The sequence below is a fragment of the Crotalus tigris genome, unplaced genomic scaffold (assembly GCF_016545835.1).
Source record: "Crotalus tigris isolate CLP2741 ecotype Arizona unplaced genomic scaffold, ASM1654583v1 scf7180000018682.9941245338:1185362, whole genome shotgun sequence".
Taxonomy (NCBI): domain Eukaryota; kingdom Metazoa; phylum Chordata; class Lepidosauria; order Squamata; family Viperidae; genus Crotalus; species Crotalus tigris.
Genome location: NW_024097143.1, coordinates 813233 through 877586, shown reverse-complemented (window position 1 = coordinate 877586; position 64354 = coordinate 813233). Strand labels below are relative to the sequence as shown.

At 40.8% G+C, this 64354-nt stretch overlaps 2 protein-coding genes across 2 annotated transcripts; both read left to right on the top strand.

The window, feature by feature from the left end:
- The first annotated feature begins 3207 nt into the window (after positions 1-3207).
- On the top strand, positions 3208-8369 carry LOC120313439 (galectin-1-like). Its single transcript, XM_039355353.1, has 4 exons — positions 3208-3540; positions 5592-5668; positions 7238-7409; positions 8157-8369. The coding sequence occupies exons 1-4, from the start codon at positions 3532-3534 to the stop codon at positions 8301-8303; spliced, it is 405 nt and encodes a 134-aa protein (XP_039211287.1). The 5' UTR covers positions 3208-3531; the 3' UTR covers positions 8304-8369.
- A 15073-nt stretch (positions 8370-23442) lies between these two features.
- Positions 23443-63877, top strand: LOC120313438. The gene is given in 16 exon segments (XM_039355352.1): positions 23443-23874; positions 40609-41202; positions 41454-41549; positions 42269-42499; positions 44137-44159; positions 45329-45505; positions 46535-46547; positions 48428-48472; positions 52294-52725; positions 56042-56137; positions 57767-57997; positions 58265-58287; positions 60158-60276; positions 61906-61938; positions 63248-63728; positions 63730-63877. Coding segments are annotated over 16 exon segments (3174 nt in total).
- The last annotated feature ends 477 nt before the right edge of the window (positions 63878-64354 follow it).

Here is a 64354-nt window from a genome sequence, read left to right as displayed (position 1 = left end):
AGGCAGGTTGTTCCACTGATTAATTGTTCTCACTGTCAGGAAGTTTCTCCTTAGTTCTAGGTTGCTTCTCTCCTTGATTAGTTTCCACCCGTTGCTTCTTGTCCTGCCTTCAGGCGCTTTGGAAAATAGCTTGATTCCCTCTTCTTTATGGCGGCCCCTGAGATGATTTTCTCGCCTGCAGCAGGCAAGCGCCCTACACAGGATTTGCACCTGACTGAAGCTTAGAGCCTTTCACACCATGCTGACTGGCTTATTTGGCTTTGGGGCAATGGCGGACGGAGCGCCAAAGAAGCTATGTTTCTTAAGGCCCTTTTTAAAGCCGTCACCGTCTTTTAGCTGTTGGCCTTGAAAGTTGCAAGATGCGCAATACCGAATTACTCCTTTTCTTCAAGGGGAGGCAATTTTAGCAGATCAAGCAATTGGGGGGTGGAGTGGGAGACATGCAAGGGGGCGGTGATGGAAGAGCAGCGTTTTGCGGAGGGAGATACGGTGGAAGGGGTGATGGTGGTTCCCTGAGTGGGATTGGATCCATCCTTGTAGCGTCCAGAAAAAGATGTGAGGATTAAATGATCGACCTCAGTAAATTATGCTAGCAGGAGACAGGTGTTTTGAGAGGCACTTTTCATTTGAAACGCTGAGGAGAAATTCCAAAAGTTGCGGAGGTGCCCGGAATTCTTAGCTAAGCTAACCCATTTCTTCTGAGCGAAATCCTAACCGTTCTCAATCACGTTTTGGTTCCCCATAGTCTCTTTTGTCTATAACTGCGTTATGCAAAATCTTGTCTCTGTGTGCGTGCGTGGTGGACAGAACCCTCCACTATCTCTTGCCCAATGTGTATTTCTGTGAGATTTTCTTTGGCCAATGAGAGCCAAATATGGCTCCAAGGCATGTCCCTTGGTTTTGCTAGATCCCAATTAAGCAACCAAGACAATCATTTAAGTCAGGATTTATTTGAAAAGTTTCAATTAAAATGATTTCCTTTTTAGAGGAGATGAACCTGGTACAAAAGCTTACATTTACTTTTATTGTTTGCAAACAAAAGAAAATCTTCAAAGAAAATGTTGATTGGTTTAGGAAAAGTCATCTGTCCAATTACATCATGAAAAATTAGACATCCATTAATATGTAAGCATAAGGATCGAAAAGAGCATTGTCTTCTGAATAAAAGCAAAAGAAACAGGCTGAACAGGAAATTGTTTTTATCTGCAGCGTATCAAGCACTTTGGCAAGGTCTTGATTTCTAAAAGTCTTTTTACATTCTTGTTAAATTAGACTTAATTTAATACATTTAAAAGATAAGATAACCTTTATTGTCATTTTTTTTTACTGTGGGCACAACAGCACACATCAAAAATGAAATTTAGTTGCCCGCTCTCAAAGTAAACACATACATGACACACACCTAAACACAACATATGTATAGACCCACACCCCTACATATGCATAACAAATAAATATTAAATACTATCCATCTTGAATATATAATGGAAGGAGGAAGCTTGAGAGTTCACAAGTTTAATGCTGTATGGAATGAAACTATGGCTGAATCTGGATGTTCTGCTTCGGATACCACAAAGTCTCCCAGAAGGTAGCAAGGAAGAGAGAATGAAATAAGGCCAATTAAAATGTAAGAAAATCCATATTAGTTAGCCAATGCAGTAGGACTACAAAACCCAATTGCAAGTATCACAAAGTCCATTCTATGTGGCCATCACCAAAGACAGGCTCCCAACATGATATTTTATCTTGAAAACATCCACTTTATAGTACGTTGGGGTCTCAGACTGCTTTATTCTATTACTATACTGTTACAAACTATTATTCTAAATCAGTCCTTCTAAATGCCAGAATCCTTATCACAGCTGCTGGATGTTTTGTGTGTGTGCGCGTGTGTGTGTGTGTGTGTGTGTGTGTGTGAGTGAGTGAGTGCCTGGAGTCAGTATTTTTTTTTTTTAACTTATGGAAACTACCTGAAATGGTTCGCCATTACCTGCTTTCTAGGGCTGAGAGTGGCTGGCCCAAGATCACCCAGCCAGCTTTGTGTCTATGGTGGGAACTCCCAGTCTCAGGGTCTCTAGTCTGGTACCTTAGCCATTAGACCAAACTGGTTCTCCCTGATGCTTTAAATCATGAAAAACCTACTGTATTGCATCCCCTTAGAGAAGAGCTGACTCCCTACTCCAGTGGTTCTCAACCTGTGGGTCGGGACCCCATTTGGGGTCAAACGACCATTTCATGGGGGTCGCCAAACCATGCTGTCCACCATTTTTTTCCCTTTTCCCTAGCTGTCCTACTCCCTCTTATTGGTGGCCACACCCAGTTGGGGGTCACCACAACATGGGGAACTATATTATGGGGCCACGGCATTAGAAAGGTTGAGAACCACTGCCCTACTCAAATGTACATATTACTTGTAAGGTTTTTAAAGAGTGGGCAGAAAAATGCTTCAAATAAATAAGGATGCACATGGACTAGCTAGCATCTCTTTCCATAAGTCAGCAATATGTCAACAATTTTTATACACCTGAGCAAAAAGGAATCTGTAGGGAATCACTTCCAAATTTTTTCATGCTGTGTATAAATCCTTTTCACTCTAACCCTGTCTCTGTGATTAAGCAGATAAATATGAATGGGTTATAGTTTAAATGTGCAGTTCTGGATTTAAGCGATTTACTTGCCTTGTGAGAAAACTTAATGATGGAACTAATATTTTGAAGGGAATTACAAAAGAGAAATTTTTTAAAGAAATCTTGCTGCTTTCCTTTTTGTCTTTCTTTTCCTACGCGCTAACACTTAATTGAGTTCAGCTGAGGTGTCCATTTGCTTGCAGTTCTAGCTGCACTCTCTTCACAGGGTTCCCTTGTAATTCTTTCATTTAATGGGAATAATTAACATTTCCACCTGCGATCTGCGTAAAACCTTTGCAAAAACGTGCCCCTTCCCCTTAAGAGGTTCTCTTGGGCCGTAGAATTGCAAATCTAGACCCTCCCCCAATGCAGCCAATCCGCAACACCACACTCTTTATCCACAAATCACAATTGCACCATGGCTAAAACCATTGGTTAGTCGTGTTCCGAAAGTCTGCTGGGAACTGTAGTCATATGGCTCTCCTTTTGACTCCCCCCCCCCGCCATAGAAATACATTCATGGGTCTGATCAAGAGGATTTCTGGGAGTTGTAGTCTAAATGGACTTTTCCTTGCATACGTTCAAAAAGATAAGTTTCTCTCCAAGCCAAGAATAGGTCGTGCAAACATTTTTATTACTTCTATTTTTTAATGTCTATTTAACACACGTGTATGCACACGCCCTCTCACCGCTCCGTTGATCAACCCTCATAATCCGCCACAGATTCGTTTCTCCATCTCATTAATTGGTGCTTAGCGTTTCACTCCTGATTGGCTGGTAATAAAAAAAAAGCACCTGCAGCTGAAAGCTATTTCAAGATTGCGGGGAAACAGCCTGGGGCGATCAAGGGTGTTGGTTTGATTTGCGGAGCGTATTGCGACTTCTCTGAGAAATCGACAAAACGATGGCAGTGGTGAGTAGAAAAGGCAATGTAGTTTGTTTGTTTTTTCCCTGGAGTCCAGGAGTGCTGATGTTGCGCGGCCGGGAAGGGAAGTGAGAACAGTAATATATGACTATACTGTTTAGAGCGGTGTTTTTGAGGCTCGGCAACTTGAAAACGGCTGGACTCCAACTCTCAGCATCTCCTAGCCAGTATGGGAGTTGGAAGTCCACCCATCTTCAAGTTGAAAAACATTTCTTTACAACTTTGGTGTAATAAAAGAAGTTAGCATTTTTTTAGAAGTGCAAAAATTACATGGACCTCGTGATAAAATATACTGAAGAGAACATTAAAGAGAGTGGTCCATAGAATAGAACAGAATAACTGAGTTGAAAGAGACCTTAGAGGTCTTCTAGTCCAACCTCTTGCTCAGGCAGGAAACCCTATACCGGGATAGGCAACCTTGGCTCTTTTGTGGACTTCAACTCCCAGAATTCCTGAGCCAGCCTCCTTTCTATTCCACAGTCCTGGTGGGAGAATCTACAATGTGTGTTTCTCAATTTTGGCAACTTTAAAGTGGGTGGACTTTGACTCTCAGAATTCTGGGAATTGAAGTCCACCCATCTTAAACTAACCAAGTTGCATCAGATGCTGAGAGTAATTGACCCAGCTGTCGGGTTGCTTTTCCACATTTTGTTCCAATCCATTTTGAATATTATCCTTATGTGGAGTGTAATTGGATTATGTAATGAACGAAAAAATATTTATTTTCCACTGCTTTGGATCTCTCACTTATTGCTCTCCTCTGCCAAACCTGGCTTCTCACTGTGAGAAAAGAAGAAAATATTGTCTTTTTTCTGCAATGTGCACAGATATGTACAAACTTTGTACTACATACCTTTACATAAATGCTTTGTACTTTCCAAGCCGAACTATCTGAAATTGCCCCAGTTACTTGATCTTCTGGGTTTCCCCACAGCTGCAGTCCCATATTGAATTGCAAGGTTGTTTTTCTTCTTTTCCTTATATAAAATTTTTATGGAAAGCTCTTTGTAATGAGTTTAATGTATACTAGTTGTTTTCTATCTATTTAGAATAACTTTATTCATAAGCAATTAAGTTTATACGACTTAGCTTAAATAAAACCAGCTTCATGCACTATGCTAAACTTTAATTGGGTTTGCTTAGCTTTGGTTTAATATGTGCAATCCAAATATTGTAGGTTGCAAAATACAGCAAAATGGAATGGAATGAGAGGAAGTCCTTGAAATGGGGAATGAAGAATGGTCAGATAAGAGAGGGCATATCCTGTGTAGTCCATAATGGGCAGAGAATGAGGTTCAGAGGGGACCCTCCTTAGTTTCTCAGACTCTGAAGGAGACAGAAAAAAATTCCTATTTTCAGACTTGCAAGATTCTGTTATAATGCAGCTTTACAACAAAATAGAATTTGCTATCTAGTCCTGTCTCCTCTCTGGTCTCCCTGGGAAAATTAAGAAAAATAGGTTAGATTAAAATATTAATAAAATATATTTAAAAAAAGAAAAATAGGTTAATATGATGTGCAACTCTAGTCAATTCACGAAATCATGTGAAATAAATCAGTGATGTGAGAATTTGGTTATAGTCTGTGGTGAAGATGGAAAATTTGTGGAAACTCTGAAGTGAATGGAAAAACAATTTTAGGTTTCTGGGAAAACACTTCCAGAATTCGAAATGCATGAATTTTTTTTAAAAAATAACATTTTTTAATCTAATCTTTAAAAATAACAAGGGAAGCACATCTAAGCATAAAGGAGGAACAAGTGCTTTTTGCATGAAAAGAACTTTTCTCCTAAAAAAAAAGTGCTTAATACATCATCTGCTGCTCAGAGAAATCCTGCATGTTCCAGTTTACATAGAGGTTTTATATAAAGAAAAAAAAAAAAACCAAGATCCCTGGGGGAATTTTTTTTTCCTGATTTTTTTTCCTGTTCCTTCAATTTTTATCACTGGTCATGAGCTAATTACAGAATGTTGATTAATGTTCTTTTATGTTTTGGGCTGGAAGTTTGACTATTCTCATCCCATGCTCTTCTTTTTTAGCAACTGGTTTCTAACATGAAAATCAGGTCTGGTGACTGCATCAAAATAAAAGCCAAGATAGAAATAGATGCTGAAAGGTTTGTCAATAAGAGAATTGTACTTTGATTACAAAGAATATGGGGTTGGATGGATATTGGGTTGAATTCATTCTGTGATAAAGGGACTGAATCCATTTTTGTTCAGTGGAAAGTTGGGCCTGCACATGTATCATTTAAATGTATCATTCCTTTGTTGTAATTTTTTGGGGAGAACCTAGGTCAGTGATGGTGAACCTTTTAGAGACCAAGTGCCCAAACTGCAACCCAAAACCCACTTTTTATTGCAAAGTGCCAAGGCTGCATCAGTATTGTGGTTCCCTTGGGGGGGGAGTGGGGTGTGTGGCCCACTGGGTGGGTGTGGCTGCATTGGACACGGCAGACTGAGTGAGCGTGACCAGGGCCAGGGTGGCAGGGGCCAGTCCCTCACCATCTCCGGGGCAACCCTGGGGGCCAACACCACTTGCTCGCTCACTTCCTACCCTGTCGCTTCCAAACACCACGTGCTTGCTACTCTGGCAAACTCTGCTGGGGCAACAGTGCACATGCCCACAGAGAGGGCTCTGAGTGCCGCCTCTGGCACGTGTGCCATAGGTTCACCACCACTGACCTAGGTAGTTTTTTTTTTTTAAAGTCACAATGAATTGTCTTTGCATGGTTATATAATGATATTCCCTAAATAGAATGGAATGGGAATGGGAATAGGAATGGAATTGGAATTGGAATTAGGATAGAATAGAATAGAATAGAATAGAATAGAATAGAATAGAATAGAATAGAATAGAATAGAATAGAATAGAATAACAGTTAAAAGGGACCTTGGAGGTCTTTTATCCAGTCTATCCCCTTGCTCAGGCAGTAAACCCTATACCATTTCAGATAAATGGTTGTCCAATATCTTATGTTGGAGCATTTACAGTGAAGGAATGCCAAATATACAATCCTTCAAGGAATTATAGTTCGAAGTCATTTAAAACACAGAGAAAATGAAGCATAATGGTCTTTGACTTGAAAAAAAAGCTTGAGCTTGGAATTGTTCTGCAATTCAGGGTTTTTTTGCATGTGGAGTACAAGCAAGATCTAAGGCAGTGTTTTTCAAACTTGCCAACTTTCAGATGTGTGGATTTCAGCTCCCATGTTTGCTGGCTGGGGAATTCTGGGAGCTGAAATCCACACACGTCTTGCTGATATTGAAAAATACTGATCCAGGGAAGGCAGGGTGTTAAAATTTGCCAGGCACATAGAATGAGAATGTGAACATGGTTTGGCACATCAGGTCTAACCTTTGAATGACTCAAAGGTCCAACATGTATTCATAAATTGGATAGTTTTGGATCAAATCTCAAATTACTCTGAGGATAATTGCCGGACAGTAATTCTAATGCAGTCGAACTATATTTTCTGCTCTGGAAGAGAAAAACTTAATTCTCTCCTGTGGAATTGGGAAATAAAGGTAAAAGTACAGAGTAACCTTGTAAGTAGGGCTGCTCTGGACATCTCGTCTTTATGGTTTCTTTTTTATACTTGCACATGTACTGTGGATGTAGAGGTCTGAATATGGCAATAGATTTCTTGGACTATCTACTAATGATCAAAACTTGTTCTTTCTAGTTTTGCCATCAACTTGGGCCAGAATGAATCTGAGCTGGTCCTTCACTTCAACCCTCGCTTTGAGAGTTATGGGGATCTTAGGACCATTATTTGCAATTCCAAATCGTGTGGAGAATGGGGTATGGAGGTCAGGGAGGACACTTTCCCTTTCCAAAAAGGGGAAGAATTCAAGGTAAGAAAAACTTACCCCTCCACTTGGTATCTTCCTGATGTGTGGACTTCAAACACCAGCATGGCTATCAGACCTGGAGGGCACCAGGTAGAGGTAAACTGAACTCTACAACTAATCAAAATAAAATCAAAGTAGCTGATCAAGATAAACAGAAAGGTTGACCTCACTAGACAACATTGGTGGAGGTTGTATTGGAGGGAATGGCTTTGCTTGAAACAAATTAATGTCTTGTGGATTACGTTTTTTAAAAACCCTATTGCACTAGCGCAGTGGTTCTCAACCTTTTTAATGCCGGGACCCCCAACTGGTCGTAAGTCGAGGATTAAACCGGTCGTAAGTTGAGGACTACCCAACCGGTCGTAAGTCGAGGACTTTCCCTGCCCGGGAGCGCCGCACATGCGTGGTGCCGCCCCCTGCGCCGGCCGAGGCGTAGCTGGTAAGCGGCAGAGACAGAGCAGGCTGACCACCGGCTGGGCCACCAGCTGGCCCAGCCCAAGGGAGGTAAGGCACCTGCTGGAAAAGGGGGAAAAAATGGCGGACAGCCTTGCTTGGCGACCCCCCTGAAATGGTCGATCGACCCCAAATAGGGTCGCGACCCATAGGTTGAGAACCGCTGCACTAGCGGTTTAACCATTACAAGATGCTTCAAAAATGACACCAAACTGATGCGCTCCCTCTCATGAACTTTAATAGCACCTAACAGTATAATAAACTATCTCAAGGGACTTTCTTTTTGATTTCTTCCAGATCTTTGTCTGCTTTGATGCCAAAGAAATCACTGTGAAAATGCCCAAGGGCGAAGAAATGAAGTTCCCAAATAGGTTGGAAGTGGATACAGCGGAATATTTCTCTATTGTTGGCGATGTTAGAATTAAATCTATCAAATTTGATTGATTCCCAACTCTTGTTTTGCACCCAAAAAAAATAAAACTTGCATGAATAAAGTGAAACTATCCTGGCGTGATTCTGTCATTCAGTCTTTGCTCCTCCGTAGAAATGCTGGTTTATATTTGTTTGCAAGCAGTAATTCCAATTTTGCTTCCTATTCAAATGTGAAGAAAGGTCTGCTGGGATCTTTTGAAACTAATTCTGTGAAGCAAGGCATCAAATGCACATGCAGTTCAGGAAAATCGTTCAGGTTTTTCAGTTCAGGGTTAGTTTTAAAAGATGCCACTAGACCCTTCCTAAATTTTGGCTGCCTGGGAGAGCAGAGTAAGAAGCAGATCTCTTCTCTTCCATCGTCCAGCTATGAAACTTGCTGGGGTAACTCAAGTTTGGACAAATTCAAACCAAGTGGACAATTCTATTTGGCCAACAGGTTTTGCCAAGAGGGAACAATGTGTCTGAGGTTGAGTATGACTGGGGCTGCTGGGAATTGTGGTGTTCTACAGGCTGCTGAATTACAAGTTCCATACTCCTGAGCATAGTGTATATTTTGACTGACAGGATACAGGAAGAGTCAACAACGTATATAGAGTAGTTTGCCTCTAATGGGAGTTGCTGGAATTAAATTCAATGAGGTTTCTTATAGCTTCCTTATAGCTTATAAATCTTGTGTTTTTCCTCCTGTTGTCTTCCTGCCATTCCCCCCCCCCCCCAAGCTTGTGGAACAGGCTAGCCTGGGGTCCATAGCTGAGTGGGATTTGAATTGTGGACTTAATTTTAGGATATTCTCTACAACTCACAGGCTATTGACCCCTGACAGTGCTAAATTTCTATTGAAGCCAGGCTAGACCTGTATATTAATGTAAAATGGTTTGTCTGGATTTGGCCTAGAAGGCTGGGCCACTCCAACCACAGGTTGTAAATCATGCCTTATGGTTTGGTGTATTGATAAAAGACAATATGTGTAGCTCAGGGTTAAACTGTGTGGTCCTTGATGTTTTCCAAGAGCTTGGTGGTTTGCTTGCAGACATTTCATTACCCAACTATCATCACTAAAATCATCTGGCACTGATGTTACTCAATTTTGTAATGAAATGTCTGGAAGAAAACCAAGTTCAGAGAATACTAAGGACCCTCATGGTTATGTTAAAAGCCAGCTAATTATGGCTTGTGTAATCTGTAATTAGTTTTTAACAGGTGTGAATGAAGCCCAAGTAATTCTGGCTTGCCCCTCACCACTCTCCTACTATTGGCTTCTGGTGGTTCATTCTGCCCCTGAAACCCTAGTTCCTCTATTGTTTGAACCCCATTCTGTAATGTATAAGAAACCACATTTTCCTTATGGATGGGTGTCTGAGGGAATCTTCAAGATTTATGGAAGATAATAAAAATGGATTATGGGCTATTAAGTTGCTGTTTATTCTTAGTAGCCATATAGATATTCTCCATGATGATCCATCCTTAACCTGGTCCCTCAGATTTTGCAGAGGTGCCCCTATTACCATTGTGCTCATCCCCTTTGCTGCTGATCTTCCTGATCATTTATACCTCAGCAAGAACTCGAATTGGTTTGTTTTTCAACCGTGGCAATTTTAAGAGGTGTGAATTTCAACTCCTATGCTGGCTGGGGAATTCTGGCAGTTGGAGTTCACACAACCTGCCTCCAGAAGTGGTGAATGCTCCAACACTGGAAGTTTTTAAGAAGAGACTGGACAGCCATTTGTCCAAAATGGTATAGGGTTTCCTGTCTGAGCAGGGGGTTGGACTAGATGACCTCCAAGGTCCCTTCCAACTTCATCATCATTATTATTTATTACATCTTACAGTTGCCAAGGTTGAGAAAAACTCTTAGGTTATCCACTGTTTTCTTGGCTGTCTACGAGTCCTCAGAAAACTTCTCCAACACCAAAGTTCAAAGAACTTTAAAGAACAGGAGAAGGCAGACTTTCCAAGCCTACTTATTGTGTTTCTTGGGGGGGGGGGGAATACTGCTCCTTCAATATTTCCAATTTCCCCCGCAGAAGAAAAAAAAATATGAAAGCCTAAAACGGGGAAAAGAAGCGCTTTGTCTGTGACGGGTGTTGGCAATGTGCGCCAATCGCGACTCCAAGGCCACCTGGATCAGGAGCACCGGTGGGTGGCGGAGGTAGTCAAGATCTTGGCTAGAGACTCCGCGTGGGTGGGAGGGGCAAGAGGCGGGGAAGGACGGGGAGGCTTCGACTCCTATGAAAGAGGATTCTAGGTGGGCGTGGCCAGCGGCGGGTTGGACGGGGAGGCTTCGACTCCTATGAAAGAGGCGGTTCGGTTTCGCGGCGATTTCGATTTTTCTGTGCAGTTCGCCGGTCCTCCTGGAGCCCGTGTCATCCTCCGCGTCTCTGAACGCGCTTGCCCTTCTCTTTGCACCAGCCGTTAGCTGCTCGTCCGACGTTTTGCTTCTGGCTTTGAGTACATAGTAAACAGGTTTCTCTCTCGTCTTAAATCTGGTTTGTTTAATGACTCGGGGTTTTCTCGCTGCCTTCTGCGGAACGGTTTTGGAGTCGAAATGAATTGCCTCCGAGTTGGTCGGCCCACGGGGTAATGATGTGCAACGCAGCGTAATTAAGAAATTAATTGCAATTTTATTTATTGGCATTGCTGTGGGAGATGCCATGGCGTTAATTAATAGTAAATATTAATTAAATATATTATTTAAGTAGTGTTTAATAGCTAAGTGCTTATTTAACATTTAGAACCAAGTATATTTGGTTTTAATATTTTTTATTTTAAATGCTCTATTTTCCGGTTGTGCACCACCCAGAATTTGGTACAAGATGGAGAGGCCATATAAACCTTTTCAATAAATAAAATGCTATCTTATGAGGGGACTTTCAAATGTCAAATTCAGATTTTCAAGCATCCTTTTTGACTAGTGGAGTCAAATGGTGAATGGAAAGTACTGAGGTTTTTTTTTTTTTTTTTAATTTGCTCCAGTTCTGTCCCCATGGAGTTGAAGGAGTGGTGTCTAAAAAGTGTGAAAAAAGTTTTCTCCCTTAAATTTTGAGCAACTACCTTGTGAGACGGTACAAGAATTTTTAATTTTTTTTAAAGATGGAAAAACTTAACTGTGCCTGAAAGCATTTCATCAGATGTATGTACTCCGATATGTGGGTGGAACTCATTTCGTGGCTTGTTGGGGATAATGGACAGGGATTGTTTGTAAGCCTTTTAAAAAAAAATCAGGAAGTACAACTTAATTATATCAAAATTACTAGAAAGAGAAAGATACAGGTAATCCTCAACTTATAACAACTGAGCCCAACATTTCTGTTGCTAAGTAAGACAGATGTTAAGTGAATTGTGCCCCATTTTACATCCTTTCTTGCTACAGAAAGCTGGATGAGCATCACTGATTTATGCTGCTGGTGGTGTTGGGGGTGACACCAGTACTGTATTATATCTACTGCCTCTGCCTTTACATTTTGCACATTTGCCTGGTACAGGGGTCTGCAACCTTGACAACTTTTAAGACTTGTGGACTTTGGCTCCCAGAATTCCTCAGCCAGCATAGCAAGGTTGCGCGAATAACTGAAGCAGCAGGCAGAAGGCAAACGAGCCTGCGGAAAAACATCAGATGCCTTGGAAATATTTATGCAGGAATCACCAAGCCCTCATCTGCAAGTGGTGTGCTGGATCCAGAGTTCACAAAGATCACATCTAGGTCTCCGTGGAGCAAGCAGCCCAAGAATTTAAGGTGGGTGGATGGGAATCCTCTGTTTCTAAAATGCTGCTATAAGAATGGTCTGTTTTTCAAAAAAAATTAAAAGAAAATGTGGACAAAACTTGGGACCAGAGCTGGCTGTGGGATTCTGGAAATTGAAATCTACAGATCTTAAAGTTGCCAAGGGGGTGGGATGGGGGGAAACATGGACTTAAATGTTCCAGAAAATGGATTTCTTTTAAAAAAAAACGAAACTTTTAAAAAAATTGAGCTCTTTTCTATTCAGTTAGTAAAAAACAAATTGCCATGTTGGAGAGCAGAGACTTCCTTAATTGCAATGCATGAAAGACAAAAAGTCAGATAATCTGTTGCATATATTTTTCCTTCCCGAAGTGTCTATTAAATTGTGGTGGAATGATTTGACAACCTGATGGGATAATTATTGGTACTGAAGGACTGAAAAGCTTAGTTTTTAATTTATTAGCTTTTCTTTCAGATAGACAAGGTAAATATATAGTGGCATTTTCTCCCATTATTTGCCCTAAACCAGGGGTAGGCAACCTCGGCTCTTTTATGACTCATGGACTTCAACTCCCAGAATTCCTGAGTCAGCTGACTCAGGAATTCTGGGAGTTGAAGTCCATGAGTCATAAAAGAGCCGAGGTTGCCTACCCCTGCCCTAAACCATGGTTGAATTGAGGCAGGTTTGGACAATGTGTAATCCCCATATGTCGCCAAATTATTGATCCCATTTTAAGTGAGCTACAGCTTGCAAAATCTTGTATCTTTTAATAAAATAAAGGTAGTCCTCGACTTACCACCACAATTGACCCCAACATTTATGTTGCTAAGTGAAATATTTGTTAAGTGAGTCTTGCCCCATTTTTACGACTTTTCTTGCCACATTTAAGTGAATCACTGCAGTTGTTAAGTTAGTAACATGATTGTTAAGTGAATCTGGCTTCCCCATTGATCTTGCTTGTCAGAAGGTCACAAAAGGTGATCACATGACTCTGGAACATTGCAGCCATCATAAATACAAATCAGTTGCCAAGCACCCAAATTTTGATCCTGTGACCACGGGGATTCTGCAACATTCGTAATTGTGAAAAATGATCATAAGTCACTTTTTTCAGTGCCATTGTAACTTTGAATGGTCACTAAACAAACTGTTGTAAGTCAAGGACCACCTGCATGTTAGTCAGAAACCCTACCTAACATGGCTCTGCTCTTATAGTGTCTCCCTCTTAACTCTTGGTCCAGCTACTATGGGCTCTTGGATGCTGCAGTGTCGTCCATAATACCTGGAAAGCTATCAGCTCCTCATTTTTATTGTAACTTTGTGTGATTCTTTGACGTTCAGTTGGCCACAAGTGATGGGAAACCAAGAGGTCTTGAGAACGAAAAGGTAAAAAATAGACCATCATTCAAGAAATGTTCATCTGAGACTGGTGAAGAAAGTGGTGGCTTTATAGAGAAAGCAAAAGGGATGGAACCAAAAAATTTGCCTACTAATGAGGGAACCTGTTATTAATGACAGATGACCTTCTGTTTTTTTTTCAGAATTATTTCTGTGAGTTCCTTGATTATATGGAGCAGTGATGGTGAACCTTTTACAGACCAAGTGCCCAAAAACCGCCCCACCTGCCCGCAGGGCTACCCACCGCCTCCACAGCCCGCTGCAGCAGATCATTCAGACGGTCCAGCAGCACCATGGTGACCATGCCCTCCACCCGTGCCCTGTAGCATCATCTGCGCACGACGGGACGTGAGGGTGAAGTCTTTTCTCCGCTGCCCGGCTGCCATGTCCTTGGCTGCGCTGCTTTGCGTGGGCTGTGCCCGGGGGTGACTCTTCTCCGGGGAGGCTGCTGGTGAGGAGGGAGCCACAGGGCGAGGCAGGGCTGGGCGATGGCGCCCGTGCCCACAGAGAGAGCTCTGAGTGCCGCCTCTGGCATGCGTGCCATAGGTTCACCACCAATGATATAGAAAATCATCAGAAAAGTGCAAAGAAGTATAAAACACGTATAGAAAAAGGAAGCCAAGATGTAATTGTAAGTGTTGATATTACTGGCAAGTCACTATGTAAGATTTTTTTTAAGTGAATCACTTTAATTCATAAATGTGTAGGATGGCATCCTTTATTTGGAAGAACATGGTCCCTGCTGTATTCAAAATCTGATGTCTGATATGGGGAAAATCTAAATCATGGAGACTGATAAAGAATACTTGTAGCTCAGGGTTGAAATGAGGGGTCCTTGATGCTCTCAAAGCTTGATTGTTTTCCTGCAGACGTTTCATTACTCAAAGTAGGTAACTTCATCAGAGCTAGTTTAGCCCTGATGATATTACCTAGTTGGGCAATGAAATGTCTGCAAGAAAACAATCAAGCTCAGAGAGCACCAAGGACCCCTCCCTATGAAGACCATAGAGTTCTTTTAAAAGTTTGACCAGTAGGACTCAAACAAGGAGATGTCTAAATCTCGCTTAGTGAGTTGGGTAGACTCAGCCATTGTTATGGCTAAACCATGGATTAAGATTTAGTATGTTATGAGAATAATAGAATAACGTAGTTGGAAGGGACCTTGGAGGTATTCGAGTCCTAGAGTCCCCAATTCCTGGTCCATGGATAAGTGCTGGTCCACTGAATGACTGAAACTGGGCCGTGCAAATAAGCATAACCTCATCCTTGGGATGCAGGCAGCACACAAAAGCACATACCCTCCGGTCCATAGTCCCTGGTGCCCAAAAATTTGGGGCCGCTGTTCTAGTCCAACCCCATGCTCAAGCAAGAAACTCTACACATCATTTCAGACCAATGACTGTCCAATCTCTTCTTAAAAACCTCCAGTGTTGGAGCATCCACAACTTCTGGAGGCAAGTTGTTCCACTGATTAATTGTTCTAACTGTCAGTCATAATGGCCACTTATAGTTTATTCCATAAATAATTGAGCAAACCATGACATGTGAACCAACCCATTATCTCCTATCTTCCTGGGGTTATAAAGTTTGATCCAGTCTTTCCTGAACTTTCCATTTATTTAGACCTATATAACGTTTCAACCAGATTCAGCATAACTAAGATGCTGATTACAGGCCAACATATGGGGGAATTGTGGTTTGCTGAAAGATGGACTTTTTGGCTCTCAGAATTGTTAAGAGTTTGAGGCTGTAGTAGATTATCTCTGAAGGATATTAGGTTGAGTATGTCTGCCCTGTGAGTACTGAAAATGCTTTGGAAGTATTTTTATTATTTGCCTCCTACCTCTTCTATTGATTCATCAAGTATCCATCCAGAATCGTATCACAAAAAGCGCCTGAAGGCAGGACAAGAAGCAATGGATGGAAACTAATCAAGGAGAGAAACAACCTAGAACTAAGGAGAAACTTCCTGACAGTTAGAACAATTAACCAGTGGAACAACCTGCCTCCAGAAGCAGTGAATGCTCCAACACTGGAAGTTTTTAAAAAGAGACTGGACAGCCATTTGTCTGAAATGGTATAGTGAAATAAAAAATAATGTATTTAGAAAATGAGCAGCAAAACTAAAAGGTGGAACAGCTGAAAACCCCAATAAAATATACATGGACATATTATTTATTAGCCTAAAAGCTGTAATGACAGGATGGTCACAGATAATAACATAAGAAAACAAGAACTTATACTACATCACTGACTATTACTATCATTTGTGGCTGGAGTTTTCAGAAGTAAACATTAGTAAACTAAAATATTTGTCATTGTGCTGCCACCCAGTGACCAACTAGGGAATAGCAGGTATAATAGAAAATTTACTTACAGTAAATTGCCTCCCCTCAAATTCTGTGTCATTGATTGGACAATCCTCGCTTCTTTCGGAGGGTGACTATTTAATACAAAGTGGGCAAAGGGCAACTTCAGGATGATACAGCAAAAGACACAACCTGGCCAAAGTCCCCAGAAATAAAATACCCAGGCAACAATCACTTTCAGAATGATCAGCAGCACTTTTCTTTTGGACTTTTCAAGTCAGTCTTAACTCCTGGCAACTATAAAGGCAAGTTCCTGCAGTTTTGTTGCCAAGGTTTTGGAAGTGATTTTTGCTCTTGCCTTTTCCTTAGGGCTGAACGAGAGTGACTAGCCCAAAGTCACGCAGGAGTCTCATGGCTATGGTGGAACACTTGTGGTTTCCTGGTTTGTAGTCTGGCAACTTAACCATTACACCGAACTGGGGTTTATTTCATTTTGTAAACTTAGATAAGTAGAACTCTGCAGTATCCCGATGTAATCTAACAAAGGATTAGAACAGTCCAATGTGTATACAGGGAGTCTTCAGCTTATGACAGTAATAAATCCTGAAATTTCTGCTGTAAGCTGAGACATCTACCTGACTAGACCTTGTAATGGTTGTTAAACAAATGCCAAAGCAAAAACTAGGATGTTTTTTTTGTTTGTTTTTTGCCAAAAATCAGCCAAAAAGTCAAGAAACCTGGAAAACAAATTGTAAATTGTAGTCACGTGACTGCAGAACACTCAACCAATCATAAAGGTGAACCAGTTGCCTGAAATATGATCTATATGTGTGTGCGCGCATGCAGCCATTGGAGCTTTGGAACTCGGCTGTAATTAGCTTTTGGTGATCTGTTGTAACTTTGAATGGTTGCTAAGCAATTGGTCTTTAAGCAGGGACTACCTATATCTAAGAAGAAAACCAGAAGGTATTTGAGAAGAAGAAGGCCACTTTCAAATATGTTGCTAGAAAACTGGAGGGACGCGTTCAGGTTCTTGCCAGGAGTCAAGATTGTTTATCTAAGGGCATTGTTGGTATTTTCATGTTTATGTGCAGCAGTTGCTGCTTTTTCTTTCCTGCTTAAGGGACTGACAGCATCAAAGAATCAATCACACTTGTAAAAACTGCTCATTTTGGAAATATAGAGAAAGGAACTCCAAGGGGGTTTTCTTTTAAATTTAAATATTTTAAGTAACATGTTTAGAATTGTGGGAGGCTTAAACATACACACACACACACACACACACACAAATCACTTATGCCTGTTTCACTGGGAGATCATGCAGCCTCCTTTAGAGGAACATCTTTGTGCTGGACCAGCCAGTTAGCTTAACAACTGTATTAGAGTGTTTAGCATTTACAGGGTTAATGTAGCATTGAGAGAACTATGTTAGAGTATTTAGCATTTAAAGGGTTAAACACTGTTTCCTTAAGAGATGGCTTATGGGCAATGTAGTTTTAGCTGCTAGTTAATGTTATAGCTTATCTAGTTAAGTGGGAGGAGTTTCAAAGTTTATAACTGTACTTCCTGGCTTTGTGCCATTGTATCATCTCTCTGCATGGATCCCGGCCGCCAGGCCAGAAGCTCCGTGCCAACATGTAATTTTACGCAGGATGGAGGAATCCATTATTTCTTTACCTATGGGAATGGACAATATCCTAATGATTCAGATGTATCTTCTGCAAAGTAAATCTCTGCTAAGGATTCCTGGATAATAAATATTGTTTTAAAGCTGTTCTCATTGAGTTTATGCTGTCCAGACCAGAACTACAAGGCATCAAGTGTGCAGTAGCGTAACTGGCTTACAGAGAAGCAAACTGTTTTCTTTGACCCTCACCAGCCTGTATTGAATCCATTAAGGGTGATTTGTATTAGAGAATATAGTTTTGCTTTGAAACCCTCATCAGACTCTTGGCATCTATCACTTTTATTTTGCTTTTATTTCTGCTTTTGGGTCTGTCATTATGCTGGGAGGGGGAGGATGGCCCTTTACTTTCAAGTGGGGAATCTGTGTTTCCTCCACTTTGTTCTTTACCCCCTTCATGGCTCTGGGTGTGAACGGAAGAAGGGATATGCCATATAGGTCATTTGCCTTATCTCCATTCCAATGGGAGGAAGCTGAGAGGGAAACAAAACCCCAGGAACTACACCTGGGAACTGCACTTATTACTTCAGTTCCCATAACAGTTTTGCACTTGGGGATTGGGTGAAATCAAACTGGACATTTGGCCATTGAGATGGGGCTTGTAAGGGGAGGTTTAAATGCAATGTTTTGCACAGGAAAACTTTAGATCTTGCTTTGCTCTCTTGCTATACTACCCCTCAATAAAAGTTCCTTTTGAGACAATGCCTGTTTCAAGACTTTTGCTTTCTTGGGAAGACTAGTCTAGACAGGACAGTACATTAAGCAAGACCTTACACTGTCCTTCGTGCAACGGCTGCTCCTGATGTTTTTTTCTGAGTTTGGTCACACTTTCCACAGGATTCAGTGTTAGGATCCTCACCAGACTGTATTGAATCCGTCAAGGATGATTTGTATTAGAGAACATAGCTAGTTTTGCTTTGAAGCCCTCTGTCCTTCATGTTCCTGAGGTTCTTTCTGAGTTTGGTCACTCTTTCCACATGATTCAATGTTAAGATCTGGATATTTTCTTTTGGATAAAGATAACTTGCTCATATTTAGATCCAGGACTTAATTTAATATGATAAGACTGAGTGATTACATCAAAGGTCTTTTTTCAGAAAGTCCCTCTTTCCCTTTATTGCTGTTAAGTATTCAGAGTTTGAAACTGCAATCTCATGAAGCCAATAAACATTGCTTGGATACTAACTAACTCTTGTCACTTTTAAGACAATTTCCCAGGAGGCTTTTTTTTGACAAGGGCAGCAGATGAATAGAGCAGCTGCCTCAAGGGAAAGAGCTTTTAAATCTAGAGAGCATGGACTTTAATTCCTTACTGTGGAAATCAATTGCTGGCTCACACTCTCCATTTGCAAGATCCACTCCAGTACATCCAATTTGTTTAATGAAAGCCCAAGAGACTTGTTAACACGATTACTATTATTATTTTCATCACAATTCCTCTTCTGAAATCCTTTGAGTCGGTCATTTTACTTGGTGGTTGGATATCTTGTGTACTGCCTGCACACAGAGTTCATTTTCTGTAAAATCCTTCTTTTTCTTCTAATCAGTATCTCTCATACAAAGGAAGTGCAGATAAAGTTAAGTCTTACCTTGGAGGATAAGACTTAATTGTATACCATTTCTTTCAGGATCTGGAGAAATAAAACTAATAAAAGGTGCTTAGAAATAACAAGAGTGCTTTAATAAAAACATGTTTGCATTTCATCATTGTAACTCTGTCCCTGAGATCTCAAGGCTAAAGAAAGTATGTTCCAGCTGCATTTGCTGGTCTGTGACAGTAATAAAGATGTTACAATTGCACATTGGAAGGTTGTTTCCATAATAAATTACATTCACTCCTGGCCCCTCACCCGGCAGAAAATACAAAGAACTCCATTTTGTGCTCCCCAATTTAGTGACCCCTAGACTGAATAATTGAGGGAAAAAAAACCTATCAATGTGTCAACTATCAATGAGCTGGATTATGGTCCATACTTTCAATGAACAGGCCTTCATTCAATACTGGATTGATTCAGGCCAATTCAACTCTATAGATACAAAGTGACTGAAGGATTTTAAATATTTACATATTCCACCCTTCAAAATACTGCCTTGCAAATCCCAGTTGAAAGGTTTACAATAAAAAAAACATTAAATATCACTACTAATTGTTGCTAAAGCAGTAAATCACAAATAAAAAAATGGAAAAGTTCCAAGATTTATATTCACATAATTTATCATTAAAGCCATTCTAAATTATCCCACACATTTTTATGTATATATTCTGTTTTCAGGATAATGTATCCCCAATTGAGTAAAGGGAATCGGATACCTCGTGGAAGTGACACAATTACCATTTTTTTTAAATTGTTCATTTTAAATTTTTGTCCACTGCTCCTCAGAACAAAGTTGCAGTAAAGGTTTCCTATAGCAAATAAAGCTGTTACTCCCTTGCACTAATCCAGATATACTCTTATGTTTCCCATCAGAACCGCTACTTAAGAGATACAAAATAAAAGCACCTACACTTGTCTTATGAATCATCCCACGCTATTTGTAACGTTTTAAAATCTACTGTATGCAAAAGCTGTATGCAAAACTCCCCCCCCCCATCAGGCAAACTTTCGCAAAACCGAAAGAACCGGCAAAAGAAAGACAAGGCTCTCCTCAGCACTTACTACCAATTTCAGCCAATCATAATTGTCCTTTGCTCTATTATCTTGTTAAAGTCCCAATTCCATTTGGCGTGGACGAGATAAAGTGGGTGGGGTCAGACGCAGCAGAGCTTTTCGGGAATGGTAGTTTAATGTTCTTTTTCCTATAAAGGCAGGGAAAGGGACTTTTAAAGTAGGGAGGAAGAGCGCCGCCTTGTAGGTTTGTGATGTCTGTCTGTACTCGCGTCTCCCCTTTGATGATCTGAAAACCTGATTTATAAAGCTGGGTGGCTTCATAAAAGGCTATTTTTTAAAAAACAAAAAACCGAGAAGTGTTAAATTTGGCTCTTTCTGTTTTGGTTCTGTTTCCTTTAGTATCTCTATCTTTAGTCTAAAGAATTAATGCTTTAAATCACTGCCCTCCCAAGATGCTTGCAGAAATTGTTCCTGTTGTTATTGCTGAAGAGATGTTAGTTTGTGTTCCAAGGGAACTAACTGTACTGGCATGAGAAAGTTCGGGCTTTGTTTCTGCTATTTCTAGGGCAGTGTTTCTCAACCTTGACAATTTTAAGGCATGTGGACTTCAACTCCCAGAATTCCACAGCCAGCATTGCTGGCTGTGGAATTCTGGGAGTTGAAGTCCACATGCCTTAAAATTGTCAAGGTTGAGAAACACTGTTCTAGGGAGACCTAAAATTTGAGACAGTTTATTTATGAGTACCTCCGTCTTTATTTTGCAAATAACTCAAGGTGGTAAAATATATCCAACACACCTTCCTCCTCTTATTTTCCCCACACCAACTAATCTCTGAGGTGGGTTGGGCTGAGAGGGAGTGAAAAATCACCCAGCTGGTTTTCATAGCTAAGGCAGGACTAGAACTCTGGGTCTCCTGCTTTCCAGACCAAACTGATTGAATTACTGTAAATTTGGTTTTGTTTTGGTTTCTTTGTTTTTGCTTTATTTTATTGTATTTTGATTTTTTTTATCCTGCCTTTATTATTTTTTCAAAAAACCCTCAATCCTAGATCCAGTCCTATTAATGTTGAGCTCAAAAGGAGAATATATTCTTAACTCCTCTTGGTGGTGGCTGTTTGAATTGCAAAAATCTAAATGCTACTTAGGAATACCGACTGAAAGATGCCTAATAGGACTGAGATGATTTAGTAGATTTTAATCTCTTTGATTTGTGTTACTCATGGGTCAAATGAAGAGAAAACTAAGGGTTGACTGCTTTATCAAATAATACCCATGACACCTTTGGGTGTTTTGTGAATGGTTGTTATTTACAGATAAGGCAGACTGCAGTGCCTCTGTTTAATGGACCTTGTTTTTACAAATTACTAATTTCACCTCCCAAAAGGAAGGGGTGTGGTGGTGGGGAGGGTAAATTTAGTTAGCATCGTTTCTAACTAACCATTTTGATTAAAAGGCAACACACACACACACACACACACACACACACACACACACACACACTAATACTTCATGGATTTGATGAAATGGAGTAGGTTCCCAAAAGTGACACTATCACATAATTGGTCTTTAAGACACTACAAAATCTTATTTTTGCTGCAATGAGAACAAAATATAACTTTCTGAACTCTATTGTTTTCTGAAATTATGTGATACTGTTACTCAAGCTAGTAATAAACTAGCTTCTCTGGGTTTGTGGCAGGGAGATTGATAAATGGAAGCCTTCAATGCATGTGAGTGAATTTTACATACATACAGAAACTTGTGAACCTTCAAGTTTTGGAAGAGGAGCAACTTTGCATTAAATTCAAAGGAGCAAACAAGGGACAACTTTCAAAATGGGGATTTTCCAAATTGATTTATTGAAACGTCATAGAGTGAATGCTAGTTGCATATTGACAGGGAAGTATGAAAAAAAAGGAAACAGCATTTTGGAAAAGTGTGGTTGTCTGGAATCAAGTTATTGATGATTTATCTCTCCCCCCCATTTATGTAGCTGTGTAAATAATGTAAAGATTGTAGGAAGGGAACCACAATAATCTTTTGTAGCAAAACATCAGGATTCTGAGACCAACTTTTCTGCTTATTTAGCATAGAACAAAATAACAGAGTGGGAAAAGACGTTAGAGATCTTCTAGTCCAGGGCTTTTCAACCTTTTCACTCATTGTACCACTTTTAGGATATGGCAATCGCCTAGCAAGGTATCAAAAACTTGATGACCAAAAAAAAAAAAAAAAAAAAAAAAAGGAAAAAAGTGATAAAAGTACAGGTAGTCCTCAACTTACAACAATTCGCTTAGTGATTGTTCGAAGTTACAATGGCACTGGAAAAAGTGCCCCCCCCCCCGAGGCACAGCCAAGCAAGACACCTGCCTGCCCAGCTGGCGGCGCTCTTCCTCCTGTCCAAGGTTTTCATTGTTGTGAGCATTTCTGTTGAGGATTGGCAGAGGGGGTGGGGTGGGGGGGTTGTTTGGTTTTTATTCCCCCCGTCTGCTGGCTGGTTGCAGCAGGTTTTGGTCATTTCACATGTTCCTGGGACACTGTGACCGTCATAAATATGAATCAGTTGCCAAGCATCTGTATGTAAATCACAAAACCCTGGAGATGCTGCAACATTCCAGCTGATTGGCGCTTCTTCTGGGCTCAGCAGAAGCACCAGGATCAGTGCAGAACTCCAGCTGGACACTGGCGCTGATCCTGGTGCTTCCACTGAGCCCTGACAGCCCTGCAGCTCCAGCCATCTCTCGCTCAAGCTTGTGCGGTGCTGCCACCATTTCAGCTCATTCCCCTCCCCCGCTACCACTTTTCTAGGATGTTCGCGTACCACCTGCCAGGTGCCAATGTACCACAGGTGGTATCCGTACCACTGGTTGAAAAGCCCTGTTCTAGTCTACCCATCTGCTCAAGCAGGAGGCCCTATACTATTTCAGAGAAATGGTTGTTCAGTCTCTTCTTAAAAACCTCCAGTAAGGGAGCACCTACAACTTCTGGAGGCCAGCCATTCCATTGGTTAATTGTTCTCACAGTCAGGAAATTCCTCCTTAATTTCTTGATTGCTTCTCTTCTTCCTAAGTTTCTATTTGTTGCTTCTTGTTCTGCCTTCAGGTGCTTTGGGTTGTTGGGTTATTCTAGCAGTGGGAGAGGCCTAACGCTTGGCTCTCTTTCTTTTGAAGCCAAAAGTTGGCATTCCATCAAAACACTGAAAATGTTACTAATATATTTTGGGAAATCACATATTCTAGGGATGAGGGATGAGCTCTCCAGTGGCGATTGTAATATGCTGATGCTAGTTCCTTTCTCTTCCATACCAGAAACTGTTCTTTTTCTGCAGCTCCAGAGGACAGGATATTGCTATTAACTCCTTCAGCTATTGCCTTTTGCCACCCCAGTGAAGAAGCCGAATTAGCCTTTCCTGTTCCTGTGGAAGAGCCATGGAGCTGCAACACATTGTAAAGAAGCTGCAGCGGGAACTAACCTGTTCCATTTGTAGCAAGAGTTTCTTAAATCCGACAACGCTTGCCTGCGGGCACAATTTCTGCCATGCCTGCATTGTGAGTTACTGGGGACAATTTCCCCTTGAGATTGCTTGCCCTCAGTGTCAGGAGAAAATTCCTCGGCTGAACTTTATACCAAACGGGCAGCTGGCGAATATTACAAAACTGGTCGAAGAGTTGAGCGTTGATATAAAACAAATCAGAGAAGAGGGCCAGGTGTGTAAGGACCACCCTCCGGCTCTCAAGGCTTTCTGCAGGGATGAGCTCGTCGTTTTCTGTTCGATGTGTGACAGATCACAGGAGCATCAGGCTCATAACGTTGTCCCTGTGGCTGAGGCTGCCGAAGAGTACAAGGTGAGAACCTTTGGCGCAAGCTGTCCGTGTCAGCTTCCAAAGGTGACTTTTTTCAAGATGCAACTGGAAAATATTAGGGAAAATATTGGAATGTGCAGAAATGAATAGACTAACAATGACAATTAAAGATAAGACAGAGTCAGACTACTATGAAATTTGGGGAACTTTTTATGATTGGCTGAAAAGAGAATACAGTTAAAAGATAGTTAACATCAATTTAGATGGAAGAAGAAGGAGCAGATAAGGAGGGAGACCCAGGCGACACAGTATTGAATAACTGCAGGCTGTATAAATGTTTATAGAAGTATATACCGAGAAGGTTAGATAAATACAAGTATTAATCTTATTGTATATAATACAGATAGGGAAATTTGGAGAGAGGAATTGCTCGGACATTACCCCTGAATTGTATCTGAAGAGAGATAAAGAAAGGAGAGGAGAGAGAAAAGAGTAAAGGAGGGGAGAAGGAAGTAGGAAGGTTGGAAGAAGAGGAAAGGGGAGGAGAGTGGTGAAGGAGAGGAGAGGAAGAGGGAAGTAGGGAAGAGAAGAAAGGGAGAAAGAAAGTAGAGAAGAAGGAGTGTGGATACGGTGAAAGGGGAAATGGGCGAGCAACACCAAAGTTATGTGTATGTATTTATTTCATTTTGTTAAAAGTATCTGTATGTGAGTGTGGAGGGAATGTATGTTAACATCTGATAAGTACTACGGTATATGTATGGGGGAGAGTTTGGAAAAATAAAAAAATTATTAAAAAAAAAAAAGGTGAGAACCTTTGGTGCAAGCTGTCCATGTCAGCTTCCAAAGGTGATTTTTTTCAAGATTCAACTGGACTTCCTTGTTTTTCTTTGAAGACGTTTCGCTTCTCATCCAAGAAGCTTCTTCATCTCTGACTGGATGGCGGGGAGCACAAGGATTTATACTCCTTGCAGACAGCTGGTCATTTGCATTCTTTTAGGGAGTCATTGAGGTCACTTGGAGGTTTATCTGTGTTCTCAGAATCACCTGAGTAGTGTGAATGGGTGTGGAGCCTTCTTGGCTGCATGATGTTTTCTGCCCTGCATGATGTTTTCTGCCCGATTTTTGCTGTTGAAGATAGGTGGAGGCTACTGGGGATGAGTCTGTGATGTCTGAATCTCAAACTGAAGCACAAATGGTTCCTGTAGTCTGCAACAGTGAAGGGACACAGGATGGAAAAACATCCTGCAGCCAAGAAGGCTCTACACACATTTGCACTACTCAGGTGGTTCTGAGGATACAGGTAAACCTCCACATGGCCCCAACAACTCTGTAAAAAAATGCAAATGACCAGCTGTCTGCAAGGAGTATAAATCCTTCCGTTCCCCCACCATCCAGTCAGAGCTGAAGAAGCTTCTTGGATGAGAAATGAAGCATCTTCAAAGAAAAACAAGAAAGTCCAGTTGCCTCCTGAAAAAAAGCACTTTTGTGACAATCATATCTGGATGACTGAGAATCTCCACAGTTGTCCATGTCAGCTGTTGAGGTAGTCTAGACAAGAAGGATAAACGATGATGATTAACACTATCTTTATTGTGAGAATATAGAATCTTGCAAGTCTGGAAGTATTTCTCCTTTCTTTTGCTTTTATTTTCAGAAAATTAGGAATGGTTCCTTTTGAAATGCTTCCCATGGCTTTTTTTTAAATACTATGGGGTGATATTCCTTTTGCTTGATGATTATCTATACCAGTGATGGCGAACCTTTTAGAGACTGAGTGCCCAAACTGCAACCCAAAACCCATTTATGTATCGTCAGGTACCGGGTGGGCATGGCCCATTGAGTGGGCATGGCTGCAGTGATAATAGCAGACTGGGTGGGACTAAAAAGTTCAATCAATCAATTCCAACTTTGCGAGATCTTTTTTTTTTCCGTGAGAAGTTGAAATTGATTGATTGAACCTTTTTTTTTTTTGCACATGGCAGCAGAGGTCTAAAGCGAAAAGGTTTTATAAAACCTAGCTGAAGGCCTAGGACTGGGGCAATGGCGCACGTGCCCACAGAGAGGGCTCTGCGTGCCGCCTGTGGCACGCATGCCATAGGTTCGCCACCATGGATCTAGATTGTATCTCTTCCTTCTGTCTCCCAAGGTCATTCTCACATGACATTGCATCCAAAAGTACAGGTATTCCTTGATTTACAACCATCATTGAGCCCAAAATTTCTGTTGCTAAGTGAAACATTTGTTAAATGAGTTTTGCCCCATTTGATGATCTTTCTTGCCACAGTTGTTAAGTAAATCACTGCAGTTAAATTAGTAACATGGTTGTTAAGTGACTCTGGCTTCCCCATTGACTTTGCTTGTCAGAAGATTGCAAAAGGTGATCACATGACCCCGGGACACCGCAGCCATCACAAATATAAGTCAGCTGCAAAATATTTTAATTTTGATCACATGATCCTGCACTGATTCTAAGGGTGAAAAATGGTCAGAAGTCATTTTTTTCAGTGCCATTGTATTTCTGAATGGTCACTAAATGAATGTCGCTAATTCAAGGACTACCTGAATCTCTTCCTTCTATCTCCCAAGGTCCTTCACAAAGATCATTACATTCAAGAGTACAAGGTGGGAATCTGTGGGCAGAAACTGCACAAGCACAGAAGGGGGGAACTTATAGCACTATGGCATTGGGAAAAATAGTTGCTTCTTTCCTTTTTTAAAAACAAAAGCAGAAGAGGGGAGAAAATCTGCAAAAAAAAGATGAAAGCAATGAGACAGGCAGTTTGCCAATGCTATATGATTTATTTGTACATGTTGCTTAAGATTTAAACCCATATTTTGGCCACTGTTGACCAATTAATTTTTCCTTGAAATAAAGATAGTTCATTGGAAACCATCTCTATATAGGTAAAAGATATGTGAACAATTGGTTATCAAATGGAGAATTTGAACTGGGAAAAAGGTGTAATTTAAAAAAAAAGACCAATTTCAAAGTATTTCTGAAATAATAATTCAGAATAGTAAGTTTGTTTCTTCTAGATTTGAAATAGTTATCATTTTATTTATTAGATGTTATTATTCCTTAGTAATAGAACACCTTTTCCCAACTATATGGTTTGTATTGGAAATGAACACGTGAAGTTCCCATGAATCACAAATTTTTTACATGACCCTTCCTCTGCCAGCATTAGCTGTGCTGGTTGACTTGATGGGAGATTGAATTTAATGCAATGAAATGTTTTCAGCATGAAAAATTCTGAAATAAAGCTTTCAGGCCAAGACAGAAAATCGGCAATCTTGATTTTTCTCTCTTTTCACTTTATGCCAGCAACCATTTACACTCCTGTGCAAAGTACATAAACATTTACTCTACAATGGGTGGAAGAGACCGGTTTGTGAGTTTAGGTCTTTACAAGCAGGGAGGATGTTGTGTTTGCAAACACTGTACTAGTGATTTGTGAATAAAGCAACTATGGCTTATTTCACAAACTTATGCTTGCAGTTTCCCTACTTGTGCAACATTTAACTTCAAAGACAGAACCCAAGGGTGGTTTTTCAAGAGGCAACTACACTTACTTTTCTTCCCCTTGAAGACATTTTGCTTCTCATCCAGGAAGCTTCTTCAGACTGAAGAACTGAACTGAAGAAGCTTCTTGGATGAGAAATGAAATGTCTTCAAGGAAAAAGAAAAAAAAGCCCAGTTGTTTTTTGAAAAAGCGTCTTTGGGACAACTATGACCTGGATGACTGAGAATCTCCATCGCCATTTAGAGTCAGAACTTAAAGAGGAGGTGAAGTGAGGTGGAGGAAAAAGAGTCAGAACAGGGACTGTTACAATCTTTGATGATATCCTCCTCCTATTTGGTAATTACCTTGTGATGATATCCTCCTTGTTGTGTCCTGAGCCTGCAGAAGGCAGGCTCGGGACGTTGCAACAGTCCCGGGCAGTTGCAAGCTGCCCGGGACCAGACTGGCTGGCGCCAGCACTCGCACGCATGCGTGAAGTGCAAAGCGTGCCAAATGTTGCCGTTTGGCCCGGGGATTGTCTTTAAGAGGAGGAGAGAGGCTTGTGTGCCTCGGCGTTGTAACAGAGCTGCTAGTCACCAATAAAGAGGCTCCTGAGAACTACCAAATGATTCCTGAAGTTATTGCCTTTCGCGAAGGACTCAACACTCCTAGTATTCAATGATTATTTCGATATCTTTTTTTCTTTTAGGGCCATTTGTTAACTGTTATGGGGACTTTAGAAAATGAGAAAGAAAAGATTTCAAAATATCACTCAGAAGAAGGAACTGAAGCTGTGGCCCTAATTGTAAGTGTTACTAAGAAAAGGCTTTTCTTTTTAATGTTGTTTGGAATATTTACGGTATTTTCCGGCATATAAGACGACTTGGCGTATAAGACGACCTCCGACTTCGGAGAACATTTGCATGGTTTAGATTAGAAAGTCATCTTATACACCAGAAAATACGGTACCTAAAATAGTTTAGTCTTCTCCAAGGATATTTTTGCAAAGTTTCCCTTGAGTTTGATTCCTGGAGACTACATGGGCAGTTCCATATTGTTTTCAACCATATGGAAATATTATCCCATGGGTGTTTGCCAAGATGAGATTTTTAAAATGATTATTTTCCAATCTACAACCATTGGATTCTTTAGTGTTCTTCCACCCAAGGGTGCTTTTTCAAGCGGCAACTGGACTTCCTTTGTTTTTCCTTGAAGGTGTTTTGCTTCTCATCTAAGAAGATTCTTCAGTTCAGTTCAGTTCTTCAGAACTAAAGAAACTTCTTAGATGAGAAGTAAAGCATCTTCAAAGAAAAACAAAGGAAGTCCAGTTGCCTCATGAAAAAGCAAACATGATTAAGAATCTCCAGAAACATCCCATCCAAATTCTAACTAAGTGCAAACCTGCTTAGTTTTTTTTTTTTTAAGATTAGTAAGACTGATGATGCTACTGTCTGCTGGGAAATTTTCTGTAAAATGTGATGTGTTTGAAAAGCCACTAAGGCTAAACAAGGAGTAGATAACCTTTGGAAGGCTGGTAGCATATTAGGCATGTTAAGTATGCCATAAATGCCCCATAAAAAGATTGCCATATGCTGTGTTGCCAACCACTACTTCCTGAGTGCAAATATTCCATGATGCTTGTCAGCCTTGCAAGGTAGACAGGAGGCACAACCAGATGACCTAACTCTACTTTGTTATAAATTTACATTAATAAAATCTTGCAAGTCTGAAAATACAATTCTCCCCCATCACCTTCACAGCCTAAGAAAGGAGGAAGGGCCTCTTCTGAGATATTTGCCACATCCACATTCCTTCTGTGGGCTAAGTTGCCTCTTTTCCAACTGTTCTATTGGTTGTACCTTTTTTCATGTTTCCCAAGGTCTTTTCCATGTATTGTCACAATGCTTTATCCATTCCTGCATATCTTTGCCTCTTCTTTTTCTTGATAGGTAAGGATCCTTCCAGACATAGCAATGGATGGTGCTCAGTACTTTTAATATTCTGTGAGTGCCCTTGAGGGGCCTGGAGACATTCTTACAAAAAATGTTTTAAGGGTCCAAATCAAATTATGAGAGGAAATATAAATGATAATGCTTGAAAGGCCACATTTCTGTGGATGAATGTCTGTAGCAGGAAGCAAGTAATTGTCAGCCTTTCCTCCTAGTGATGTGGACTAGAAGCAGTTTATCTAGAGCAGGGATCCTCAACCTGTGGGCCACGGCCTATTGGCCACTGGGCCGCATGAGTGGCTGGCTGGTGTGTGCATGCACATGGCCCCACTCCTGCGAGTGTCACTGTGAGTGTTGCAGGTGTTTTGAGCCCCATTTGTGTGTCGCTGTGAGTGTTGCAGATGTTCACGGCCCCAGCTGTGTGAGCAATGGATGTTTGTGTGTGCGCACTCAGGCATTCAACCATCTCTTCTTTCCCTCCTCCCCCTGCTCTAGCCACCAACCCGGAAAGGTTGGGGAACTCTGATCTAGAGAGCATGTCTTTTCTGATTAATGACATTTATTAGAAGGAAGGTAAAGTTTATAACACGAGTTGTAGCAAATACAGGTAATACTTTACTTACGACCAAAATTGATCCCAAAATTTCTGTTGCTAAGCAAGACGGTTATTAAGTAAATTTTGCCACATTTTACAACCTTCCTTGCCACAGTTGTTAAGTGAATGACTGCAGTTGTTAAATTAGCAACATGATTGTTAAGTGAAATCTGGCTTACCTATTGACTTTGTTTGTCAGAAGGCCACTAAAAGTGATCACATAACCCCGGGACATTGCAACTGTCGTAAATATGAATCAGTTGCCAAGCTCTGAATTTTGATCACATGACTATGGGAATGCTGTAACGGTGGTAAGAGTGAAAAATGGTCATAAGTCACTTTCTAAAGTGCCGTTGTAACTTTGAACAGTCATTAAATGAACTGTTGTAAGTCGAGAACTACCTATACTGTTTTCAAATGAGAACTCTATTGGCACTTTGATCTGCTTTCATACACTCTCACTTCAAAGTGTTGTGGAAAAAACCACAATACTTACATCAGAAGACAAGACCATGAAGGGTTGGAGAAAACAGGCTTTATTTGTGCACAATGGTTCAGAGCATTCACATGACAGATTCTGAACCCTGAGTTACTCTGAGGGTGTCATTTTTATACAGCTTGCCGCCCACGCTTAACCTAATAGATGACTTCTTATCTACCTTTAACACACTAAAAGAGAGAAGTTCATATCTTGAGATAACACACATAGGAAAAGGGGAAGTTTATACAATGTGCAGAAAACCACACTCCCCTACACATGTAATATCTTACACCATTTGTGACTTTCAGTTGGCACTTCTTGTAAAAATGTTTCTTCATAGAATTGCACACAGGTCATCACACTCAGCCAGTTTATAGTATTAGTTAATGCTTTCAAAACATCACCTCTGTTAATTAAAATATAATTCAAAAGTACTTTATCATTTCTCTTAATGGCAATTTTTCATCTACCTCAAAAGGAGAGGTGTATATTTTGTGAATTTGCATCTCTTGTTTAACTGATGCTATATCTTATGAGAAGTTAGTTATTCTCACAGTGGCAACATGCCCAACAAGACATTTGTGAGACAAATGTCACAAAGTACGTACTTTACACTGTTTATGATGATGATATCCTGGATATCATTGTGGCACCTAAGTGGTGTCTTTGTCTGACACTGAATGCCTTTTCTTAAACAAACATCTTTTCCTCTTTCCATCTGTTGCTTGCAGGAACAAATAGAACAAGAGAGACAATTGGTTATAACTGAATTTAATTTAATACGCCAATTTTTGGAAGAACAAGAGAACTTTCTGCTGCTTAAAGTTATGGAAACCTTAGAGAAGGGAATATTCTGGAAAAAGACTAAACATGCAGCCATCCTCTTCCGGGAAGTCTCAACTTTTGATGATCTTATCCAGGGACTCAAGGAGAAGTGCCAACAATCAGCAGTTGAGCTTCTGCAGGTAAGATCTTCCAAACTTGGGATAAAGACATCTGAGAGAACAGCTTTCCCTAAAATAGATCTGCCTGACTGCTCTAATTCTCCTTGAAGGCCTTCCTGATTCTGCAATAGCCTTCCAATATTCCTTTGCAATTCGCTAAGACATTTTTTGTTTTGTTTTCATCGCAAAACAATCTGGGTTTGTTTTCTCTTGAGTTCTTTTGCGCTGAAACCTGTAGTTACTGCAGTTATCCTGCTATTGCTGTTTTTTTCTATGCTGTCTCTTGATTGCTTTCCTTGATATGAAGAGCAAGGCATATAGCAGGCTTTAAATCCATGATTCCAACCTATGGTCTGAGAAATATTGATGGACTGTGGGAGTGTGGTAGGTGATCCTTGGGGTACATCCCTTAAACCCTAACCAACCTTAGTGCAATCCAGTATATATGGAGGACATTCGGTTACAAAAAGCTGTTGAGGCTTTCCCCCCATTTGGACTTAACTGTGGCACAATCATGCTGTAATAGCTTCTATTTTTATGCTTTGTCCTCATGATGTTGCCCTCATCTCATTCTCAACCACTGGAGAGACAGATGCAGGGCTTCCTTAGCTGTTAAAATACAGTAGCATGTTCCCCCTTATTCTGACACTATCCAAGAGTAGCCTCAAGGTGTATAGAATCTGCCAAGATTTTTCACTAATGTTCTATAAAGGGAGAAACAGATAACCCAGAATAGAAGGAGAATAGTCATCAGCATAGAGGGCAGACAATTTCATGGGTATATCTTTCTGCTGAAGAATGATTGGAGGACCTTTCAACTTTTTCCATGGGAAAAGGTCCATGGAAGTGGCTAGACAATATTTCTTGGAGAAGTTATAGAAGACTTCTGCATCTAGTATGGAACTATCTTGGCTTGGACAGGGTGTGCATTGAGTGCCCCAATATGTCATCTGTCCAGTGTATAGATTAGGATACAGTCTAACTGTCAATGCTGTTAACATTGGATGTTCTTGCTTTGACAACAGATGGAAATGTAGTCATCTTTTCTCTATCGCTTTTAGAGTTTGTTGATGCAGGGAGGGGGAATGTGGTAGAGAATCCAGCTAGTCATAACAATAATAACTCAGCTGTGGGAACCCAAGATTATTAGGTCCAGAGTTGATAGAAATTTGGCAGGCAGGAGAGATGGGGAGAAAGCCTGAGCTTCAAGTTAATTGGGGAATGTGATTTGGAGAAGGGAATTGCGCTTTACTACTTTGTGCCAGGAGAAGGGAATTCAGTTTTTGGTTTCAACTATGTAATGCCGATACTTTGTTTCTCAAATAAAAGATTCTTTAAGGAAAACAATGCCTCGAACTTCTTTTGAAGAGATTCATCTGTCGGAACCATGACACTAACTTTGATTTTCTCAATTGGACAGGAAAAGAGTAAAATAAAATGAGAAAAGCAGAGTCATGCTAGAGTCGAGCTATCATTCTTTATGCAATTATATGTGACTGGAGAAGTTGACATCATTACATCCCTCCAAGCAGAGTCTGTATAAATGGGAGGATCTGTAAATTGTTGATAAATGCCTGTTTTGCATACTGAACTGTCTCCTTTGAGTCAACTCCTTCAAGATGTGTGGATTCCCAGAATCCCCCAAGCAGCATTGCTGATGCTGAGAATTCTGGGATATGAAATGCCACATATCTGGAGAGGACAGAGGCTGGAGAAAGTTGATATAAAACAATACAATGGTAACGTTTCCAGATATTATTCCAGTCTGGGATTTGAAAGGAATTTTTAGTATGAACAATCACCTAATTCCTTTCCACCTTAATTCTTTCTCTCTTCTAGGATGTGGGAAGCACTCTTAAGAGGTAAGCTGACTTGCCTCTAAATTGGAATTGTGGATGCAAGGAGAATGGCTAGGCACAGAGGACAGTAAATTTTGTTTTTATGTGTGTTATTAGTACAAATTAGTGGAATAATAGAAACCATTTTTTTTTTGCTGATGCTCCAATTGTTGATGCTCCAATTGAGACCTTTAAAAAAGAAATTGTGAAATCATGGATTCCGTGATTCTTTTGTTTTGACATGTCAAAAATAAAAACAAGTGTATTTGATTATCACTGTAAAATATTTGCATCATAGTTTGTTTAGATAATACAAATTGTATTGCATTATTCAAGCCCAGTTACTTTAATAGAGTTAAGTTAGCAATATTCAGTGATGATCTTAAGAGAAGTCAACAAAAATTATCATTATACTAGATAGCTAAAAGATATGCATTGGGGTTCACCTTGCATGTGGTTCTGGTTAAATATAAAATCTTGAGGGACTTTGGATTTCCTGAGTATTCTTCATACTAGTTTTCTTCCTTCTAGTTTTCCTGCTTTTTTGTTTTTGCCTAGGATTACTAGACTTTCTCCTGGTCCCGCTTATCTTAGTAATAGTAGTAAAGTTGGAAAGGACCTTGGAGGTCATCTAGTCCAACCCCCTGCTCAGGCAGGAAACCCTACACCATTTCAGACAAATGGCTGTCCAGTCTCTTCTTAAAAACTTCCAGTGTTGGAGCATTCACCGCTTCTAGAGGCAGGTTGTTCCACTGGTTAATTGTTCTAACTGTCAGGAAGTTTCTCCTTAGTTCTAGGTTGCTTCTGTCCTTGATTGGTTTCCATCCATTGCTTCTTGTCCTGCCTTCAGGTGCTTTGGAAAATAGCTTGATTCCCTCTTCTTTATGGCAGCCCTTGAGATATTGGAATACTGCTATCATGTCCCCCCTTGTCCTTCTCTTCGTTAAACTAGACATACCCAATTCTAGCAACCGTTCCTTATATGTTTTAGCCTCCAGTCCCCTAATCATCTTTGTTGCTCTTCTCTGTACTCTTTCTAGAGTCTCAACATCTTTTTTACATTGTGGTGACCAAAACTGGATGCAGTATTCCAAGTGTGGCCTTATCAAGGCATTGTAGAGTGGTATTAATACTTTAATCTGCTTCATCCTAGATCACCATTCTTTGGCGGAATGGTGGAATGCAAATTCCATAAATAAAATAGGCTTATTATGTAGACTACCAAGCCTCTTGTGATTTCTCAAAGGAAAAAGAGTAGTCAGCTGGAGCTCTTCACCCAAATGTGGGATCATGGATCAGAATTTGGGGCAGGGATGAGCATATCTTTAGAGTCTGAGATCACATTTTGTCTTCATATCTTACCTGGTTGATATGACTTCACTGGAGTGATTGGAAGAAGGATAGTTGAAGAGTTAATATGGATGCCTTGTAGAGTATTTACTCCTTAAATACCCTTTTTTGGCTCATATTTAAGGCTGGGTGGTTTTAAAAGGCCCTAACATTCTCATCAACCAATTGATAATTGTAGTCCCCACACTTCAGGAAAGACTCTGGGAACCATAGTTTTGGGGCTGGCTCTTCTAAAATATATTTTTGATTGCCTATAATTTCAACTGCAACCTATTCACTTCCCTCTTTTCATCTACCATAGAGCAGAGAACAATGTTCATTTTTCATGTGGGTCTACTGGGCAGTTTTGGATCTGAGGATGTTCAACACTATAAAAATAGATCTTGTCTCAGATTTTTCCATTCCTCCAAAGATGACCCATTGGTTTATTTCTTCTTAGGTGCAAGAATGCAATTATGAATCCAGTAACGCTTCCTCCATGGATGAAACTGGAAGTCTGGGATTTATTTGACTTCAGTGCCTTTCTAGGAACTACCATGAAACAATTCAAAAGTAAGTAAAGGACTGAAACAAAACACAAAAATTGGTGATGGAGAGATATTGAGTAAGAAGTTGGTGTAGGCAAATACTGGGGCCATTGAAAAACTAGAAAGGCCTGATCAGTAAGGAATGTAAAGGTTACTTGAGAAGAAAGTTTTAATTATCTGAGGAAGTTGAATCAGTCACAATGGCTTAAATCAGCTTTCGTTTCAGAACTCTGCTATCAAAGTTATTAAGTGGAAATAAGATTGGAATGAGTGGTCTTGGGGGAAGGCTGGAGAGGTAGCAAGGATTTTTTCAGACTGAGATCCACATAATGCCTTTAAGAGACCCACTGACATTAAACAAAAACAATTAAAATAGAGTGTTTGCTTTGTATGGAAAAAAAAAAATCTGGATTCAATTCTTGGTATCTCCAGGAATTATTGGGAAGGACTTCTTTTCCTGAAACTTTCAAGAGGAAGGTAACTTAGTTGCTTAATAATTGAGTTACATAATGTGAAAATGTTTTGCATCTGAAACTAAGTCTGCAGGCAATTTCAAATTCTGCTGACAAATTTCAAAGCGTTATGTATGTAACTGGACATCAGAACTTTGTTTGCATACCCATAATCAGGAATATGAAATATGAAAACATTTCGTATTTAGAGAAGGCAAAGACTGGATTCAAGTATCATGTAACACCATGTTGTTTAACTATGGGTCTTGATTAAAGTATAATTTTGTTCACACAACACCCTGAGCCAGAACCAGCATTATGATTTAGTCTGTGATCTAAAAATCTAATAGTGCTTTGCCTCTATGTGTGCCAAAGGTCAGCAACTTGTAGGATACATGACTCTTCTAATTTTTATAAATCGTTTGGAAGGCTTGGAAGCATTATTTAACATTCAGAATCTGCTCAACTTTTATTAAGCTAGATCAGTGTTTCCCAAACTTGACAATTTTAAGGCATGTGGACTTCAACTCCCAGAATTCCACAGCCAGCAACGCTGGCTGTGGAATTCTGGGAGTTGAAGTCCACATGCCTTAAAATTGTCAAGTTTGGGAAACACTGAGTTAGATGATCTTGAAAGGAAGTGTCCATGATACTTTGTCAGCAAATTATATTTTGTTTGAAGAAGTGTTGTGATGGGTTACTTAATCTGTTTCTCTACTACCTTAGACACTCTGGCATCTGCATATCTGATTCAGAAAGGTAAATCTCTGGGACTGAAGGGGTGGCTAAAACATGACAAACTTCTTTGCTTATATTTTATGTGGGGCTTCAGCATCTATCCCATCCTGGGTTCCTCGCCCAAAACAACAATGAACCTTTTCTATTAGAGTTCATTTCAATGCCTTTAAATTGGAAGAAAATATTTATAGCAATGCTACGTAGTTCTGTGATTTCTGCCTATATTGATATTTGATACAGGAGGATTTACTGTTTTAATGTCCTCCTTTTGATTGTCAAGCATGTCAGATTACAGGGTCGTTGGATGGTGAACTGGGGGATGTTGCTGAAAGCCAAAATTTCTTTGGAGAGTGACCAATCCAATAGCCTCGTGGTTGCAACTCCTCCTGTACCCCCCAATTTAGCAAAGTCTTTTCCAACCTGGTTTCTCTTAATTCTTACCTACAATTCCTATCATCAATCACCGTTGACAGTATGGGACAAAGTACTTTTGCTGGTGGTCTAAAATGGCATACCTTTTTGAAAGCTGTGTGTGGTCTAGGAGATACAAATCTTACTTTTTTCATTTCTGCATCTTCACTGTTAAGAATAAATCCCATGGTATAGCAAAAGGCATATCAGATAGCACTCTTTATTAACGTTTGAGTTTTTGATGAACAGCTTCTATCTTAGGGATGACTTACTGTAATTGTGTTTCTTCTCAGCAAATGTGACTCTGGATCCTGACACAGCTCATCCCAAGCTCATTCTCTCAGAAGATCTTAAAAGCGTCTGGCTGGGAAATAGTAGTCAAAACCTCATCATGGACGACAAGAGATTCGACCACATGATGTGTGTGTTGGGACGCGAGATGTTCCTCAGTGGCAGGCATTATTGGGATGTTGTTGTGGAAAATGAGGGCGACTGGGGTGTTGGAGTTGCCAGAATTTCATTGAAAAGAAAAGGTGTCGAGAACTTTATTAATATGGAAGGGTTCTGGGCACTGACAAAGTGGGGGAACTTGTATACGTACATGAGCCCCCCCCATTTTTCTCCTGAGCAAATAAACTGGGAGATCAAGAGGATTCGAGTCTTTCTGAACTACCCTGGACGCCGGGTGACTTTTTGTGATGCTGAGAGAGGAGACTTGCTCCATACCTTTGCAGGAACTTCTTTTTCTGGAGAACCCATTTGCCCTTTCTTTTGGCTTCAGAGGAAAACCCGTCTCTCAATTTGTCCCTAAGGCAGAAAGTCCACCACCAAATCCTTCTGTTTCTAGATCACTGGGGCCTCTTTCTTGGTATCAGTTTCCCTGTTCTTCCTCTCCATCCCATTCTCGGCACCGAACATTTGGGATGAGTGAATTTTAGGCAAATTGATATGATATGTAGGATGATCCTTACAAAGTTGCTATGTAGTATTTAATGGAGCCATACCTGATGTAAAGTCCACCAGATTTGGAGAGATCAAAATTCCCAGGTAGTGCTGGAGGGTGCTATGCTGAGGAAGACCTTCTCAGCTATTTTATTATTTTAATGCTTAATGGATAATTCCAATTAGTGTTTTAGTAAGCAGAGTGGCTCTTAATAGGGAGAAATAGTGCTGAAGACAATCATTTCGGGGGATGTTGTTTTGAACATAGAAACACTTTGGGGTTTTTTTTGTTTTTGTTTTAACATTCACATTTAAAAACACCATTCTTTTGTGTAATAAAGGTGAAAACCAGTTGTTGTTTTTACAATTTAATATGTGGTTTTTAATAAAGGGTATTTTCCCCATTGTTTTTGCAGTTCTTCTAGTTTTCAAACATTTTAGCCACTAAATGCACATAAGCATCTCTTCATTTTTAAAGAAGTTCCGTTTAAGCATCACCTCCTTGCCTTTTCTTTTTTGCTACCTTGCTATATGTGAGGGCGAAAGTAATTTGCTACTTCTTTCCTGGCTATTGGTTGTTCACTTCTCCCATGCTTGACTCCAATCTTCTTCAGGGGGACTGTTGGAAGGCAGAGTTTGGAGTGGGCAGAGTTATCCATTCATAGGGTAGTATTTTTCATGCTTTATAGAATCTTTTGAGCAACATAGCAGATACAGGTAGTCCTTGACTTACAACAGTTCATTTAATGACTGTTCAAAGTTACAACAGCATTGAAAAAAGTAACTTATGGCTATTTTTCACACTTATGACCTTTATAGCATCCCCATGGTCATGTGATCAAAATTCAGATGCTTGGCAACTGGTTCATACTTATGACTTGCTGTGTTCCAAGGTCATGTGACCTCCTTTTACCATCTTTTGACAAGCAAAATCAATAGGGAAGCCAGATTCACTTAACAACTGTGTTACTAACTTATCAACTACAGTGATTCACTTAACAACTGTGGCAAAAAAGGTCATAAAATGCAGCAAAACTCAAATGTCTCACTTAATAGAAATTTTGGACTGAATTGTGCTTGTATTGCTTCTAATCAATCTGGGCTGATCCTCAATAGCTAATCAGGGTCAGACCTAGTTAACATATGGATAGGGGGATTATAAAGACCATTTGGGGCTAGATTAGCAAATTAAAAAAAAATCTGAAAGAATACAATTGTGAAGCAGTTTTGTATCTTTAACGAATTTCAAACAGTTGAATTTGATCTAATGGAAATATTATCTTTATTTCTGTTTCATTTCTTAATTTTTTACATTGCATCTGAGGGAACCCGTACCATCCCTAAATACAGTTATATGCTCCATTTCCTACATTCTGTAAACGAGGCTGGAGGATTATACAAAAGACTTCCACGGAAACAATCCTCTTCAGGGCATCGGGGTGGGGAAGACAAAGGTAACGTCTGTACTAGACTTGTCTAATTTACAGAGAATTTTGCGAAGCTTGGACAGTGACTTGAAGCGTGTTTCCGTCTCTGTGGAAAGATGTTTTTAGGAAAAGGGAATATTTGTGAAGCGTCTTCGGATCAGTAGCGGCTTGCAAGCGTTCGCAAAAATTACTCAGCATCTTTCAACCCATAGCGATCACGTCTCTTTTTTAATTTCTTCTGTAGCTCAGAAATGGGGCTCTACCCGCCAAGATGCCAGCTGATAACTTTCCTTTAATGCAGAATCCGGGGCGCTATCCGAATAGGCGGGATTTTACAAAACGAAAGCAGCAGAAGGCCAGGATCCCATGAAACGCCGGTCTAAAGGCTCCCTGGCCAATCACTATTATGGAATGAAAGGAAACGAAAGATTCCATTGGATGCAGCGCCACCTATCTTGACCAATTACAATTGCTGAAACACCTAGCGAGGGAAAAAAAAAAAGAAACTGGTGAACGGGGCGGAGCTCTTTTCCTATTGGAAGAAAAGAGGACAAAATAATTGGCAGCTGGTTCTCCTTGACATCCTTACAGAATCCCCGAGACAGAAGCGTGTGGAAACTGGTGAGCGCGGCCGTTCGGGAATTGTAGTTCCGTGGTTTTATCAAGACGTGGAGAATCCTCTCTTACAACTCCTTGGAGATGCTAAACGCGGCGGCGCTCTAGTTGTTTTTTTAAAAGAGTTGCCTAGCAGTTGGTTGTGTGTGCCCTCGGTGTAGTTTTTTTTGGGGATAAGTCTTTAGTAGGATGGTATCTAGAAGTACTAGTATTTGTATGACCTTTTATGCAAAACTAGATTATGCTCCAACCATCTTCCATAACTGGGTATGCTCCAATTTTGTTTTACTAGAGTCCCCATTATCCCTGGCCAGCACAGGTGGGGGACATTTTTCTGTCGTCTCTCTGTCTACCCTATTTTCATTCAGGAGTTCAGTGCAGTTTACAGACTACTTTCCCTTATCTTTATTCTTCACAACCATCTTGTTAGGTAGGTTGGGCTAGAGACCAATTGGCCCCATACCCCTCAGTTAGGTAAACACTGGTCTCAGTGAAGAATATTTGTAGCTCAGGGTTGAAATGAGGTGCTCTGAGCTTGCTTGTTTCTTGCAGACATTTCATTACCCTAATTAGGTAATTCAGCAGTGCTAGTAAGGGGTGCTGTTTGCTGTGGGTTTATATTCTGAGGTTTTGCCTGTTTGTGTCTGTGAACACTGGTCTCTTTAGTGCCAGTGTGATATCTTAACCACTATACTGCATTTTGAAGCATATATTTACACTCTAGATGGCATACATTTTTCTGCTTGGTTCTGACACTAGCAATGTAGGAAGCTAAGGCATATTCTTTCCTCCCCTCCCCCCTTTTTCCCTGAAATTAAGGAGAAGCTTCCTAACAGTGAGGACAATTAAGCAGTGGAAGTTGTGGGTACTTCATCACTGGAAGTTTTTAAGAGACTAGACAGTCACTTATCTGAAATGGCATAGGTTCTCCTGCTTGAGCAGGGGGTTGGACTAGAAGACTTCCAAGGTCCCTTCTATTGTGATTGACTGATAGATAGATACTTAGGAGATTTTGGAAGGAGGGCGCCGAAGATGGAACTCGCTCTCCCCCACCCCATTGCTATTTTCTTTCTTCTTTTTCCTCATCCAGCTTGCTTTCTGGTGGAACTGCTGCAGCTGTGCTTGCTAAAACTGCCCAGGCTCTTGTGGGAACAAAGACCTCACACTCAACTTTGCTTGTTGTGATTTCAGACAGCATGGCTATTGGGAACATTAGGATGAAGCTACAGTCAGAAATAACTTGCTTTGTGTGTTTGGAGTATCTTATAGAACCTGTGACTCTTGACTGCGGGCACAACTTCTGCCATGCCTGCATTGTGAAGTCCTGGGGGCAGATTTCTGATGAGACTGCTTGCCCTCGGTGTAAAGTAGCAGTTCCTCGGTTGAATTTTAAGCCAAATGGGCAGCTGGCTAACGTCGTCCACTTAATCAGGCAGCTGAGTGATCAGGCAAAGCAGATGGCAAGAACAAGCAAAACCTGTAAGGGACATGAAACGGCAACCTTGTCTTTCTGCAAAGATGATCTTGTCCCCGTCTGCTTACTTTGTGATGGATCCCAGAAGCACCAGACTCACGATGTTATCTCTGTGGCACAAGCTGCTGAAGAGTACAAGGTAGGGCGCTCGCGTGGGGTTGAAAAATATATGTTGGTTTCATAATAATATAATTAACAGATGATGGGGTGGCCAAAGAGGGCAGAATCTCCTGAGAATCTTCAGGAGGTTGAGTATAAAATTTGGATATGGAATAAGAAACAAAGAAAGCATTTAGAAAGAATGCCCATACTGCTTTACAACTCATCAGCCAGCTGTCTACTTGGATGCTACTTCTTGTATTTGCTTCCATTTGTTTGTTTCTCTTTCAGGATAAATTTTTAAGCTGTATTGAGAGTCTAAGGAAGGAGAAAAAAGTGATTATGGAGCATCTCTCAGATACAGAAAAACAAAGTCAAGATCTGATTGTAGGTATTGCTACTACTGAGAAACTGAATAATCATGATATCCTATTTCCAATACTGTAGAAAGATATGTATGTAGCTCAGGATTGAACCGTGGAGTCCTTTGTGTTCTCTGAGATTGGTTGTTTGCTTGCAGACATTTTATACTTTACTAGGTAACATCAACAGTTCCAGAAAACTATGTTACTGATGTTAGTTGGGCAATAAAACGTCTGCAAACCAACAACTGAGTTCATAGAACATCAAGGCCTCCATGATATTCTTTTTATAACTGTTTTTATAACAGCAATAGCTCTCTCACTATATTGACTGGAATGAATAGAACTGCAAATCATTGAACCCAGGTCTAATTATTAAATATAAGAATCGAGAATATGCTGTTTCAGTCTCATCTTTAATGGTAAAAGCAGACTATTCCCAATCTAGTAGTTCCTTGTACTGTGACCTTTAATATGGGGTCGCGATGGGTCAGACATGACTTCGCAATTAACAACCACAAGCTAAAATAAAAGTAAGTGGGTTTTGATTCCTCAGTATCCTGTGTGATCAAATTAGCATGTTAAATGGACGCAGGAGCTGAATGTTATCAAACTGGACTGTCTGGTTAGAACATTGTATGAGTCCAGCCCAATGATGGTTCTTCTGCTGGAGGTGTCATCCATGATTCCTAAGAATTAATAGATATGCTCTCTTCCCCTTCCAAATTTTCCTTTTTACTGCAGCAACTAGTAGAAGCAGAGAGACAGAAAGTGAGAGAAGGGTTTAATCATCTACATCAGCTTGTAGCAGAACAAAGCTGCCTGTGGCTTACTAAAACTGAAGAGGTAAAGATGGAGATCATGTTGAAAACAAATGAACAGACGGCTGTAATTTCCAAGGAACTGTTTGTTCTTGATGACATCATCCGGGATTTAGTTGAGAAACGTGATCAGCCAGTGTTGGAATTCCTGGAGGTAAGAAATTTAGGTCAATAGTAGATGGAGCTCTGGGACTCATTTTTCATCCTGCTTTTGTTCCCTTGATTGTGGAGTGAAAGAGATGCTAGTTAAATGTTGTTGCTGTTGTTACTGGGCTGGGAGAAGTGGCTTTCATGCTAGAATATGTCAACATTGAAAGACCTTGCTTAAAAAAAGAAATTTTGGGTATGGGGGCTCATTCATTCAGGCATCTTGGTAAGCACATCCAGAATTTTAAGAATTTGTTTTGTGTACTTTTACAAAATGGTAGCCCAAGTGAGATGAGTGCACAAGAAAGGCAGGATATGAAGCAAAGATACCAACAAAGATACTATATACAGAGTCTTCAGCCAGCATGTTTAGCATACCTTCATTGTTTTGTAGCTAGAGTCTTCACTTTAGGTAGAGTCTTACTCTCTAAACGAGAGACCTAAGTCTAGTCTTTTGCACCTGTGAATAAGATCTGGACAGTTGCTTCCAGTGTTAAATTAGTAATAAACTAGATGGGCCAATGGCTTGATTCATTTTTCCAAGAAGCATTGATAAGAAACATGTCTGAAAGAGAAGACTCTATGCAGACCTGTACAATCAATTGCATGTCCAGGGAAGGTGCTAAAAAGCAAGAAAACATATTGTAACCAGATGTTTATTCTATACCTAGGAATCATTTTTAGTTCTATATTTAGTCCACTGAAAAAGTTTAAAAACATTCCTAACATTAAATTGTTTGGGTACTTACGACCACAATTGAGCCCAAAATTTCTGTTGCTAAGCAAGACAGTTAAGTGAATTTTGCCCCATTTTATGACCTTTCTTGTTAAGTGAATCACTGCAGTTTATAACATGGTTATTAAATTAATCTGGCTTCCCCATTGACTTTGCTTGTCAGAAGGTTGTAAAAGGTGATCACATGTCCCTGGGACACTGCAGTTGTGATAAATGTCAGTTGCCAAGTCACTAGATTTTGATCACATGACCACAAGGATGCTGCAATGGTCATAAGGGCGAAAAATGGTCATAAGTCACTTTTTCTGTGCCATTGTAACTTTTAATGGTCACTAAATGAATTGTTGTAAGTCAAGGACTACCTGTATTACTTTCTTAATCACTTAAATATTCAGGTTTCAGTGTGATTTACAATGTTAGTCTGCAGGTACAGGACAGAATCACTGAGTCCTTTCTCTAGTTCCCAGTCACTATAACCCAATTTGCAGAATATGTTTAGCCTATTTTTCCCCAATAGTGTTTTATTTTACTTTTTAAAATTTGAATATTGTCTTTCAAAATCTGGTTTCTCCAAAAATGCACTGAGTTTTCCTAGTCTATATGTGTGATGGGTTTCAGTGTATTACTGCCCAAACTTTAAAGGATGCCTTTAGAATCTAGATGGGGAATCTGGGCATTGCTGAATAAAATATATTGCTGAACAGCAGTCCTAGTTGTATGCTTAATGGTGAGAGATACTGGTTGCTCTAGCCCAGCGGTTCTCAACCTATGGGTCGCAACCCCATTTGGGGTTGAACGACCATTTTACGGGGGTCGCCAAACAACGCGATCCGCCATTTTTCCCCCTTCTTTAGAAGGATTTTGGACGGGGCAAGTATTGAGTGTTTATTCTTTTTTTTAAATTTTAGGATGCCCAAACCATCTTGGACCGGTAAGTTGATACCTTCTTGAAATGGCCAGGTTAATATTTATTTTGTATGTGGATAGGTAAGTAGAAACGTAGATAGACAGACAACTAGACAGACAGACACAGATAGCTATGTATTGAAAGCTGCCTGGTCTTCTGATATACAAAAAATGACCTACTTCATTTTAATATACCAATTCGCCTAAATGGAATTATAAGCAATTGTAACCAATTTGCTTGCCTTGGAGATGGGGATGAAAATGATATGGAGTTAAATGTCTTGGCTGAAACAGAGGATATGTTATTTTCAAAGAAAAGCATGCATCAGAATTGGATAGGAGCCTTGATACATGTATGTGTTTCACTTTGACAGCGGACAACTAAATTTCATTGTTGATGTGTGCCATTGTGCCCACAGTAAAAAAAATGACAATAAAGATTATCTTATCTACATATCACTTGGTACAGAACATATTTTATAGGCATAAATCTTGGTACAGAACATATTTTATAGGCATAGAAAGGATTAATTAAACCAGACTGAATATTAGTGCTTTAAATCTCCATGTTTACATGAATAATTGTGCTCAATTAACATTTGCAAAGACAGCAATACCATAGTTACAAGTGGAATAGACACTTGTATTTTCTGTCTTATTTTGGTCCATTTTTGCATATGACTGTGATGGATATTGAAAGTTGGAATGGCACTTGGTTTCCTAAAACTTGTAGCCACTTTTTTTCTGGTTCCTGCATCCTATTATTGAATTTTTGGTTCCCAACTGATTCTTACAGTATTTCATTTTTATCACATGTAGGAAAAAAAGTCAGGTTGACTCATCCTGATTTATCAGGTCTTGTAAGATGCCACTTTTCATGAAGGCCCATATGTACCTATGAAAGTCCACCAGAATTTAGGATTACAAGATCTGGATCTGGGAATAATTGTATTTGACCGCAGTATGGTTTTCCTAGTTGTGGCTTCTTTTCCTGCTTCATTTCTTCTATACATCAAGGAAATGTATAGAGAGAAACACATTTCTCTTCTGTCTCTTTGGAGAAATTTCTGGATCAGACATACTAAAATAAAGTCTGTCATCTAAGTCTAGCTCTAGTTTGTCCCTCACTTTTTAAGAAAGCTTCTGGGAATTACTGACTGGAAGGACAATTGACTACTGTCTATTTCTCCGCAGGTATCAGAAGAAGAAGAAATTTGAGAATCCAACGGACTTTCCACCAGAGACTAAACATGAAATCTGGGGACTGCAGGACTTCAGTGCTTTTCTGCCTGGTGCTGTGAAGCAATTTGAGGGTAACGGAAAGGCTTTGTCATACTTTAACTCGATGCCACAATTGGAAAGTCAACCATAGTTTACAAAATACTCCCTAGGCTATTGTCCAATTTGTATCTTTCCTCATTAAGAATAGTCTCAAAACAGTCCATTTCCTCTTGTTTGGGGATGAGACTTTCTATGGGAGGGGGAGGACCCTATGTTGAGGGAAGAGCATAGAGCAGCGGTTCTCAACCTATGGGTTGCGACACCATTTGGGGTTGATCGCCCATTTTTCGGGGGTCGCCAAAGGCCGCGATCCGCCATTTTTCGCGGCGCCGTGCATGCGTGCCGCGCATGGGGGCGGCACCGTGCACGCGTGCCGCGCATGGGGGTGGTGCTGTGCATGCGCACCGTGCATGGGGTGTGCCGTGCACGCGCGCCACTCATGGGGGGCTGCCGCGCATGCGCGTCGTGCATGGGGGGGCTGCCGCGCATGTGCGTCGCGCATGGGGGCGGCGCCGTGCACGCGCACGACGCATGGGGTCGTCACGTGTGCGCGCTGCGCATGGGGGACGTCACGCGTGCGCGCCGCGCATGGGGCGGCCCCACGCATGCGTGCCGCGCATGGGGGCCGCCCTCATGCGCGCGGCACCGCGCATGTGCAGAACGTTTGTGTGACGGGGGTCGCCGTCACACAAACGTTGAGAAGCACTGGCATAGAGCCTCTCCCACTGGTCCCATTCTGGATAATTCATTTACTTTTTTGGTCCTTTGATGGAGGGAAACTTGTGCTTGTTGGGGAAGGAGAAAGTAAGCTAATAATGTTATCTAGTTTGGGTAGTGAAACATCTGCAAGAAAACAACCAAGCCCAGAAAGTACCAAGGACCTCTCATTTTAACCCTGAGCTTCAAATATTCTCCTTTATTGAAAAAAAGCCTGCTAATTGACTAAAACATGCCTCACGTAAAGCAACCAAATCACTATGAAGATGTGACATAAATTCATTAAGCATGCAAACAACTATAGTATATGCTGAGCTTCCAGTATATTAGCCATTTGCTGAGCAGCCCTGATCAAAAGCAGAACATACCTTATGCACCTTTGGCTCCCTTTATGTTTGTCAGTTACAACATGGCAGCAAATGTTTTTCATTCATTAGGTTTGATAGTTTTTTTCTGGGTGACCTCATTACTTATCCCGTCCTATTAGGTCAGCATGGCAGCTATATTATCTTTGAGATATGATCAGCAAATATAAACAATGTGGTTTATTGGGCCACTGGGCCCTGTCTGATTCTTCAATGAGTTGCCGTTCGAGATCAATTCAGCTTTTTGTGAATGTTTTGTTAACAAGGACACTTTAAGCTGTTGCGGGAGGGGCAATCTGATAGGGTTGGTAGTGAATGTAGCTCACATATATCGAGCGGGGGAGTTCCTTTTAGTATCACACTGGTGTGGCCAGTGTGAGATAGTGAAGATCCTGGACTCAAAACAGAAGGTCCCTGAGTGTTTTGGGTCAATGTCGCTTTTTCACTATCTGCCCAACTTATTGTGAGGGGTAATTTTATGGCAAAACAACAGAGGAAGTATATACGGTGTTGCCTTAGGATACAAATCTAAAAAATACATTTTTTTCTTCTTCCTTTCCAAGAAATTCTTGCATCTGGATATCAACTGAAGAAACAAAATGGTAAATATCTGGGGTCTGTAGACATCAAATGGACCATAAGGTGGCAGTGCCCATATTTCTTGTAGGCAGTTGAGGCTATTTTAACACACTTTTAGAAAGTGACATTATGTTTTTTTAAACCATTTCTGACAAGTGGCGGTCCAGCATCTTCTTGAAAACCTCCAGTGACGAAGCACTGAATGAAGGTGCTGACTGCTACTGAAAGTTTAAATTCTTTTTTTTCCCCTCAAGAAGAGGATAAGGGGAAGGATTTATTGAAAAGGGAGTGGCCAGAAAAAGACCATTATCTGTAAGTGGAGAGTGAGGGAAAAACCCGAATCCAATTTTGGGGTGGTAAAGCTTTTAAAAAAGGATTCCCAGCAGGGAAAGGAATACAACAGGAGTCAATGCATAACTGCTGAGTTATGGGTTATGTGTGGTCCAGGTTTATTCTGCTGATGTCCTATTAAAATCTTATTTGATTTCACTATACTGCTCATTGAGGGTTACTTACAGAGAAGACCCTGAAGGATTTGCCCCGAAGGATTACAAATCTCACAAAATACTGAAGTTTGCTCTGGGAGAAGGAAACCTTATTGCATTAAAATACAGCCAACCAATCTTCTAAAAAAACTATCTTGTGTCAGCCCTTGAACATTTGTGGATTCACTTGGTTGGGAAAAGAGCAGAAGTGCGAGAAAGCTAAGAGTGGAGATAGGGAGTATGAGTTAGACTAGGGAGTAAAGAATGAGATCTAATACATGTGCCTTGAGTTCAGCTCCTAGTTATGGTAAGACACATCCAAATTGTTTTCTTGCCAACACTGTAAAAATACTTTGCCATTGCTTTCCTCCAGGATGCGTTGTTGACTTCACATAGTCTACAACCCTGAGATTTTCTTGTGATCTAGTACTTTGACCCCGTTTAATTTTGCCACAAATTGCTGTTTTGAGAAGCAACGCCTGAATTTCCAAATCTAGGCCCTTCCATGCCTGCTGTTGGGCTTAACTCTCTCTCCCCCCTTATTTTTACAGAAGATACTACTCTGGAGCCAGACCCAACTCAGGTGAAACGCCCGAGACTAGGGAAGACCTGTCAAGATCCATGAAAGATTTTGAAGGCAGACGACTCCTGACTAGTCACAGTGGGATGCCTGCAATGTAGATTTTAAAGAACTTCAGTGAAAGGACAAGGCCTTGAAATTTTCAGCTGGGAAAATCAAGGAAATCCAACTGTTTCAACTCTTAGGGAAATCTTTTAAATCTATTCACCTTCTTCAGATCTTCATTTTCTAGAGAGGCCTTTTATTTCTCCTCCTGATTTCCACTTCTTTTTCACTTTTCTTCAAGGCTACACAGCCTCTGATCATCCTTCAGAACACCTGTGTGGAGGAGGTAAAGTTATGATGGCTGCCATGACTGTATAATTGAAAGCCCACCCTTTTTTTATGTGCGTGCTGTTTTTGACCCATGTAAAAAAGCATAGGACTTTGATCCCATGGTTGTGGCCACCATCTTGACTTTTTGACATCCCTTGCAGATGCTCCTGTTTTCATTTCAACTTCCTTTTCTAAGTAAGATTAGTCATGGATATGTTGTAGCTAAGTGTGGCCTGAGGTTGGATTTGGGTATCTGTTAATTGTTCCTTAACGGGATCCCTTATAAATGAAGAGTTTCTTAAATGATTCCTTGTTAAAGGAAGTCATTCTGACATGAGAAAAGAGATAAAGTCACTTTCAGTCAACTCTGGTGAAAAATGGGACCTACTTGTTCTTTTAAATTGTTTTAATTTGTCCTGAGTATTCTTTCCCAAAAAGCTGTTTGATTCTTGTTTTGCAGTGTTATGGGACACACTTTTTCTTTTAAGTTGTGTTAATTTGTCCTGAATATCCCTTCTCAAAAAGCTGCTTTATTCTTGTTTTACAGTGTTATGGGATACACTTTTTTTTTAAGTTGTGTTAATTTGTCCTGAATATTCCTTCCCAAAAAGCTGCTTGATTCTTGTTTTACAGTGTTATAGGACACACTTTTTCTTTTAAGTTGTGTTAATTTGTCCTGAATATTCCTTCCCAAAAGCTGCTTGATTCTTGTTTTACAGTGTTGTTTTTAGTACGGTTTAAATGCATTTTTTAACTAAAAATAAAATAATCATTATATGCAATCTAGTACATCCTTGTAATGAATTGCAGATAAGGTATAATCATTGATGTCTTCTAAATCAGGGGTCCCCACCAGGCTGTGGACTGGTACCGGGCCGCGGCATGCCAGCAACCAGGATGCACAAACAAGCAAAGCCCCATCCGTGGGATGCAGGCAGCACACAAAACCACACACCTTCTGTTCCATGGAAAAACCTCTCTCCACACAACCAGTCCCTGTTGCCCAAAAGATTGGGGACCTCTGTTCTAAATCCACTCTCTGGGAATCACTGTTTTAACAACCAGACATTTCAATACTACTCTGATATGAAGCATTAATTATTTGGAGGCATAAAGATATCTTAAAATAAGGTCTTTTAGTCCAATCATTCTCATACTATCCTGAAAAAAATGGCTGTTCTGTCTTTGAGATCCCCAAAGCTGATTCTCAGCTTATCTTTGTATACTTTTTTCCAGGGCTGATGGGCACACTTTAAAATCTACTATATACCCATTTTCATTTTCTCAGAGGACGTCTGTGTCCAAAGACACCATTAGAAATAGATGATGGCAGAGGTTGTTGCATTTGATAGTTTGTTTTTGTTAAAAACTTAACATAAGAGAGAAGAGACTGGGCTGATAAATCTTAACCATCGTTTGGCAGGGACCTTGATGGGTTTGTTTGCTGGATGAAAGGATGCCTGGTAGACAAAGAATAAAAAGAAAATCTTACGGAGAATCCTCCTGCCTCTGCTCAGCCAGGACGTTACACCGTGATCTATCAATGCCAGGAAAAAGAAGCCTTTTGTGATATTCACTGGAGCTATATGCCGAAAGGACAAGCAGAGGTGCTAATGGAAACCGCCTTGATAATTGAAAACAACAACAAAAAGGACCCACCCATTTTTCGCTCCGTTATCGCATTAAGAAAATTTCCACCTGCGGCATTTGCACGCCCCCAATCGCTCGTCGACGCCTCCTCCTCCTCCTCCTGCGCAAGAAGCCCCGCCCACTTTCCTGAGTCGAAGTTCTCAAAACGAAGGGTAGCCTTGCGAAAAGAAAGGCGAAACGCCATTGGACATTGCTATCGCCCATCTTGCCCAATCAGGATTGGGCAACTCTCCCCCCCCTACGAAAAGAAAGACCAGACACCATTGGACAGTGCTGTCGCCCATCTGGCCCAATCAGGATGAGCAACACTTCCCCCCCCCTCTCTCAAGGGCCGGCGACAGATTAAAAACAGCCGCGGCGCAGAGGCTCTCGGGAGTTCTAATTGAATAGGGGCGGGACTGGGCGCCTCGCCTGTAAAAGGCAGGCTGAGCGGCGTTTCGCGGGACTTTCAGTTTTACTGGGTGGGAGGTTCTTATTGCTTGAGACCCAGTTTGTTAAGTTTGCCTCTTGAGAACTCGAGGCGACACTTTCCTTTCACTGGACTTGCTCCGGGCTTTGCGGGGTAAGTCCTCTCTTGTTCTGCTTTGGGGGCATGATAGTTCTCTAAATAGGCTGATAGTTTAACTGTAGATACACACCTGCCCCCAAAGATGCTTGCCCTGATTTAGCGGTGTGTAGGATATAGGCACTGAAAATCACTTGACCAGCCAGGTGCTCCCAATATGCTGGACTGCGAATTTTATCTCTCTTCCCCCCCCCCCCCAAGCAGGGAAATATTTCAACAAATGATGGAAATTCCTTAGAAATTAGTACAGTAGATAGAACCGTCACCCCCAATTTTGCTATTAATGGCATTGTGTTAACTAAATATAACAAAATAAACCAAGCAGTTTCAGTGCGTCTGGACTGCTAAAATGTAAAGGATTTGAAGCTATTTCTATCTTGAAATGCTTGCCCTTCTTCTCTAGGTGAGAATTGTCTCCCTCCTGCATAACACAGTATCAGACTCACTCTCTTTTGTATACCTTTTCGGAAAGTAAGCTTGAGGTCCTACATAATGCTAGATTTTGGTGAGTCTAATCTATTAAATAAAAGCACTGTTGATATTGCCTAGTTACCTCGTTACCCAAATGAAACATCTGCAAGAAAACAACCAAGCTCACAGAGACCAAGGGCCTCTCATTACAATCCTGAGCTGCAAATATTTTTCTGTATTGTTATTGGTGGAATTTGTGTCAAGATGTAACCATGATTTAAACATCATAGTGTCTGGGTTACTCAAATTGTTTAAGCCCATTTCAAACAAACCATATGAACCTCAGCCTGGAAAACATACTAACCCTAAATGTCTGTGGAGATTCTCAGTCATCCAGGTCATGGTTGTCCCAAAGGTGCTTTTTCCAAAAGATCTTTCTTGGGTTTTTTCTTTGAAAACTTTTCACTTTTCATCCAAGAAGCTTCTTGGATTTTAATACCAGCTTCTCATCCAAAAAGCTTCTTGGTTGAGAAGTGAAACATTTTCAAAGAAAAAAAACCAAGAAAGTCCAGTTGCCTTTTGGAAAAAAACACGTTGGGACACTAGCCTGAAACATACGATGTATGGATGAGTTCACTCATCTTATTTAAGCAAAATGTGAGTTGCTTTTTTTTGGTTTAAATTTTGTGTGAACACATCACTATAATATATTAAATTAAGCCAAATTAAGTTGTGGCTTAGCATGATACATGAAGCTGACCAATAATTTTAATATTTGTTTTCAATTAAAACATTTTTCAATATCTTATAAGAAGTTTCCTACATTTGCACAATGTTTTTTTTTAATCTCAAAATGCAGAGTGTGCTGGTTGTGCATCAATGCAATCTGCTTTCATATTTAATTTTTTATATAAACTCGTATACATATTTGCTGGATTCAAACATTTTAATCTGTTAGGTTAGCTGGATACGTTACTAGCTGAGATCACCCAATATATGAAACCAAACAAACCATATTTAACATTTAATGTATTGACCAAGGAATTTCCCCCCCCCACAAACACCTCATATGGTTCAGATAGAAAACTGTAGCCAACAAAAAGGCTTGTATTAAAATATAGTAGTTATTAAAAGATATATATTTTTATTTTCTTTCCTCTCAGATTGCAGCCTTAAAGCAGTGAAAGAAAAGTTACTTCAGGGGTCTGTAGAAATCAAAAGGAAATTTAAACAAATCTCGTCCAATGGAGGATGACAACTCCCATGTCTTGGAAGCAAACTGTTCTATTTGTAGGCGATATTGTAATCAACCCGTAATTCTTGATTGTGGGCACATTTTCTGCCAAGATTGCATTATGAAGTGCTGGAAAGAATCTCCAACAGAACTTGCCTGTCCTCAGTGCAAGCATATAATTGCTCAGGAGGACGTCAGCCAAAACCAGCAACTGGACAATGTGGTCAGATTACTCAAACAACTAAGATATTGGGCAGAACAAGAGACCAAATCTTGTCAGCAACATCATGAGAATTTGGAGCTGTTCTGTAAGAATGACCAGGACTTTGTCTGTTCACTTTGTCATGGATCTGAGGAACACCAGGCTCACACGGTCATTCCTGTGGAAACAGCTGCTCTGGAGTTCAAGGTCGGGATTTTCCATTTATATTAGGATGTATGTGCTTTTCTACTGTTACCCAACTGGATCTTGATATCCCACACAGGGAAACTTACATGCCCCTTTCAGAAAATAATTACAGGTAGTCCTTGACTTACGACCACAATAACCATCACAAAAAAGGTTGTAAAAGTGGGTCAGTCATCTGGATGACCTGCTTTATGATCATCATGAATAATGACCATAATAGAGTCAGTCCATTATGGTCATCATTCATGATGGTCATAAAGCAGGTCATCCAGATAACTGACCCCCTTTTACAACCTTTTTTGTGATGGTTGTTAAGTGACTGCTGGGATCATTAAGCAAACCGATTGTTCGCCATAAGCTGGTTTTTCCAAAAATCAGAAGTAAATGGTGGCTTTCAGCAAAAGGGTCGTAAAGTGTCACTTGACTGCAGGATGCTACGAACAGCGGTAAATGCAGAGATGTGTGTGTGTGTGTGTCAGTTGGACATTGCAATTTCAGAATTGGATCATAATTACTCCTAAGAGGCTCATTGTAACTCCGGTGGCTACTGTATGTCTAACAAAATGGATTTGGTTTAACCACTACCGTATATGACGGCGTATTAGGCGACCTGGCGTATAAGACGACCCCCATCTTTATCGCCGAGCCACATTCCTAGAACGTCGTCTTATATGCCGGAAACTACCAGTATTTCCGGCTCTAAGACGACTCGGCGTATAGGACGACCCCCGTCTTTGGCGCCGAGTTTAGCGCTTCTGGAAGTTGTCTTACACGCCGGCATATACGGTATTACAGATGATAGCTAAGGTATTCTTTTACAGGTAAAAATGGAAATACTTCACTAAATGAGTATGTCTGGGTTCAGTTTTGATGTTAGTTCTTGTTTTCCAATGTATTATTTTGGATAGTTTCTGTATAAATAACATAGTTTTGCAGGGTGTAATAGACATATTGCCAGTTATAGCAAGAGAGAGAAAGAAAAAAACTCTCTAGTCAAGACTTTGGGCAACTACATCAACAAATCCCAGGTTTCTTGGCAAGATTTTCTAAAGTAATTTGTCTTTGTCTCCTCTTTCCTGGGGCTGAGAGTGGGCGACTGGCCAAAGGTCACCCAGTCTGTGGCAGGACTAAAACTCACAGACCGATTTCTAGCAATAACATTTGATTTGGGGGATGAATGGATATTTTTTATTCTGTGCTGTAATGTTCTCTTTTGTAGCTACAGATAGTTCTAATAGTTTAAAGACCATTGTTTAAAGACCATTCATTCAGCGACATTTGAAATTATGATGCTGAACAAGGGAGATAATAATAATAATAATAATAATAATAATAATAATAATAATAATAAAGTTGGAAGGGACCTTGGAGGTCATCTAGTCCAACCCCCTGCTCAGGCAACAAACCCTAAACCAGGGCTTTTCAACCAGTGGTATGGGTACCACCTGTGGTACATTGGCACCTGGCAGGTGGTACGCGATCATCCTAGAAAAGTGGTAGCGGGGGAGGGGAATGAGCGCCGCTGGGTGGGCAGGCAGGTGTCTTGCTCAGTTGTGCCTTGGGGGGCACTTTTTTCAGTGCTATTGTAACTTCGAACAGTCACTAAGTGACTGCAAGGTTGGTAAAATGAGGACCCAAATTGTTGGCCATATGCTGTCCCTGTAAATCACTTAGAGAGGGCTGTAAAGCACTTTGAAGCGGTATATAAGTCTAAGTGCTATTGCTATCCTAAGTTGGTGTAGTCATGTGACATTGAGCTTGACGATCAGGTTGATTGCATAGCAATCAAGTTCCTGATCCCAATTACCATTGGTAAGCGAGGATTACCTATACAGGTAGTTCTTAACTTACAACTACAATTGAGCTCAAAATTTATGGTGCTAAGTGAGTCATTTGTTAAGTGAATTTTGTCTCGTTTTATGACCTTGCCACAGTTGTTAAGTGAATCACGGCAATTAAGCTAGTGACACAGTTGTTAAGTATATCTGACTTCCTCATTGACTTTGTTTGTCAGAAGGTCACAACTGATGATCACACGATCCCAGGACACTGCAGCCCTCATATTTATGAGTCAGTTGCCAAGCATGGGATGCCACAAAGGTTGTAAGTGTGAAAAATAGTCATAAGTCACTTTTTTTACTGCTGTTGTAACTTTGAATGATCATTAAATGAACTGTTGTAAGTCGAGAACTACCTGTATTCTATTGCATTGAGGCAACATATTGGGATTGAATTATTTAACTTTAATTCAGTATGATAGACTGGAATGTTCAATGTCTTTGGTGGCTTGGTTATAGTTATGCTTCTGGGAAAAATGAAAAAATTGTCAGTTTGGGGTAAAAGCCTCAAACCAGTGCAGTAGCGGCAGAAGTTTTGTGTGACGGCTGGAGAATAAGAAAAATCAAAATAGATTAGTATCTTTTCTGAGTAACACATTTTATTAAAAAAGCATAAGCATTTGGAAACTACAGCTTCATCAAATGCATGGAATGTTTAAGCTGATGTAAGATTTAAATTGGGGTGAGGTGGAGGATTAGATTTAGGAAAGTCAGAGTAATTAGGCAGGTGCAGATTACATATAAGGCAGGTTATGATTATTCATCAGTTAACAGTTGCAATGTGTGTTTGTTGCAAGTCCATGGATTATAAAACACCCATCTGGATAGAGTGATGATTGCTTGGGGAAAGAGATAGCAGATATTATTACAGGTTCTTGACTTATAGCCACAAATGGGATTGGAATTTCAAATGTAAGTTGTGATGGTTGTAAATTGAGGCATCCAAGTGATTGGACCTAAGCAAATCATGCAGTTGTAAGTCTGAATTATGTGGTTGTGAACCATGCATTTGTGTCGGAACAGCAACAAAAAATGTTGCAAATTGCTATCCAGTAAGCACAGGATGCTGCAACTGGTTATAAATGTGAGCCAGCTGCCAAGTGCCCAAAATGCAATCATGGAGTATGTGTGACACTTTACAATGGCCAGAAATGTTTTATGGGTTGTAAACCACCCTTTCCAAGGCCGTTGTAACTCTGAACAGTGGTTAAAATGACTTGTAAGTCAAGGACTATCTGTAAAAGATTTTCCCAGACTGACTTCAACTGATCAGACAATTTTATGGACACAGAAAACGAGTACTAACTTCCTGTCTCATAGGTGCTTTTTTCCCCAAAAGGCACCTGGACTTTATTTTTAAAAGCAAAGAAAGTCCAGTTGCCTTTTGGGAATATAAGCACCTTTGGGACCACTATGACCTGGATGACTGAGAATCTCCATAGACGTTTACTAACTTCCTGATTTTCCCTCCCTTTCAGAATTTATTTCTCAGTTGCCTGAATGTTCTGAAGAAGGAAAGAGATGAGATTTTGAAACTTCAGTCAAACATGGACTATGAATGCCAAACTCTGCTTGTAGGTGGCCGTTTTAACTGGGAATGATAATAGTGCCTTTGAGTCAGTCTTTATCTCTGGTAAATACAAGCTCAGGTCCATGGTCTATGCCAGACATGTCAAACACAAGGCCCGAGGACTGGATGCGGCCTGCGAAGTGGTTTCATGTGGCCCGCGAAGCCATCCTGGAAACAGTGAGGGAACGGCCCCCGCTGCCTTGGCCCTAGCCCAGTCTGGCGGGAGCCAATATACAATTTTCTGGTGGCCATCTATGCTGAAATGCATTCAGTCTTAGCTCCACAAGGCCGTCCAGAAACAGCGAGGAACCAGCCCCTGCTGCATTGGCCCCACTCCCTGGGTGCATGCTGGGGAGGTGTCACCCTTTGTAAAGAATGAAGAAATGCATCACGCCTTGGCGCTTGCCCTGGTCCCACCCCCTTCTTCCAGAGACCCTCAGATCTGTCCCACTCCTGCCCAGGCTCCCACAGGCACCCTTGATGCGAACGAAGTAGAGCTGGCCATGCCCATCCAGTAGGCCACACCCACTCCATTCACGCCCACCTAGTAGTACCCACCCTGGCCACACCCCCCCCCCGACGGCAACCGCAATGCTGATGCGGCCCTCAATGAAATTGAGTTTGACATTCCTGGTCTATGCAGTTTTCTTGTCAAGTTTTCTTAAGGCTGAGAGAGAGGGACTGGCCCAAAGTCCTCCAGCTGGCTTGGTGCCTAAGACAAGACTTAGAACTCTGCCTCCTGGTATTCTAGTCTGGTGCTTTTAATCACTACATCAAATTAGCTCTAAACTGGGAAATGAGTGGCTCTGATTAAGCCATGGTATTCCCTATGACACTATGGAAGTGAAAGTCGGACTTTGAAGAAGCAGATCAGAAAAAAATATTGACACTTTGAACTTTTCTGTTGGAGAAGACTCCTGACAGTACTGTGGATAGCCAAGAAAACAAACCAACAGATCATTGCACAAATCAATTCAGAATTCTCACTCAACGCACAAAGGACCAGAGTCAAATTATTCTTTTTTGGACATCTTATGCAAAGACCTAGCTCTCTGGGAAAGGCTGTAATGCTAGGAAAGGTGGAAGTTGTCAAGTTTGAAAAACATTGGTTTAGAGCAGGCATGTCAAACTTGCGATGTCATGTGACGTCACGCAACGTATCGGGACAGTTTTGCCATTGCCGGCAATGGGGTGGGTGCGGCTTTTGTGTGATGCATCTGGGCCACGGGCTGGCAATTTGACACCCTTGGTTTAGAGTAATATATGAACCAGATAATGTGTCTGGAGTCATACCTTGCAATAAACTTTGTTTTGCTTAATCGGGGCTATTAAACCACAGATAGCTGGCTTTGCATAGCCCTTAAAATAAAATTTTAATATGGATTAGTATGATGTAGAATCCAGCTGCAATTTTCAGTAGGGCATTGATTTAAGAATGCAGGAAAAGCATTCAGTTGCCACTGTCAAACCTTGGCTTGACAATATTTTAGTCAAGTTATCTGCTCTGTATGTAACAATTTCAGCAAAGTTTATTAAGAAATTTAACATGAAGTGTTTTGACTGTTCAAATATTGCTTCTTTAAGTTAAAGGTGATTGGGACAGATTGTCTGTCTCTTCTTTGGTTTGTTATAGGAGCAGCTAGAAAGAAACAAAGAAACCGTGAAAACTGATTTTGAAGAGCTGCACCAATTTCTTGAGGAACAAGAGGATTTTCTGCTGACTAGAATGGAGGACGTGGAAGATAACATTGCACAGAAGAGAGAGGAGCATATTGATCAGATCGCAAGGGAGCTCTGCTCCCTGGAAACCATCATCTGGGAAATGCAGGAGAAATGCCAGCAACCAATAAATGAACTCCTACAGGTAAGACAATAGGGTAGAAATGGGCAAGAATTCTTGCATCTATCCTTAGGCAGTGTTCCTTGCAGAAAGAGTGGGCGTAAACACAAAATTTATGGAGTGTGAGAGATTTGCATTGGTTTCTCTAGTTCACTCTCTCTGCCTCCATTTTGTCCAATTCTTATTTAATGTTTCTGAAGTTCAGAGACACACTATGAATATCCAGGATGTCAAAATGGATACCATTGAATGGCACTGAGATTCCTCTTTTTTTCTTTCCATCCATTCTAGGATACTGGAAGCACCTTGACGAAGTAAGTGACCTACACTAGAAATTGATCTTCTGTAGGAAAAGAATGACTTGGTCTTGCTTGGGGCCAAGTGGGTCAGTGCAAAAGTGAACCAGGAGGATTGTAAAATTGCCTATTCATTGAGGGTTTATGCTGAAAGTCTGTTGAGGTAATTCTTCAACTTGATCCTAAACTGCATATTGTAGAAAGTAGATTAGGATCTACCGTTGGATCATAGTAAATCATATTCTTACCTCTTAGTGGTCCAACAATGGCGACACCTTAAAAAATTCATCTTTTTATGTGAAAGGATTCAGTAGTTTGATTTTGTAACTGATTACATATCCCAGACTGAATGGATGCTTAGAAGACATCCATGGTGAGTCCCTAAAGATTATTTATTTATTTATTTATTTATTTATTTATTTATTTATTTATGAGACTTATATACCGCTTTAAGTGCAAGCACTCTCTAGATTAGAGAGATTAGATTAGATTGTTAACAAAGTGGCAGAATATCTGACTTGGGCGCAGAAGGTCACAGCTTCCGTTTCTGGGTAAGTCTGGGGAAGTCTCTGCCTTGAAACCTGGAGAATGACTGCTAGCAATCTTAAATCTTAAAACAATCTTAGTTTATGTATCGTCGAAATTGCATATATATCTTGCCATCTTTCAAGAACAGTATTTCCTTCTGAGACTACTCACCTTCTTGGGTGGAGATGGTCCCTTTCACGCAAGTAATGCAATCATAGCAGTTACTGAAGTGACATCTTACACTAAATTGTTGCTTTGACTATGTATATTAAGTGAATCCAGCCATTGTGGTTTGGATAAATGTAATTTATATACTAGCTCTATTTACAGTTACATTAATAGAATTGCAAGTCTCAAAGTACCGTAAATGCCGGCATATAAGACGACTTCCGCGAGCGCTGAAATCGGCGCCAAAGACAGGGGTCGTCTTATACGCTGAGTCGTCTTATACGCTGAGTCGTCTTATACGCCGGAAATACTGGTAGTTTCCGGCGTATAAGACGACGTTCTAGGAATGCGGCCCGGCTATAAACTGGGGTCGTCTTATACGCCGGGTCGCCTAATACGGCGGCATATACGGTACATCTCTTCCTCCTCACCTTTACAGCACAAGGAACTATGGAGGGTCTCTTGTAAGATGTTTGCCACATCCCCACTCCTTCTGCTGCCTGTCTGACCCTTGTCCATTCTGTGACTCTTCCACCTGTTTTTCAAAATCATCCTCACATATTACATGTATGAATCAACTAACCGATTATGACTTAATCAATAAACTGATGACATCATGGCTTGTCCTATGTGAATCTAAACGGGATACAGTAGTTATACTGAGATGGACTAATGCAGAGTTCCCCAACATTTTGGGCACCAGGGACCGGTTCCGTGGAGAGACATTTTTCTGCAGACCGGAGGGGACATGGTTTTGTGTGCTGCCTGCATCCCACGGATGGGGCTTTGCTTGTTCGTGCAGACTGGTTGCTGGCATGCCGTGGCCCAGTACTGGTCCACGGATGAGGATTGGGGACCCCTGGACTAATGGATTTATTTAGTTATGAGACAGTTTCCTATGTTTCTCTCTATCAGGCAATTACATGACTCAAATTTGTCCCACAGCACTCATTGGTTTAGTTCACACTATCCTAGCTATAATGTGGTTGTTTATTTTTGGCTTCGTAAATGATGTGATCCTAGGTGATTATTTGCTAAGTTGGTGAATTTTACGTAAGCAAATCTTGGCAACATGTGCCGTGTGAATTAGTCACGCTCTCTAAAATGCTATTGTTCCTCATTTTCCCTTATGTGATTATCCCCGTGCATTCTGAATTTCATGGTTTGGTAAGTGGCTTTTATGTTTCTCCAGGTTCTTGACAAAAGACATTTTTGATAGCCCTGTGATGTTTCCACTGGCGCTAAGATGGGAATTCTGGGACCTGTGCGATTTAAGTGCTATTTTGAAGAATGCCATGAGGCAGTTTCAAGGTTGGAAATATGAATCGGAGGACAGTGCTCCAATTCTTTCTTTGTTCAATATTAATTGCTCTAAAAAGATCACAGAACAGAGTATCTAAAATCAGCCTCAGTGAACATTGAGGAGTCATGAATTACAGTTGTCATAAAAAAATCAAACCCATCTTTGCTATAGTCATAGACCAGAATACTCAAGACACTAGTTGTTAAAATGAAAAATATGCAGCAACCACAGTATGTTCTGATAATTAGCATAAACATCCTGACACTCACTTCAAAGTTCATTTTTGTAGTTGGGGACTACAGATATACAATTGATTTGGCAACTAAAAAGGAATCTTAGAATTTCTATCTGCTGAAAACTCATAGATAGTTTGTTTGAATGGTCTGGATATTTTAAAAAGAGACTGAATTAAAATAAGTCAGAAATCAAGAGTGAAATTGACAGTACTGAGTACAGTGGTACCTTGGTACGTATAATTAATTGGTTCCGGGAGACGTGATGAGCAGCAAAAATGATGAGTACCAAACAATTTTTTCCAATAAGGAATAATATAGTGAGTCACAAGGCAGCCGACACCCATTATAGTAAAATCAAATTTATATTTGACAGAAGATACTCTCTTGCATTCTAGAAATCATTGATGGAAATGTTACACATCCAAACACATACTGGTACATAAAAATAATAAAATCATATAATTTACAGATGAGGGTTCTCTTTAGAAACCAAGTATCATAATTTAATTAAGCAAAACACTGCTGTTGGTTCTCAACCTGGTTAAATTTTAAAGTTTAAGAAGTTTAACAAGTTTTTAAAAAATTAAGTTCCCATCATTCCTACTTCAATATTTCAATGTATGTGTTGGCCCAAAGTTGGATATTTTTAAGTCCCAACAACCAGCCTAATCTGTGATGAAGTATTTGTTATTTTTCTGTGACAAAAGGGGCAGTGGGTAGGGCTGCTTTACAGGTAGTCCTCGACTAACAACTACAATTGAGCTTCCACTGCTAAGCAAGAGAGTTGCTAAGTGAGTTTGGCCTATTTTATGATCTTTTTGGTCATATTTGTTAAGTGAATCATTGCAGATGTTAAGTTAGTAAACACGTTTCTCAAGTGAATCTTCCCCATTGATTTTGCTTGTCAGAAAGTCACAAAAAGTGATGGCATGACCTTGGGATGCTGCAAAAATTATAAATACATGCCAGTTGCTAAGCATCCAAATTTTGATCACATGATCATTGGGATGCTGCAATAGTCGTAAGTGTTAAAAATGATCATAAGTCATTTTTTTTGCAGTGCTATTGTAACATCAAATGGCCACTAAATGAATGGATGTAAGTCAAGGACTATCTGTATGCAACTAATTAGAAGGGTTCTAAACTTTTGAAATTTGCTGCCAAGTTATATTAATGTTATAGAATGAAAAAATACTAGTCATATTAATGGTAGGTAATGTAAGTTAAATTTAAATTGAATCACATTTGGTTTTGCCCTGATCTCAGCCATTTCTGTGTTGGCTCCCAACTGTTATTGAAATATAGCCTACAACAACCCTTTAAAAAGCCAACTCCAGCCATCAGCTCACAAAACTTGTCCTCATCTGTGGCAGTGTTCATTCTTACTTTTTTCTCCACCAGATGCAATGGACTCTGGATATCCGCTGTGCAAAGGTATGTTTCCGGGGCCAAGAAAGGGTCACATTCATAAGCCTGATTAGGTTTTGGGCAGTGGGGCTCCATAAGTATGTTGTTAGTCAAGTCAAGATGTTAGCCATAATGGTGGGAACAAAGCTCCACCTTTTTATGTCAACTGTTGACATCTAATTTTGTTTCTATAACTAGGCATCTTTGTGGTCCCTCCTAACTCTATAATCTTACGATGCAAACATGAGTTCTTCATGAGAATTTGGAAAGGGCTGTAAAAAGTGCCACATCTGCTTATAGCAGACATGTCAAACACAAGGCCCGGGGGCCGGATGTGGCCCACGGAGTGGTTTCATGTGGCCCACGAAGCCATCCTGGAAACAGTGAGGGAACAGCCCCTGCTGCCTTTGCCCTGGCCCTGGCCCAGGCCGGCCGGGAGCCAAAGTACAATTTTGTGGTGGCCATCTATGCTGAAACGCATTCAGTCTTAGCTCCACAAGGCCGTCTGGAAATGGCTTGGTGCTGCAGGTGCTCGAGGGCCAGGCTGGGCGTTTGACCTCTGCTGCCCAGGGCTCCGGGCAGCCCGCGCCACCATCCAGCCCCACCTGCATGGCCTGAGAGGAACAGTGAGGCTCCTACCAGTGGACCATGCCTTGGCACTTGCCCCGGTCCCACCCCCTTCTGCCAGAGACCCTCAGATCTGTCCCACTCCTGCCCAGGCCCCCACAGGCCCCCTTGACACAAATGATGTAGAGCTGGCCATGCCCACCCAGTAGGCCACACCCACTCCATCCATGCCCACCCAGTAGACTGCACTCACCCTGGCCACACCCACCTGGCCCCCCCAAGGGCAACCACAATGCTGATGCGGCCCTCAATGAAATTGAATTTGACACCCCTGGCTTATAGGATAGACTAGAGCTGGAAGGCACCTTGGAGGTCTTCTAGTCCACCCCGCCGCCCGAGCAGGAGAACCAATACCATTTCAGACAAGTGACTGTCTAGTCTCTTAAAGACCTCCAGTGATGGAGTGCCCACAATTTCTAAAGGCAAAGCTGTTAGGGGGGGATGTAAAAGATGTGTAAACTACAATGTAAGTACAATGATTCATTTAACAACTGTGGCAAGAAAGGTAATAAAATAGGGCAAAACTCATTTAACAAATATCTCGCATAGCAATATAAATTTTGGGCTCAGTAATGGTCATAGGTCAAGGGTTACCTGTATTCCAGAGTCATATTCTGTTTATTAATATGTGTAGGCTCAGGAGATGAGTTTTGATCACCTCTGGTATTCTGCTCATGCTTGCTTTTCTCTTCCCCCCCCCCCCTTGTAGCCCAAGTGACTTTGGATCCAGACACAGCTCATCCCAAACTCATTCTGTCTGAGAATCGGAAAAGCATGATCCTGGGAAACTGGCCTAGACTTCGTTCCCATTGTTCTAAAAGATTTGATCAGTGTCTTTTCGTGCTGGGAAAGGAGAAATTCAAGACAGGCAGGTGTTACTGGGAAGTCACTGTAGGCAATGAGGACGGCTGGGGCCTGGGAGTTGCCAGGGCCTCTGTGAAGCGCAAAGGCATTGTCTCCCTAGATCCTGCAGAAGGAATCTGGGCAATGGCGAAGTGGGGAGACCACTGTACAGTTCTCCACCCTTCTCATTTGCCCGCTCTGCCTATGAACTGGGATCTCCAGAGGATCCGAGTATCTCTGAATTATATTGGAGGTCGGCTGTCCTTTTTTGATGCAGATAGAGGGATTCTGTTGTTTGCCTTCTCGGAGGCTTCATTTTCTGGAGAACCACTTCACCCTTTCTTTTGGCTTCAGGGAAAAGCTCAACTCATTCTCTGTTATTAAAATGGTTCGACCTTGTACGCCATACACTTCCCAGCACCATCACCTTCATAATTTTCAATCCAGATTTTCCTTCTACCTCATTTCCATATCATCCCAATGTCCCAGCTGTTGAGGATTGGAAAGGCCTAATGTTTAAGAGGGCTTGATTATTAAAGCAGCCATCCTCGGTCTGGTATGTTGGAGAAGAACATCTGGAATTCTCAACATTGATATCTAATCCACCCAGAAGATACCTAGTTGTGGATGGATGATGTAATGGTGCTCCTCACTAAGTGAGAACCTTCTTTTCAAAATTTCTAAGAGAGGGTGATCCTTAACTTGGGTTTTGTCAGGGATTAGTAATGTTTGAACAGTTGGGAGCCACAATTCATGTCTCCCAACCTTTTAAAGGGCTGCAGGAGCCATTCTGGTGGGCTGTGAATTAACCACAATGGATATTGCCAATATTTCCTTCTGTTTTGGTAAGTTTAAAGCTTGGGAAGGGAGTAGGAAGCCTCTAGAGGCAAACCACGTTTATTTCCATTTGCAACTATCCAAAACCTAAAAGGTAAGAAACCTCCCAGGAAAATCCAGCCATTTTGGACAGGGG

Coding starts and splice junctions, on each gene's coding strand:
- LOC120313439 (XM_039355353.1), top strand. Junction 5,669..7,237: donor ATAGAAATAGATGCTGAAAG/GTTTGTCAATAA, acceptor TGTTCTTTCTAG/TTTTGCCATCAACTTGGGCC. Junction 7,410..8,156: donor AAAAAGGGGAAGAATTCAAG/GTAAGAAAAACT, acceptor GATTTCTTCCAG/ATCTTTGTCTGCTTTGATGC.